This window comes from Pelodiscus sinensis, chromosome 1 (assembly GCF_049634645.1).
Source record: "Pelodiscus sinensis isolate JC-2024 chromosome 1, ASM4963464v1, whole genome shotgun sequence".
NCBI lineage: Eukaryota > Metazoa > Chordata > Testudines > Trionychidae > Pelodiscus > Pelodiscus sinensis.
This window is the reverse complement of record NC_134711.1, coordinates 128,599,653-128,671,741: the sequence shown is the minus strand read 5'-3', so window position 1 is coordinate 128,671,741 and position 72,089 is coordinate 128,599,653. Positions and strand designations below refer to the sequence as shown.

At 46.9% G+C, this 72,089-nt stretch overlaps 1 protein-coding gene across 1 annotated transcript; it reads left to right on the top strand.

Annotated features, from left to right (window-relative positions):
• The first annotated feature begins 35,795 nt into the window (after positions 1 to 35,795).
• On the top strand, positions 35,796 to 64,739 carry GPR19 (G protein-coupled receptor 19). The gene is made up of 2 exons (XM_006115490.4): positions 35,796 to 36,734; positions 63,470 to 64,739. The coding sequence occupies exons 1-2, from the start codon at positions 36,646 to 36,648 to the stop codon at positions 64,737 to 64,739; spliced, it is 1,359 nt and encodes a 452-aa protein (XP_006115552.2). The 5' UTR covers positions 35,796 to 36,645.
• Positions 64,740 to 72,089: the final 7,350 nt, after the last annotated feature.

Below are 72,089 nucleotides of genomic sequence, written 5' to 3'. Positions count from 1 at the left end.
TAATAGCCATCGATGGACCTAACCTCCATAAATCTGTTTAGCTCTTTTTTAAAGCCTGTTTTAGTCCTATTCTTCACAACATCCTCTGGCAAGGAGTTCCACAGGTTAATTGTGCACTGAGTGAAGAAAAACTTCCTTTTGTTTGTTTTAAACCTGCTGTCTATTAATTTCATTTAATGACCCCTTGTTCTTATATAGTAGGAATAAGTAAATAACTTTTCCTTATTCACTTTTCCACACCAGTCATGGTTTTACAGACCTCTATCATATCCCCTCTTAGTATCCTCTTTTCTAAGATGAAAAGTCCAAGTCTTTTTAATCTCTCTTGGCAGCTGCTCCAAACCCCTAATCATTTTTGTTGCCCTTTTCTGAACCTTTTCCAATGCCAATATATCTTTTTTGAGATGAGGTGACCACATCTGTACACAGTATTCAAGATGTGGGCATACCATGGTTTTATATAGAGGCAATAAGATATTCTCTGTCTTATTCTCTATCCCCCTTTTTTATTGATTCCTAACATTGTTTGCTTTTTTGACTGCCACTGCACACTGAGTGGATGTTTTCAGAGAACTATCCACAATGACTCCAAGATCTCTCTTTTGAGTAGTTGTAGCTAAATTAGTCCCCATCATATTGAATTTATAGTTGGGATTATTTTTTCCAATGCGCATTACTTTACATTTATCAACATTAAATTTCATTTGCCATTTTGTTGTCCAATCAGTTTGGTGAGATCTTTTTGAAGCTCTTCACAGTCTGCTTTGGTCTTAACTATGTTGAGCAGTTTGGTATCATCTGTAAATTTTGCCATCTCACTGTTTACCCGTTCTCTAGATCACTTATAAAAAAATTGAATAGGATTGGTCCCAGAACAGACTATAGGTACTCATGCAAGCATTTGTACCAATATCTACATGAATACCTTGATATGAAAGCAAAGATTCTCCTTGGGCCAGCAAATATGGGGCTGCAATAAAATAACTTATGATCTCTGTTACTGAATATTTATAGACAGGACCAGTATCTTGGTAGTGTTTTTCAGTGCTACACAAAAGACCCAGTTTGACTCCACCATACTAGAGAACTCAATCTTTTAAGGCTACATCTACACTGCAGCGCTATTTCAGGATACCGAAGATATCCCGAAACAGCTATTCTGCAGCTTTTGAGCACGCCCATTATTTTGAAATATAATGGGCTCGCTATTCTGATGTCCCTGTAAACCTCATTCCACGAGGAGTAAAGGATGTTTGGGAACAGCGATTTATTTTTAAATAAGTGCTGTGTAGACAGCATCAAATTACAAAATAGGCTATTTCAAAACTGACTGGAAATAAGCGATGCAATTTGCATAGCTCAAATTGCGTAGCTTATTTCAAGCTACGGGTGCAGTGTGGATGCACCTTCAGTCCCCAGGCTGGCAGTATGCCAAAACACACCTGTCCAAAGGGGGAAGATAATACCCAAAAATGGGCTTTCTGGCCAGTTACAAATAGGTACAACTGTGAGGAGCTATGAATATGTAGATAATTTAGATAATATTGACTGGCTAAGTATAGAGTCCTCTTTCAATCCCTCTTTGGTGACTGGAGTCATGAGAGGTGTCAGCCAAGGATGTGATGGGAGAATGAAGATAGGAATAGGGGACCATGTGGGGAGACAATACAGACTCCACAAACCATGCAAGAAGCAGGACATATATCACATACACACAGTAGACAGCAGTAGTGACATATTGTCTAAACATTCAATGTCAGAGGAACGAGCACACAGGTAGCCAGAGATGAAAGACCTCCTTTTTTATGAGGTGCAGTAACAGCTGCTCCCTCGCTGTCCTTTTTGACTGAAACCAAAGTGCCCCCTGCTGTGTCTGCCATGTAACTGTTTTAAATGGGACCCAGCAAATGTCAATCCAATAAATAGTTCTCTCACCAGTATCATTAGTCTACCTTGCACTGTAGTGAAACACATACAAGTGAGGCTATGAAGGAACCCATAACAGTAGTGCCCTACGGTAGGGAGAAAATGGGGTTAAAAGCACAGGCTGTAATAACTGGCATCATTGGTGATCCCTCAATTTGAGGATGATCTCTGCCGGATTTGCATATGGGTCCTGAGATGACTTGGGAAGATTGGCACTGACTTACTCATGTCCTGGGGGGTGCTTCACCAGGCCCTGTCCCCACTCCATCCCTTCCTCCAAGCCCCCACCCCCACTCTGCCCCAGGCACTTCCCCCACTTCTCCCCAAGCCTCACTCCACCCCTTCTTCCAAGCCCCGACCTCCACTCCTTCCCCAGCCCTGCCCCCACTCCTCCCCAGGTTCCACCCCCACTCCACCTCTTCCATCAAGACGACTGATAGGAGCAGGGACTTGATAACATTCTTTAAATATGTTAAGGGTGGTTACAAAGAGGTTTGTGATAAATTGTTCTATTTGCCCACTGAAAAAAAGACAAGAAACAATGGGCTTAATTTGTACCAAGAGAGATTTAGGTTAGATAGTAGGGAAAATTTTTAAGTGCTGGAATAGGCTTCCAAAGGAGTTGGAGAATGCCCATCATTGATGGGTTTTAAGGATGGGTTAAAAACACTTGTTTCTTTGGTTCTGCCTCAGTGCAAATAACTTAACAGATGACCAGTCCAACATTTCATAGGCGTCTACCAGCTTTCTAAGAAGAGTGTATTAATTCTGGATACACTTTGCCTATGCTTGCAAGGTAACATACATTGCTTTTTATGATGCATCATGCTGCTCTGTATCTTTCTCCTCCCATCCTTGCCACCGTGTGAAAATTACATGATTCATCTACAGTGCAATTTGGCACCAAAATGTTTTCAAGATATAAATCAAGGTGAAATGTGTCAGGGAGTAATTACTGACACCATAACAATGACATATGAAAAGAGTATTAAGCAATAGCACCTAAGGCTTTACTCTATTTCTCTAAATTAAACTTAACCAAAGAGAGAGAGAATGGTTTTTGATGGGTGGAAGCCTGCTCAAAATCAGAAAGGAGGCCAAATTCAGCCCTCAGTCATGCGTGAAGGCCTCGTTGAAATCAAGGAGAGCTGCAGTCATGCAACCAAGAGGATGTTTTGTCCCTCTGTCTCTTAGCACAGCACTTGTTTGATTACTATAATATGACAATACAATTTAATAATGTTTTGCTGTTATTGCTATAGCGAGATTCTATTGGCAAGTACCTATGTTGCTGATCAAGTAAAAAGCTGTGCCTCTGTAAAAAGCAGTGAGGAGTGTTTGAGTCTCTCTCAGCCTCAATGGGATTATTTATGTGCATAACGTTACTCAGTGATGTGACTGTAGAATTGAGACTCAGTTTGGTATGTGGCACATCTTCCCTCCTTACCTGAGGTCACATTATTGGAGCTGTTTGCTTGCTTGCTTGTTTTCGTTTGTTTGTTTGTTTGTTTGTTTGTTTGTTTGTTTGTTTTTGAAGTGGGTTGGCCAGGTGCCTGCTGTCCAGTGCCACTCCAAACCAGGGTGGAGAAGAATAATGTCCCTGCAATAGGAGGTGCTTCTGAAGTTTCTTTAGCCAGGGACACAGAATAGCGTAGTAGTAGGATTTTTTTTTCAAAGGCCGTTCAGCTTGGTGTTTCCTGTTATTTTATGAGGGCCTTCTGGGATCACCCATTTCCTGCTCCTTCAAAGGCCCGTGATGAGGTAATAGACTCTCTGGAGGAAGCTGGTTATGGTTCCTGCTGAAATCCATCAGCACTGCTCCATCAGCCAGACAGGTAGAATGCAAGTGCCTTTTTTACCTTCCTCATACCTCCTCCCACAGCTAAGTCTGACTGAGTCCTGGTGTACACTTACAATTTAGGCTGACATTGCTGTGTCACTCCAGGAGCCACCCCGCTCAGTGTAGCTATGGCAACCTACCCAGTGGAGCAGACACTGTGAGGTACTTCTGTCAACCCAGATATTGTTGTTTGGGGAGGCAGGGTTCCTATGCTGACAGAAAATCCCCTTCCATCTGTATAGGCTGCATCTCTGCCACTAGTAGACATTCAGGCCCAGGCTCCAGCCCTAACACTACAATTTTATAACTGTTCAATCTGTAAGCCTGACTGGGGTCAGTCACAGGTGTTTTAGTGCAGTGTAGACAAACCCTCAGTTTCTGTCTCCACATACTCCTTCTCTTCTAAATAGCAAGCCCTGGAAACATCATAATAAATATTAATATTTTCTCTAAATACTTATATGGCCACTATTTGCATAGCATCCAAATATCCGTCTCACAATCTTTGATGTATTAACCTTACAACGCCCTTTTGACAGAGTTTGAGAATGAGAGGCATAGTATCCCAAATCCTCAGTTTTTTTAGGCTCTTAGGGTACATCTACACAGCAGCGTTATTTTGGAATAACTGATGTTATTCTGAAATAATGTAGAATATGTCTACACTACAAGCCTTTAGTTCAAAATAATGTCGAGCTGGAGGACTTCTTACTCCGACTTATGTTAACTCATTTCACGAGGAGTAAGAGAAGTCGAAGGACGAGTGTTCTTCCTTTGACTTCCTCCTGCGTAGACAGTGCCTAAAGCCGAATAAAGCTATTTCGACTTAAGCTACGCCATTGACATAGCTGAAGTTACATATTCAACTTCAGTCCTGCTGTGTAGATGCACCCTTTCTGTCCATTGCAATGGATGGAAGTTAGGTGCCTAAATAATTCTGAGGACCTGGGCCACAGAAAGTGAAGTGACCAAGATCATACAGAAAGTCTGTGGCAGGAACTCAGGCCAGATTTCAGGACTCCCTATCTATCCTTAGTTATTCCCAATATTGTATTCATTCTGGAGTACATTGGTGGGCAGCCCGTGGTGCACCCTCCTCTGCCCATTCCCACACATCTCATGCACTTGGGGGGTCCACACTTACCTCCACTTCCTCCCTCCCACGCTGCTGGGGAGCTGTGAATAGGCTGATTTGCTCTGTATCCCCACTCCTCCTCCTCCTCCCTCCCTCCCTTCTTCCCAAAGCTTGAATGCTGTGGCATTTAAACTTGGGTGTTGGGGGCGGGGCATGAATCAGCAGATTCATAGCTTGGAAATGCTGGGAGAGAGGAAGAGGGAAAGGAGAAGGGAAGGGGTACATATGGAGAAGGAGGCAAGGAAGAGGCCAGTTGAGGATTTGAGGGAAGGGATGGAGTGGGGGCATAGCCTGCATCAGAGGGGGTAGGAAAGCAGCCTCTGGCAAAATGACAACTTAAACATATTTAAAACCAGGGCACATGTGAGATGCATGCTAATTCATAGAATCATAGAGCACTAGAACTAGAAGGGACTTTGAGAGGTCATTAGGTACAGTCCGCTGTCCTCACAGCAGCACCAATGACTGTTTCATCCCAGATGTCAGTCTAACCTGATCTTAAAAATCTCCAGAGATGGAGATTCCACAACCTCCCTAGGCAACTTATTCCAGTGTTTAACCATCCTGACAGTTAGGAAGTTTTTCCTAATGTCAAACCTAAACCTCCTTTAATGCTGTTTAAGCCCATTGCTTCTTGTCCTATCTTCAAAGGCCAAGGAGACCAGGGTTTTCTCCCTCCTCCTTGTAACACCCTTCCAGACACTTGAAAACTGCTATCATGTTCCCTCTCAATCTTCTCTTTTCCAAACTAAACAAGCCCAATTCTTTCAGTCTTCCCTCCTAGCTCATGTTTTCTAGGCCTTTAATCATTTTTGTTGCTCTTCTCTGGACCTTCTCCAATTTTCCCACATCTTTCTTGAAATGTGGTACTCAGAACTGAACACAATACTCCAACTGAGGCCTAATTAGTGCAGAGTAGAGCGGAAGAATGACTTCTCGTGTCTTGCTTACAACACTCCTGTTAATGCATGCCAGAATCACGTTTGATTTTTTTGCAACTGTGTCACACTATTAACTCATATTTAGCTTTTGGTCCACTATGGCCCCTAGATCCCTTTTTACAGTACTTCTTCCTAGGCAGTCACTTCCTATTCTCCATGTGTGAAACTGATTGCTTTTCCTAAGTGGAGTATTTTGCATTTGTCCTTATTAAACTTCATCTTACTTACCTGAGACCATTTCTCTAGTTTGTCCAGATCATTTTGAATTATGACCCTGTCCTCCAAAGTACTTGAAACCCCTCCCAGCTTGGTATCATCTGCAAACTTAATAATCGTACTCTCTATGCCATCATCCAAATCACTGATGAAGATATTGAACAGAACCAGTCCCAAAACAAACTCCTGCAGAACCCCACTTGTTATGCCTTTCCAGCATGACTGAACCATTCATTAATAACTACTCTCTGAGAATGGTTATCCAACCAGTTATGGTCCCACCTTATAATAGCCCTTGTAGGTTGTAGTTCCCTAGTTTATTGATAATTTCATGTGAGACCGTATCAAATGCCTTATAAAGTCTAGGTATACCACGTTCACTGCTTCTCACATATCCACAAGACTTGTTATCCTATCATGCTGTGCACTCCTTCTGCTGCTTTGTGTTACTTTTGCCAGCAATGTAATGTGCCCCAATGATGGATCACTTTGTGTTATAAAAAGCATGATAAAGAAGGAAAATCAAGTGTAATATATTTAATCTTATTCTTGGGATCATGGTTAGTGCACAGGCCCTATTTCAATCTTGAGGCTCACTGAAATGAAGGAGGGCCACTCATGCAGTCAACTCACTAGCTTGATTGCTCATCACTGCCATAATACTTCAAAAACAAGATATTGAGCCTACCTGAATCATGTAATTCAACCTGCCAAATGCAGCAGCTTCTGGGTTGGAACACAGCAGCTGTGTAAGTCAATTTAATTGCACATGCACACTCTGTAAAACATCAGATTTGGTACAATTATTTTGTCTTGATCCAAACAATCATCATGGGAGTTACAGTCCACAGAGTTTATAAGACATGTCATTGTCTCCCCAGCCATTCTTGTCAGCTGCCCCCAGAAGCAGGCATATTTTTCAGATAGTTATCATTTTTGTTGTTCAAATCAAAATGGCTAAGAGCATTGATTCCTGTCTCATGTATCCTGTTTCTGTTGTGCTTCATTTGTTCCAAGCACAGTACAGGAATGAAGTAAGTAACCTACTCTACAAGCATGGGAAGTGGGTGGATAAGTACTATTAACCTCATTTACAGATGGGCAAATTGAGACTGATGAAGTAAAATGCCCAACGTCACATCCCATGGTTTTGCCAGAACCAGGATTAGAACTCATTCCTCCACCCACACTACACTGAGGATCTGTCTACAATGCAAATTGAACCTCCCTAGTCCGGCATTCTCTGGACCAGCAACATGTGTGGTCCAGCATGATTTTAGTTTAGCTGAATGTCCACATATCATGGGTGTGGTCAAGATTTCCACAGTCCCATAAAGTTTGTTTACAGAGACCGGTCTTGACTCTCAGTATTCTGTGCTGCTATTTAGCTCTAAGTTACCCCTAAATGTCTTCTAAGAGCCCAGCAAGCAGTTCAAGTGCTTGTAACACAGCTGGACATCACTAACCTCCCATTGTTTGGCATTGTTCAGTCAGGTCCTGAGGGTGCCAAACAAGAGAGGTTCAACTTGTACTAGGATAATTAGGATCCTTGATCCAATGTCATTACTGCTCCACAGATGGCACCTCTAGCGTAGACGGGGCTCAGGTCTTTTTTCCAGAGTATGAGTCCTCTCTGCTCAAAAAATGCTTTTCCATTATTGACATCTAGAACGGACAGGCATAAAATTTCCTCCAGAACTTTCAACTTTGCACAGTAGAGTCAGCATTAACAGAGTTATTTTTACTCACTTAGGAAAATCTCCAAAACCTTAGCTCGCTACGTCACATTATAGTATTTGGTTTGCATCCTCCACTAATTTTGTTTGCCAGAGATTTCTTTTGGGTTTCACTTGTTTTGTCTCTGTGGAGGAGGACAGCTGAGAGAAAGGCAGAGATTTATGTAGGTGTATGATTGGTTTAAGCACTGCTGACACCTGGTGAGTGAAATGGAGACATGCATGAGACAGCACGGGAAGAAGGAATCAAGGGAGTTTGGGTAAGGGGAAGGGGAGGGGTTAGCAAGTCTGAAAGGCTCAGTGTGTGGCATCTTGGGACATGTAGGCTGGAATCAGAAATTACTGGGCCTGATTCTATGCTGCAAATCTGAAGGTACCAGACAGAGCAAGGTGTGGGGATTTCATGGCATTGGAACTATTTTTAGGGTGGGTTGTCTGAGCTGGGCCCCCTATACCTGTTTGTGCCCTTCACTATCTCAGGCTGAGCTCACACATAGGGTTACCAACTCTCCCAGACTGGACAGACCAGATGCCATTGTACAAATGTGTCTGGTCCATCCAGTCCGGGAGAGATGGCAACCTAGTCACACCTAGTGGCGGCTGCAGAGTCCTGGACCAGCGGTGGGACTCTGAGTGCATTGGAGCCTGTGGACTGGTGGCCTGGAGCCTGAGGATGGCAAGCTGAAGAACCTAGCAAGGAAGGCAGGCAAAGGGACCTTAGGGTGCCAAAGCCAGGGGGGCTGGAGGGACCCCTGAAGGGCTGCCTGGAGGCTGGGACTCAGGGCTGTCAAATTGGCAGTAGGTCTAAGCCCCAGGCATGGGGAAGCCAGGTGCAAAAGCTGATGTTGCTGCAGCACCCTCTGTACCCCTGATTCCAACACCTATGGTTGGGAAGAGGAGAGAAGGTGACTTTAAGTTCCCTTTGTGCCTCTCAGCTCCTGGGCTGCTTCAGGACACAGCCTACAGTACAGTCTCAGGGGCTGCTATGACTTCTAGCTGCTTCACCACAGCTGCCTACGTGAGCTGGGATTCAGTCACTCTTCCTCCTGTCCCAAATCAGCCTCACAGCTAACCTTCTCACCACCCTTCTGCTAGAGGGTTCTTTAGTGACTCTGGCCTTCAGAGCAGCATGAAGGGGACCTTACCGGGGATGGGGGGGGGGGGGCAGGACATACCCAACTGACCACTGTACTGTAAATGGTTAGAATTGGAAAATTGTCACTTGGGATGAATAGTTTATGTCCAGAGCAGCTCAAGCAGCTGAGCCAGACTGGACACTGTCAGAGGCATGCTAACCATGTCGGGTAGGGTTTTCCAAAGTGCTCACTGCTCTAACTCTGCACACAGTGTAGTTACTGGTAGCACTGCCACCAACTTCACTGGCCTCACTCTGCTCTCAATCCCAATCTTCCTGAAATACAGAAGCTGCAAACAAGTAAACCCATTGTACCCTGGTGCTGGCACCTCTCTGTCTAAGGTACTCGTCTGGGCCCCTTCCCCCCACCCCCAGCACAGTGTCTGTGCTTCTCACTTACCCTCCCAACTCACTTGTGAGGTAGGGACAGAGCCCCAGCCGACAGACAGAGCGCTGAGGGCACAGAGAGACAGAGGGTATGTCCACCTCCCCTCTGCCTTTTTTCCCACCTCCCATCTGCCCTTCCCCTCCCCTTGATGGAGTTTGTGCTGTGATTGGCTGTGATTGGAAACTGTTGGCTTCTAATTAAAGTTTGAATTCTAGAAGCCTCTGCTGATTAGCTGAGCCTTGGTGTGGGGGGGGGGCTTTATAAGGCAGTGGGCAAGCAACCAAGGAGCTTGTGAACAGGTGAGTGCTAACAGGGAGTTTTGAGAGGGAGTTTGGAAGGGGAGAGGGAAGGGCGGGAGGTTCTCTTGCCTTTCTTTTTAAATCCTTTTTCCAGGACAGCAGCGATGGTTGGTGATGGGTCTGCTGTTGTTACCTGCACAGCGTGTGCCATGTTTGTCTTCCTCCTGGAAGAAAGAACGGATTTCATCTGCACCAAGTGCAAGCTGGTCGACATTTTGGAAGAAAAAATTAGAGGACTGGAGGCCCAAGTGTCGACCCTTTGCTTGATCAGAGAGGATGAAGACTTCCTCGATAGAAGGCAGCATTTAATCCTTCAAGCACAGCAGGCAGAAAAGCCAGAGAGGGCAGTACGTGACCAAAAAGAGAACTGGCAGCATGTAACTTCTAGAAGGGGGAAAAGGCCAGCACGGGAATCCCCCGATGCTATAGAGGTAAGCAATCGCTTTCAAGCTCTCTCCACAGGCTCTGCAGTGCTGAAAGCTCTGGAAGGGACCTCACAAGGAAGAAACCAGAAGGGAACACCATCTACTGGAAGGCATGGGATGCGTAGTCCTACGGATGGGGGTTCCCCGGCCACCACCCCCAAAAGGAAACGATGGGTGGTGGTGGTCGGGGACTCCCTCCTAAGAGGGACTGAGCCATCCCTCTGCCGTCCGGACCTGGAATCTCGAGAGCTGCTTACCGGGAGCTCGCATTCAGGATGTCACTGAGTGGCTTACCAAGCTGATCAAACCTTCGGATCGCTACCCCTTCCTGCTTCTCCACGTGGGAACTAATGATACAGCCAAGAATGATCTTGAGCATGTTACTGCGGATTATGTAGCGCTAGGAAGAAGGATCCAAGAATTTGGAGCGCAAGTGGTATTCTCCTCCATCCTCCCTGTTGAAGGGAAAGGACTGGGCAGGGATCGTCGAATTAAGGACGTAAATGCGTGGTTGCGCAGATGGTGTTGCAGAGAGGGCTTTGGTTTCTTCGACCATGGGACTCTGTTCCGGGCACAAGGATTGTTAGGAAGAGATGGGATCCACCTAACGAAGAGAGGAAGGAGCATCTTCGCGGGCAGGCTTGCAAACCTAGTGAGGAGGGCTTTAAACTAGGTTCATCGGGGGATGGTGACCAAAACCCTGAGGAGAGTGGGGAAGTTGGATACCGGGAAGAAATGCAGAGAGGAAGGGGCAAGAAAGGAGGACCCATGTTTCGAATGGAGAAGATAGGATGATCAACTGGTTACCTGAAGTGTTTGTACACTAATGTGAGAAGCCTGGGCAACAAACAGGAAGAACTGGAGGCCCTGGCCCAGACCAAGAAATATGATTTAATTGGGATAACAGAGACTTGGTGGGATGACTCGCATGACTGGAGCGCTGTCATGGAAGGGTATAGACTGTTCAGGAACAACAGGCAGGGGAGAAAAGGAGGAGGAGTTGCACTATATGTAAGAGAGCACTACGATTGCTCTGAACTCCAGTATAAAGAGGGAGAAAAACCTGTTGAGAGTCTATGGGTTAAGTTTAAAGGAGCAAAAAACAGCATTGATGTTGTGGTTGGTGTTTGCTACAGGCCACCGAATCAGGTGGATGAGGTAGATGAGGCTTTCTTTGGACAACTGAGCGAAGCTTCCAGATCGCAGGCCCTGGTTCTCGTGGGGGACTTTAATCACCCTGACATCTGCTGGGAAACCTATACGGCAGTACACAGGCAATCCAGGAAGTTTTTGGAGAATGTTGGGGATAACTTCTTGACACAGGTGCTGAAGGATCCAACCAGGGGCCGTGCGCAGCTTGACCTTCTGCTCGCAAACAGGGAGGAACTAATAGGGGAAGTAGAGGTAGGTGACAACCTGGGAAGCAGTGATCATGAGATGGTAGATTTCAGGATCCTGACCAAAGGAAGAAAAGAGAGTAGTAAAATACACACCTTGGACTTCAAAAAAGCAGATTTTGACTCCCTCCGAGATCTGATGGGCAGAATCCCCTGGGATGTTAACATGAAGGGGAAAGGAGTCCAGGACAGCTGGCAGTATTTTAAAGAAGCCTTATTGAAGGCACAGAAAGAAACCATCCCGACCCGTAGCAAGAGAGGCAAACATGGTAGGAAACTGGACTGGCTTACAGGGGAAATCCTTGGTGAACTAAAGCACAAAAAGGAAGCTTACAAAGAGTGGAAACTTGGACAAATGACCAGGGAGGAGTTTAAAGGTATAGCTCGAGAATGCCGGGGGGTTATCAGGAAGGCGAAAGCGTAAATGGAATTGCGACTGGCTAAGGATGTGAAGGATAACAAGAAAGGTTTCTACAGGCATGTTAACAAGAAGAAGGTGATCAGAGAGGGTGTGTGGCCCCTAATGGATGAAGGAGGTAACCTAGTGACAGATGATGTGGGGAAAGTTGAAGTACTCAATGCTTTCTTTGCCTCTGTATTCATGGACAAGGTCGGCTCCTGGACTTCTGCGCCAAGTGACGCAAGATGGGATGAAGATGGACAGCACATGGTGGGTAAAGAACAGGTTAGGAACTATTTAGAAAAGTTAAACGTACATAAATCCATGGGTCCGGACTTAGTGCATCTGAGGGTACTGAGGGAGTTGGCAAATGTCATTGTGGAGCCTTTGGCTATTATCTTTGAAAAGTCGTGGAGATTGGGAGACATCCTGGATGACTGGAAAAAGGCAAATGTAGTGCCCATCTTCAAAAAAGGGAAGAAGGATGATCCAGGGAACTATAGGCCGGTCAGTCTTACCTCGGTTCCTGGAAAAATCATAGAAGGGATCCTTAAGGAATCCATATTGAGGCACTTGGATGAGAGGAAAGTGATTAGGAATAGTCAGCATGGATTCACAAAGGGCAAGTCATGCCTGACCAATCTGATTAGCTTCTATGATGAGGTAACTGGCTCGGTGGACATGGGGAAGTCAGTGGATGTTATATACCTTGACTTTAGCAAGGCTTTTGATACGGTCTCCCACAATATTCTTGCCAGCAAGTTAAGGGATTGTGGACCGGATAAATGGACAGTAAGATGGATAGAAAGATGGCTAGAAGGCCGGGCCCAGCGGGTAGTGATCAGTGGCTCGATGTCAGGATGGCGGTCGGTTTCTAGCGGAGTGTCCCAAGGTTCGGTTCTAGGACCGGTTTTGTTCAATATCTTTATTAATGATCTGGATGAGGGGATGGATTGCACCCTCAGCAAGTTTGCGGATGACACTAAGCTGGGGGGAGAGGTAGATATGCTTAAGGGCAGAGATAGGGTACAGAATGACTTAGACAAATTGGAGGATTGGGCCACAAGAAATTTGATGAGGTTCAACAAGGACAAGTGTAGAATCCTGCACTTGGGACGGAAGAATCCCAAGCATAATTACAAGCTGGGGACCAACCGGTTAAGTAGTAGTTCTGCAGAAAAGGACCTGGGGGTTACAGTGGATGAGAAGCTAGATATGAGTCAACAGTGTGCCCTTGTAGCCAAGAAGGCTAATGGCATATTAGGTTGCATTAAGAGGAGCATTGCCAGCAGATCCAGAGATGTCATCATTACCCTTTATTCAGCTTTGGTGAGGCTGCATCTGGAGTATTGTGTCCAGTTCTGGGCCCCCCACTACATAAAGGATGTGGACGCATTGGAGAGGGTCCAGCGGAGGGCAACCAAAATGATTAGGGGGCTGGAGCATATGACTTATGCGGAGAGGCTGAGGGACTTGGGTCTGTTTAGTCTGCAGAAGCGAAGAGTGAGGGGGGATTTGATAGCAGCCTTCAACTTCCTGAAGGGAGGTTCCAAAGAGGATGGAGAGAGGCTGTTCTCAGTAGTGACAGATGGCAGAACAAGGAGCAATGGTCTCAAGTTGTGGTGGGAGAGGTCCAGGTTGGATATTAGGAAAAACTATTTCACTAGGAGGGTGGTGAAGCACTGGAATGGTTGCCTAGGGAAGTAGTGGAGTCTCCATCCCTAGAGGTGTTTAAGTCTCGGCTTGACAAAGACCCGGCCAGGTTGATTTAGTTGGAATTGGTCCTGCCTAGAGCAGGGGGCTGGACTTGATGACCTTCTGAGGTCTCTTCCAGTTCTATGATTCTATGATTCCACAAGGCACTACAAAATTCCCCATGCTGAGTGTCAGAGCCTGGGTCAATTGACTCAGGCTCTCAGGGCTCAGGCTGTGAGTCTACAAATTGCACTGCAGACTTTCAGGCTCAGAATGGAGCCCAGGCTCCAAGATCCTTGCCTGCTACTGAGTTTCAGAGCATAGATATCAATCCAAGCCCAAACATCTACACTGCAATTTTTATCCCAGAAGCCTGAGCTCCATGAGGCTGGATCAGCCAAATCAGGCCAGCTGTAGTCATACTGCAAGTCTTTTATTGCCATGTAGATGTACCATTGGGGACCTTCCCAGGGTACCAGAGGAAATCAGTGGTGGAGCAGGGAATTGGATCTAGGTCTCTCAAGTCCCTGGCAAGTGTCCCAACATCTTTCCTTAAGTTAATAACACCAGAGACAGAGCTTCTCAGTAGCAACCGTCATTCCTTCTTAGAGAGAAAGGGACACTCACTTTTTATCCAGTCAGAATTCCATTGACTTCACTGGGGTGACTCAAAAGTTACATTAATTGTTTAACTAATTAACATCAGCACAGCTGGCCAGTTTTCCTCTCCGTTCATTTAAACTACAGGAAGTATCATTTTTGCCCAGAACATTCCTGCAGTAGCAATCCTCTCTCATTCTTAAGGCTCACTAATCGCAATTAAAAAACTATAAAGCATACTTAGCTCCAGAACACAGTAGATACCTGTCAGCAGAAATGGCCTGGAAATTTTTAGTACCAGGAATGGCTGCTTTTGTGTGAAATGGTGTTGATAAAAGAGAAGCCAGCTATGCCTCTGAAGGAGCAAGTAGAATGTCCTGTCATGGAAGGATCCAAAGTAAGCACTCCGAATTAAAACAAAACCTGAAAGTTGTGCAGTCTGTTATGTCAATTAACAAAGGCTGTGGGTATACTACAGCCCTTCTTTCCCCCTTGCACAAAAAAGATGAGCTAAATATTTTCAAAACTCAGTGATTACCTTGATTATTACACTAATATAACACTAGGCCATGGGGGGGCACCATTGCTTTTCTTATTAAACTAACAAATGTTGTGCAATAACAATGAGTAGTCCTGTGGCACCTTAGAGACTAACCAAAATATATAGAATGTGATATATGCCATCAAATGCCAGCAATGCCCCTTTGCCATGTATATTGGCCAAACCGCAGAGTCTCTATGACAAAGGATAAATGAACGCAAACCAGACATCAGTAACGGTAACACACATAAACCTGTGGGGGAACATTTTAACCTGCCTGATCACTCAGTCATGGATTTAAAAGTAGCCATTCTTCTACAAAGGAATTTCACAAGCCAATTAGAGAGGGAGGATGCAGAATTGGAATTTATCTACAGATTTGAAATCTTTACCCTGGGCCTAAACAAACAGATTAACTGGTTGGCACATTACAAAGCCTCCCATTAACATCTGCATTTCCACATCAAAAGCTATGTATGGGAGACATACAGCTCACTTAATTAGCTTCATTAACATGGACCCTACAATTGACAGGTACTTCTTCGGCTGTTATATCTCGCTCTTGGTTTCTGTTATTTACACTCCAATTCATCTGATGAAGTGGGTTTTCCCCATGAAAGCTCAAGATTCTACAGGTTGGACTTCCCTGGTCTGGCACTGTCAGGACCTGGCTGGTCCTGGATGAGGAATTTTGTCAGACCAGAGGAGGTCATTTCTGGCCCTCCTGCTCCCAGCTCCATTTCCTGACCTGCCGCCCCACTTGCTCCCCCAGGCAGCCCAGCTGGGTCATGCTCCAGGCTTCCTGTGTCCCTTCTCCCCACCTGCAGCCCAGCTGGGCTGCACACTGGCCTTCCCAGCTCCCTCCCATCCCCACAGCCCAGCTGAGCCACATGCCAGGATCCGCCCCCCTCCCCAACCACACATCAAGCTAGCCTCCTGTGACAATTTAAGTTTGCAGGATGTCTAAAACTGAAGCAGGATTTATTGAACAAACGCCATCATGTGACAATAAAGTTAATATAGCTTCCAAAATGGCAGAGTTAAAAATGAAATTCTCTGACTTGTATTATGTTAATGCTAGACAAAAATGCTCCCATACTTAAAGTATATGAGTGAAATCCAGGCCACTGACTCCAATGAGGCCTAGATTTTTGCCCTATGAATCTCTAAAAAGGGCTGGCTCTTTAAATAGTTGCATTTAAACAATCCATGGGTAGAGACAAATTGATTGCTTCTTTCCCATTCAAATTTCCTTTCAATGGATTTATGGACCTGTGTGGAGATCCAAATTAGCTCTAATTGTCAGTTCTTAGTATCTAAGATTACAAAATATCTATAATGGTCTATTTAATGCTTTAATTTGCATAGTCCAACTGATATGGCACTGGATTAGGAGTCAGTAGATTTTAAATTCTACTCCTAGCTCTGTCACTGATCTGTGTATGACCTGGGACAAATAATTTCATTTATTTGCACCTCAATTTCCCCAACTATAAAATGGGAATAATAATACTTCTTCTTCTTAGTAAAATACTTATGGATCTATAGTGTTGTCATGAGGTATACTGGTCCTTTAAGAGCAGAGGGAGCCAGGAGAATCCATCTCAAAGAGCTGGAATCAACAGAGGTCCAGAAAATGGCCTGGTAGCAGAAGCAGAAGCTGTCTAGGAGAGTTAGGAATTGGATGGGAGAAAACCCCAGGAAACACTTCCTTTAAATGTCAGGGATCAGGAGCTCTATAGCCAAGAATGGGGAAGGATTTCCCTCTCTTGCAGCCAATCTGGAGGAGCTCTCTGGCAGAGAACAATATATAGACTACCTTCTCTTGCAAAATGGAGCAGTCACTGGCAAGTGAAAGAAGTTAGAGCCAGATGACTAAACCTCAGGGAGAGGCAGCTATGAGAAGCAATCCTGTGAAGAGCAGGTGATAGCAGGAGAAGAGCTCTGTGGGAACGCAGAAGAGCCAGAGATAAGTAGGAATCTTTGTATTGCAGTGATGGATTTTATTCATGGGATAGGTTGGAACCAAGGAAATAAGAGTATAGTCAATTAACTGATTAACCGATAAGCAAAAGCGTATAGGTTAATGATACATGCATTTCTCCCTCCCCCCTGATAGCAATTTTTTTTAGCAGGCTGGCCAGCAGCCCAGCTCAGTCCTGGCTCACGCTGGGTCTGGGACCTACCCCTGCTATGGCCCTGCATTTAAAGTTTATTAGGAGTCAGGCAGGCAGGCAGCCTGGCTCAGTTCCAGCTTTAAAAAAGGGAAGAAGGACAATCTAAGGAACTACAGACCAGTCAGCCTTACCTCGGTCCCCAGAAAAATCATGGAGGGGATCCTCAAGGAATCCATTTTGAAGCACTTGGAAGAGGGGAAAGTAATCAGGAATAATCAACATGGATTCACAAAGGGCAAATCATGCCTGATCAATCTGATTAGCTTCTATGATGAGGTAACTGGCTCTGTGGACATGGGAAAATCAGTGGATGTGATATACCTTGACTTTAGCAAAGCTTTTGATACGGTCTCCCACAACATCCTTGCCAGCAAGTTAAGGGAATATGGATTGGATAAATGGACTGTAAGATGGATAGAAAGCTGGCTAGACTGTCGGGCCCAATGGGTAGTAATCAACGGCTCAGTGTCAGGTTGGCGGTCGGTTTCTAGCACAGTGCCCCAAGGATCTCTTCTAGGACAGATTTTGTTCAACATCTTTATTAATGACCTGGATGAGGGGATGGATTGCACCCTCAGCAAGTTTGCAGATGAAACTTAGCTAGGGGGAGAGGAAAATATGCTAGAGGGCAGGGATAGGGTCCAGAGTGACCTAGACAGATTAGAGGATTGGGCCAAAAGAAATCTCATGAGGTTCAGCAAGGACAACTGTAGCATCCTGCACTTGGGACGGAAGAATCCCAAGCATTGTTATAGGCTGGGGACTGACTGGCTAAGTAGCAATTCTGCAGAAAAGGATCTGGGGATTACAGTGGATGAGAAGCTGGAGATGAATCAACAGTGTGTCCTTGTAGCCAAAAAGGCTAATGGCATATTAGGGTGCATTAGGAGGAGCATTGCCAGCAGATCCAAAGAAGTGATTATTCCCCTTTATTCAGCTCTGATGAGGCCATATCTGGAATATTGTTTCCAGTCCTGGGCCTCCCACTATAGGACGGATGTGGACGCATTGGAGAGGGTCCAGCAGAGGGCGATCAAAATGATTAGGGGGTTGGAGAGCATGACCTATGAGGAGAGACTGAGGGATTTGGGTTTGTTTAGTGTACAGAAGAGAAGAGTGAGGGGGGATTTGATAGCAGCCTTCAACTTCCTGAAGGGAGGTTCCAAAGAGGACGGAGAAAGGCTGTTCACAGTAGTGACGGATGGAAGAACAATGAGCAACAGTCTCAAGTTACAGTGGGAGAGGTCTAGGTTGGATATTAGGAAAAACTATTTCCCTAGGAGGGTGGTGAAGCACTGGAATGGGTTACCTAGGGAGGTGGTAGAATCTCCATTCCAAGAGGTTTTTAAGTCTCGGCTTGACAAAGCCCTGGCAGGGTTGATTTAGTTGGGATTGGTCCTGCCTTGGGCAGGAGGCTGGACTTGATGACCTCCTGACGTCTCTTTCAGCTCTAGGAGTCTATGATTCTAGGAGCCAGGCAGGCAGAGAGCCGGGCTCAGTTCCAGCGTGTGCTGGGTCTGGGAGCTCAGCCGCACTCCTGTACAGGCAGTGGTCCATGAGGGGAGCTGGTTTTTAAACTAGATCCCCTCACAGACCAGCTCCCACCTGGCACCCCACGCAGCTGCTTCTGATACAGAGGCAGCAGTGAGCAGTGACCGGGGGCTCCTTGGGAGTGGAGCTGGAGCGCACTGGCTGCCGGCCTCACCCAGGGACTATAGAATAGTTGAGTAACCAATAAGAATTCATGGCATTAATCAACTATACAATTAACCGATATTTAACATCCCTAGTTGGAACTACTTATTGACAGCGCTGGATTTAGGGGCAGGTGACCCAGGCAAAAGGAAAATAGAATGCTCGCAGTAAAATGTTTCAGGTATTCCACATGCGGATTCATTTTGCCCTAACCTCCTAGAACATTTTAGATATTTGGATCTCTCTGACATGGTGCTTCAGATCATGAGGGCAAAGGCAAGAAAAGCAACCTTTTAACTCCAGCACTAGAGTTAACATTCTAAGGCTGTCACCTACTATAACACTGTTTAATACTGATCCACTCAATGACGGTGCACAGTTAAATTTTGTAAGGTCAATACATTTCAGCAGGCCCACCGAGGGGGGAGGGGGCAACCAGGAAAGATGCCTCAAGGCCTTGTGATTTCAAAGGGGCCAAGGGCTCTCGGCTGTGACCACTTCTATTGTAGCAGCGGCAAGCATGTTGTGATGAGGGCTGGGGGGAGAGGTCATAGCATGCGCCAGGCGGTGCGGCGAGCTGGCTGCCCTCAGTCACGCCCCTTCCTTGTGAGGGCTTGCTCCTTCCAGAAGTGTGGAACTTCCCTCTCACACCTTACCCAGGGGCCTGCAAAGGCTGTTGGTAGCGTTGCCAGATGGTTTCAACAAAAATACCAGACACACTTGACTTTACATCACAATCTACATTACATCTTATTTAGAAAATACTGGACATTTATATTTTCTCATTTATATTTTTGCAATTTGTTTCCCGAACAGAAAACTCAAATACTAAACTGTCCGGTTCAAAACTGAACACCTGGCAACCCTAGCTGTTGGTGCCCCCACATTTCAGTTATTCTTAAAATTAAAAAGTTTTTAGAAGCTTAGAGGAAACTATTTGCTTATATATGGCATGAATAAATATAGATTTACCAATCCTGGCATGCAAATTTATTATCTTATATGAGTTGGACAAATCATGCATCAAAGTTGTAAAATCAGCTACCAATCAATAAAAATTGAGGTATTCAAAGTTTTAACAACTGGAAGTGGGCACCAAAGATACTCCTTTCCCGGGGCACTATTTGGTCTAGAGATGGCACTGCTGGCAGGAATTAAAGCACACGTGCGCATGCACACACACCTATGGAGGATGGTTGGAGTGACAGAAAAGGCTGTGGGGAGTCTGTAAGGGGCCCTGGAAAAGAAGCCCAGAGAGAGGCAGCTGAAAAGGGAATTCTGGCCATAAGGGACTGCTGAGGAAGTGGCAACCTTGTTACAACACTATGTAAAATCCAAGTATTATTGTTCATTAGGACACTCTGCATCTGTGGCTGTTACAGGACTAACTACGGAGGCAGCTAAAATGTTATTTTTCTAATTAAGCTTCTGTTTCTTGAGCAAGTATTTGAGATCACAGTTGATTGTGTTGCCCTGGAAATAATTGTTTGGTGGGGAGAGAGGGAGGGAAGAGATTAAACAAAACTGTAATGAAAATATAACCTGAGCAGCGTGAAGCAAGTCTCGCCATTCTGTACCGTCAAATGCCTTGGCAGTATTCAAAGCAGCAACTAAATGATGCCGGGCCTGTGATTGGAGGTCAAGAGGTGCCTCCTTACAGTTTCTGCCAATGTGGTGCAAAGATGACCTCCACTTGGTTCAAGATCATTGATTTGTTCCTTTCAGTGCCACGTCATGTTGCAATGATTTGTATATCAGCATTGCCAGGAAACATTTGTCTGTGATTAGGTAATTTGTCTGAACACTTTGGAAGTACTGGTGCGTTAGCCTCGTTCTAACTCAGCTAATGCAAAGGTGAGTAGTGCCGTCAATTTCTATGGAGCAATGCCAATTTATGCTATCTGAGGATTTGACCCATTCTCTTTTGTAGAAAATTAAACTCCATGGGGTGGATTATGTCTATGTTGCACTGGTTCTATAGGAATGCAACCAATGGAGTTACACTTACATAAAACTTGATCAATACTCTGGGGAACCAGGCCCCAAGCATATAGCTACAAGTTTTAGTTTATGCTGGGGATATGCCTCCCAAGGACACATTATAAATCCCAATGGTAAACCCACTACCATCTTTCAAAGTAGGGCTTTAATTAATGCAACAACTCGAAGACTATCATCATTAAAGTTGGGTGTATTTATATGCATCAAGATTCAGCTTTCTTTCTCCAACCCATTAGCTACCTATAGAATCAGGACTAACTTTAGAAGTGTCACAAGCCAATGAGATTGCTCTGAAGCAGCCAGGTGACACTTCTGCTTTTCTTCTAATAGGAAGAACAAAGTGAAACACCCATCCAGTCTGTAAAAAAATTGTTCATGCTCTGCTCACACTCGGGCATGTATGTCAGATTTTGGCTTATGGTGAATGTATAAGTCTCAGAAGGAGTCCTTCCTCACTTTGTTTGAGTCCAACCCTGCAATTTGTACTCCATCATAGCGTTAATAGAAGCCAATAGAATTCATGCCTTCCTAAGGACTACAGTACTATATCTCAGGGAAATCTGTTTTTTTATAAAGCAGACATTAGACTGACACTTAATTCTTCATTAACCTTTATCCTCAGCTTTCCCACCTTTTGATATGCATCCATTTATTTTAAAAGAGCAAGACTGCCACGAGACAGTGCACTTCTAACACTCTGAACTGCTCTCTCCAAAGACTCAAGTCCCTGGTCCAGGTTTCATACATTACAAATGCATAAGGATTGGGTCCATTGGCTCTGAGGCCTGGTGAACTTTGTATTACAGTCAGTGCCAGAGCTGGGGTATGAGCAGGTGGAAAGAAGGTCCACGGAGTCCACATTAAGGAAACCAAGGACCTTCACTCAGTTTTCTGATTTGCAGGGGCGGGGAGAGTTTCAATCAAAAGAACGCAAATTAATAAAAGTCTTCTTGGGCCATATTCCCACCATTTTATCAGTGTTGTTTGCTTTGGGAGCCTCTGTCTCCAGAGCTCACTATCCTGACCTCTCTCTCCCTTACTGGAGTAGCTGAGCCTCTGTCTAATACAACTATAAGGCGTTTTTCTGCTGGCATAGTAACACTACCTCCCTGCACAACAACACTTGCTATGTTAGTTTTGTTCTAGCAACAGAGCTGACCCTTCCCTGGGACTTTTGCCAGCACAGTTAAATTGCTGGAAGGCGGGGAAGGATTCTTCATATCCTTGACTGACATTGCTATGCCAGCAACACTTTACAGTATAGACAAGGACCACAGGTCTGAGCCCAGCTAGGCTCAGTAGTACCCGCTTGACTTGATTCCCAGCTAGGACTATGAAACCACACCTGGGTTTTCAAGCAAGCAAAAAATCAAGCAAGCAAGAAAGAAACCTTTGTTTCGGTCTATTCCCAAGGTGCTAGGTGAGTGAGGTCTGACAGGCCTGTGGGACCCTCTCCAAGGTGCATCAAATGATCTGTCCACCCCATTACATGTAGGAAGAGTGAAATTCAGTGTCAATGCAGAGTCAGGAGTAATTTGCATGCTAGACCTATATTTTAAGCATCTTGGCCAAATTCATCTCAGGTATAGCTGTGGAATTAACCTAGTAATGGATTTGGCTGGATTTACACTAGTGTAACATCAGAATTTGGCCCAGGAAGGCTAAATGGCTTATCCAAGGTGACACAACAGGTCAGTGATGGAGCTAGGAATAGAATTCATTCAAGATTGCACATTCTCAGTTCCTTGTTGTAACGTGGGCCTAAATGATAATGTCACATGTGCAGTAAGTATCAAGTCTCAGTCCCACTGTATGGCTTTATGGAGACACACAGTGTATACTAAGAGCCAGGCTGAAAAGGGTAATAGAAGCCTGAGGGGCTAAAGGAAGCAGCTGTGGGCCTCATTAGCCAGAAGGCTGGATAAGGCAGCCAGGGAGAATAGAAGGGGAAGGAGCCAGAGTGTGGCTGATTGTGCACCCCAGCCAGAAAGAGAGGCTGGCTGAGTTTGCTGTGAACAAAGCTCTGTAAATAGAAGGTGGTGGGAAATTGGTATGGACAATAAAAGACAAAGCGATTGCACCAGAGAGGGTCTCTGGTTGATCTGTGGATGAAGAAGGGGTCCCTGCACCAGGACCTTGCCACAGTTACCTTTCTCATAATGGTCCCCACACTTAGGAGGCATTATATGCCATGTGAGATGTTTACTGGAAACAACATACAGGCAGTCCCTGGGTTACGTACAAGATAGGGACTGTAGGTTTGTTCTTAAGTTGAATTTGTATGTAAGTTGGAACTGGTACATATTGTAGGGGAAACTCTAGCCAAACATTTCTCCAGAGCTCAGTTTTATTCTCCCACACCTCACTTCCCTCAGTCCTTTATTCTCAAGCTGAGGTGTCTGCTGAGAAAAGCCGCTCTGCGTCTCCCTGGTCTGCTGGGGGGGGGGGGGGGGCTAGCTTCGCGTCTCCCTGGTCTGCAGGGGGGAAGCAGCTTGTGCGGGGTTGCCTCACCCCGTTTGTAAGTAGGGATCCAATGTAAGTCGGATCCATGTAACCCGGGGACTGCCTGTATATTTAATCATATTTCTTTCCTCACCTGGCTCCAGCTAAAATATGCCCTCTAGTATTTTGTGCACATCATGAGGTTTTTGTTGTTGTTGGGGTTTTTTTGTTCAGTTGATTGGTTGGTGGTTGTTGTATTGTTTTGTCTACAGTCAGGTACCACTTGGGAGACCTCATGTCTGGTTTTGTCACTGAACTCATTAGTGAAGGTTCTTACAATCCTGAGATTGTGACAGGTGCCAAAAAATGAATATGAAGTTGACTTCAAGCCCTAGTCAGACAAATGCACAAAGCTGCTGTGCTCTGAAACAATAGCTCACCAAAATGTATCCAATGCCAACCCTTTAGCTATTTTTTCCCTTACTCTCCACTAGGAAAACAAGCTTATCAATGAAAGTGCAGAACTGTATTATCTTTTTATCAATATCATTCTCTGACAATCACCAGAAAATAATGTAATAAAACTGCAGAGGGAAAACAGCAGTAAAATAGGTCCCCAAAATATGTAGAGAAAAATATTTGGGAATGAAGCTGGCATGTGGTGAAACAGTCATTAACAATCCTATTCTGTAAACTGTGCAAGGACACACTGGGGCTGTTTTTGAAAACAGCTTATACCTGTGTTTTAAAAGAACATATACAGACTGGTATATTTTTGCAGGCACAAATAATTGCAGGCATCACTGATGTCACATAAATTTAACTCCCCGAACGCCCTCACAAATGCACCTACCTCCATTTGCACCCACACACTAGCAGATGGAACAGAGGTCTTTTGCAATACAGGCAGTCCCCGACTTACGCGGATCTGACTTACGAACAGGGCTTTCTCGCCCCGGAGCTCGCAGGCAGCGGTCAGCCACCTCGACCTCCGGGGCGAGAAAAGCTGCTCCCGGTGCCCCTGGTCTGCTGGGGACCGTCTCCAGCAGACCAGGGGCATCGGGAGCAAAGCCGCAGCCCCGGCGGGTTTGCTCGCGGTGCCCCTGGTCTGCTGGAGACGGTCCCCAGCAGACCAGGGGCACCGCGAGCAAAGCCGCAGCCTCGGCGGGGTCCCGCGCTTCTGAAGCTTTGCTCTGGCAAAGCCTCAGAAGCGCGGGACGCGGCTGCGGCTTTGCTCGCGGTGTCCCTGGTCTGCTGGGGACCGTCTCCAGCAGACCAGGGGCACCGGGAGCTAAGCTGCAGCGGCGGCGGGTCCCACGCCAGAGCAAAGCCTCAGAGGCGAGGCACCCCACCGCTGCGGCTTTGCTCCCCGTGTCCCTGGTCTGCTGGGGGGGGCGCAGCTAGTGTGCCCCCCACCCCAAGCAGACCAGGCTTTTGTTGTGGACCCTGGGGCAGAGCAGCTGGGGCGCTGCCGGTTGGTCCCGCAGCGCCGCTCTGGGCACTACTGGACCAACCCGGCAGCACCCCAGCTGCTCTGCCCCAGGCGTCCTGATTCAGCCGCTGCTGGTCAGTTTCAGCAGCGGCTGAATCAGGACGCCTGGGGCAGAGCAGCCGGGGTGCTGCTGGGTTGGTCCAGTAGCGCCGAGGAGCGGTGCTACTGGAGCAACCCAGCAGCACCCCAGCTGCTCTGCCCCAGGTGTCCCCAAGTCAGCCGTTGCTGAAACTGACCAGCGCTGACTACAGGAAGCCCGAGGCACAGTTGCTCTGCCCCGGGCTTCCTGGAATCAGCCGCTGATCAGTTTCAGCAGCAGCTGACTTGGGGTTCTTAAGTTGAATCTGTATGTAAGTCAGAACTGGCGGTCAGTTTCAGCAGTGGCTGAATCTGGACGCCAGTTCCGACTTACATACAGATTCAACTTAAGAACAAACCTACAGTCCCTATCTTGTACGTAACCCGGGGACTGCCTGTATCAGGCCCTAATGTCAGCCATAAACATATTCCCCAGTAGCCCGACCAGAAGACCCTTTCATTCACACACAACTTTGCTGCAAATTATTCTCTTGCAGTCAGCTAGAGCAGTAAAAGTCTGATGTGAGCTTGAGCTAGTTGCAGGTCATAGCACACAGGGCAGGAGGCTGTAGCATTCATGTCTGAGTGTTCATTAGCCATTGTCAAACCTACTGGTGTTTCTCTGACTGGAATCATTGGACCACAACCAAATGTAAATGCTGACAAACTTAGAGGTTACATTCTTTCCATTATGTCCACATTTCAGAGGGGAAACAGCTGTGCAGTGACTGACTTTGGTAATCTAAACACTTCATGGAGACAGAGCTGAGCATGACCAAGTAAGCAAGTGGTTGACTCTGTTTTTGTATCTTGTGCCTGCTGCATGGCCATTGATGTGATGTTCCGCATTTGCAGAATGTAGCTCCACAGAAGTCACTGCCCACTTAAGCAGCTGATCCTTCATCTTTGAAATCAATGGAAGTTTTGCCATTGACTTTAGTGGGAACAGAATTGGATCCCTTCATCTCTTTGTCTCATCTGAGTAAATAATTTGGATAATAGCTGCACTATGTAGGAACAGAATGGTATTTCTTTAAATATTTTTAACACTCTAGGATTCTCACTGTGATCTGTGCAGTAGAAGATGTTCTGGACCGCCTCCTGGGGGCTCATGTCGTCCCTGCCCCCCGGGACGTGATAGACCCCGGGGCAGAGGGACCGCTCCCAGGGTACGTCTACACTACAGCGCTAATTCAAACTAACTTAGTTCGAATTAGTTAATTCGAACTAGCGCATCTAGAACTAAAACACTGATTGGACGCAGGGGGGCATTTAAGGGCAGCTGAAACCGGTTCTGGCAGGGCATCAGGTCAGTAGTTGCTTTGTGTGGCTGCTGTCTGAGGCTATCTGAGGCTCGAGCTTAAAGGGACCCCCCTGGACAGCCGGTTCTCAGCTTTTCCTGCTTGCTTGCCAACCTCGCCCCCCAGGCAGGAGGCGAAAGCGCCCCGCACCGGAGGGGTTGGGCTGTCCCGGCCGTACTACACGCCGCCAGGGGGGTTGCTTCCGGGAGTGGGGCGCGGGGCACTGCCAGGGCACGAACGCTCCCAGCCACCCGGGCGCCCCACTGATTGGCGCTTTGCTGTGTCTCTCTCCGCAGGTGGTCAAGGCCATCAACCGGGTGCTACTCCGCAGGGTGGTCCGCCTTGCCGACCCGGACGCCGTCATCCGGGGCTTCAGCGCCCTCGGCTTCCCCAACTGCGGGGGGGCCATCGACAGGACGCACATCCCCATCCATGCCCCGGAACACCAGGCGTCCTGGTACGTCAACAGAAAGGGGTACTTCTCCGTGATCCTGCAGGTCATGTGTGACCACCGGGGACAGTTCACGGACATTAATGTGGGCTGGTCCGGCAAAGCACACGACGCCCGGGTGTACCGCAACTCCTCCGTGTGCCAGCGGCTGCAGGACAGGACCTTCTTCCCTGACCGCCACATCAGGGTCGGGGACGTGGACATGCCCGTGTGCCTGGTGGGGGATGCCGCCTACCCACTGCAGCCCTGGCTCATGAAGCCCTACACGGGGCACCTCAATCCCTTCCACCAGGCCTTCAATGCCAGGCTGACCAGGGCCCGCATCGTGGTGGAGGGGGCCTTCGGGCGACTGAAAGCCTGCTTTCAATGCCTCCTCACCCGTCTGGACCTGGCCGAGCACAACATCCCTCCCGTGGTGGCGGCATGTTGTGTGCTCCACAATTTGTGTGAGCGAAAGGGGGAGGTTTTCCTGCCAGCCTGGATGGGTGAGGCTGACCGCATGGCTGGACACTACAGTCAGCCCCGCACCGCCGCCATCCGGGAAGCCCAGCGGGGGGCCGTCCGGATCCGGGAAAGCCCTGCGGGAAAGCTTCCTGGTGGAGGAGGAGGAGGACTGACCTCTCCCTGCATGCCCCACTGGGGCCTTCTTCCACCTTCCCTCCTTTCTCTTTCCCCTCCCTATCTACTGTAAAATAAAGACACCTGTTTTTGAAACAAAAACGTCTGTTTATTTAACATAACTGGGTGCGGGAAGGGAGGAATGAGGATTGGAGAGGGGAGGAGGAAACCTGGGACGAGGGAGCTGGAAGGGGTGGGAAGGGAGGAAGGGAAAGGAAAGCTCAGGGGTGGGAGTCCGGCTGCCTCTCCCGTCTCGCCACACTGCGGGTCCGGGGGCGTCGGTGGGAAATGGTTGTGGAGGGGGGGGCAGGAGGGACAGAGGGTGTGGAGGAAGCAGGAGCGGAAGCGGGAGCGGGAGCAGGAGCGGGAGCGGGAAATGGGAAGCGGTCAAGCAGGCTCTGGAGGTGGCCTCGCAGGGCACGGCCCTGCTCCTCCAGGGCCTCCAAACTCCTCCGGTGCAGCCTCAGGTCCTTCTGGACCCAGTTGTCCTGGAGACGGAGCTGTTGATCCAGGAACCGGAGGTGCCTCCTCTGGTACTCCTCCTGGTTCCTGGCTGTCCTGCTTGCCCGGGCGCGGGCGGCTGCTGCAGGCGGGGTGGTACACCCTGCAGTCCCAGGTGCTGCGGCTGTGGTGCAACAAGACCAGCGGTCAATTTCCCCAGGGGCCCAGGTGTGTGAAACCCAGCTCCCCTCTGCAAGGCCAGGGCCCCTGCAGGATCCCCAGCTGCTGCTCCTTGGTGGGCAAGGCCCAGGCGCACGGTCCCGGGGCTCCCTCTCGCCCCAGCCCCCCGTACACATAAGGGGAACATGAGGGTACTCACAGGTGGACGCCTCCCCGGCCTCAGACGACACAGGCGAGCGGCTCTGTGGGGTGCCTCGGGGGTCCCAGGTCCTGGGCAGGCTGGCGGCAGGCTCCTGGCTCTCAGAGCCCTCTTCCTCCTCCTCCGTCTCCAGGAGCGGTCCCTCTGCCCCGGGGTCAATCACATCCCGGGGGGCAGAGACGGCATGAGCCCCCAGGAGGCGGTCCAGGGCATGGAAGTGGGGGCAGGCCTCCAGGTCGACCCCTGGCTGGCAGGCCCGGGAGTAGGACTGCCACAAGTCCTTAATTTTGCAGCGGACCTGCTCCCGGCTGCGCTGGTGGCCCCTGGCGGCCAGGCTGGCAGCCATGCGGCCGTAGACGGCTGCGTTCCGGTGGCTAGTGCGGAGATCGTGGACATTGGAGGCTTCCCCCCAAACCTCGATGAGGTCCACGATCTCCGCACTTGACCAGGTGGGCGCCCGCCTTTTGCGCCCCCGGGCAGGCTCCTGGGAGCCGCCAGGCTGGTCCTGGGGAGCAGTGGAGGGCTGGGAGCCCTCGGATGGCTGGCTCATCCTGTGGCAGGTGCAGGCTGTGCTGGCACGGGTGCTGGCAGCCTTGCAACTGGCACAAAGTGTGTAGCCAGCCCGTGGCCCTTTAAGGGCTCCGGGGCCGGGAGGGGGGCAATAGAGTTTCCCTGGTGTTGGCCAGAGTGGCCACCAGGGAAACCTGGGAAGCCTTAGCCTCCCACTAGTTCGAATTAAGGGTCTACACAGCTCTTAATTCGAACTAGCTAGTTCGAACTAGGCTTAATCCTCATAAAATGAGGTTTACCTAGTTCGAACTAAGCGCTCCGTTAGTTCGAATTAAGATCGAACTAACGGAGCGCTAGTGTAGCGCCTAGGAAAGTTAGTTCGAACTAACGTCCGTTAGTTCGAACTAACTTTGTAGTGTAGACATACCCCCAGAGACCAAGGAGGAGGAGGAGGGCTCCGAGAGCCAGGAGCCTGCCGGCAGCCTGCCCAGGACCCGGGACCCCCGAGGCACCCCACAGAGCCGCTCGCCTGTGTCGTCCGAGGCCGGGGAAGCGTCCACATGTGAGTACCATCGTGCTCCCGTTATGTGTACGGGGGGCTGGGGCAAGAGGGAGCCCAGGGACTGTGCGCCTGGGCCTTGCCCACCACGGAGCAGCGGCTGGGGATCCTGCAGGGGCCCTGGCCTTGCAGAGGGGAGCTGGGTTTCACACACCTGGGCCCCTGGGGCAATTGACCGCTGTTCTTGTTTCACCACAGCCGCAGCACCTGGGACTGCAGGGCACACCACCCCTCCTGCAGCAGCCGTCCGCGCCTGGGCCAGCAGGTGAGCCAGGAACCAGGAGGAGTACCAGAGGCGGCACCTCCGGTTCCTGGAGTAACAGCTCCGTATCCAGGACCACTGGGTCCAGGAGGACCTGAGGCTGTGCCGGAGGAGCTTGGAGGCACTGGAGGAGCAGGGCTGTGCCCTGCGAGGCCACCTCCAGAGCCTGCTCGACCGCTTCCCAATTCCTCCTGCTCCCCCTGCTCCTCCCCCTGCTCCTCCCGCTCCTGCTTCCTCCACACCCCCGTCCCTCCTGCCCCACCCTCCACAATCATTCCCCACCGACGCCCCCGGACCCACAGTGTTGTGAGACAGGAGAGGCAGCCAGACCCCCACCCTTTCCCTTCCTCCCTTCCCTCCCCTCCCAGCTCCCTCGTCCCAGGTTTCCCCCTCCCCTCTTCCACCCTCCTTCCTCCCTCCCCCCACCCCAGTTATGTTAAATAAAAAGATGTTTTTGTTTGAAAAACAGGTGTCTTTGACAGTAGGTAGGGAGGGGAAAGCGGAAGGGGGTAGGGTGGAAGAAGGCCCCAGTGGGGCATGCAGGAAGAGGTCAGTCCTCCTCCTCCTCCACCAGGAAGCTCTCCTGCAGGGCTTCCCGGATACGGACGGCCCCCCGCTGGGCTTCCCGGATGGCGGCGGTGCGGGGCTTACCGTAGTGGCCAGCCATGCGGTCAGCCTCAGCCATCCAGGCTGGCAGGAAAGCCTCCCCCTTTCTCTCACATAAATTGTGGAGCACACAACATGCTGCCACCACGGGAGGGATGTTGTGCTCGGCCAGGTCCAGACGGGTGAGGAGGCATCAAAAGTGGGCTTTCAGTTGCCCGAAGGCCCCCTCCACCACGATGCGGGCCCTGGTCAGCCTGGTATTGAAGGCCTGGCGGGAGGGATTGAGGTGCCCCGTGTAGGGCTTCATCAGCCACGGCTGCAGTGGGTAGGTGGCATCCCCTACCAGGCACACGGGCATGTCCACGTCCCCGACCCTGATGTGGCAGTCGGGGAAGAAGGTCCCGTCTTGCAGCCGCTGGCACACGGAGGAGTTGCGATACACCCGGGCGTCGTGTGCTTTGCCAGACCAGCCCACATTAATGTCCGTGAACTGTCCCCGGTGGTCATACACGGCCTGCAGGATCATGGAGAAGTACTCCTTGCGGCTCACGTAACGGGACGCCTGGTGTTCCGGGGCACGGATGGGGATGTGCGTCCCATTGATGGCCTCCCCGCAGTTGGGGAAGCCAAGGGCGCCGAATCCCCAGATGACGGCGTCCAGGTCGGCGAGGCGGACCACCCTGCGGAGCAGCACCCGGTTGATGGCCTTGACCACCTGCGGAGAGAGACACAGCAAAGCGCCAATCAGTGGGGTGCCAGGGTGGCTGGGAGCATTCGTGCCCTGGCAGTGCCCCGCACCCCACTCCCGGAAGCAACCCCCCCTGGCGGCGTGTAGTACGGCCAGGACAGACCGACCCCTCTGGTGCGGGGCGCTTTCGCCTCCTCCCCCCCCCTTTGTCCCTGGGGCGGCCCATCCCTTCCTTGCATCCCTCCCCCCCGGCGCAGTGGCCGACGAGTGCCATACCTGCATGAGCACCACTCCGACAGTGGATCTCCCCACGCCGAACTGGTTCCCGACGGATCGGTAGCTGTCCGGCGTGGAGAGCTTCCAGAGGGCGATGGCCACCCGCTTCTGGAGGGGGATGACGGGCCTCATGCGAGTGTTTGTTCTGCGCAGAGCAGGGGCGAGCCGCTCGCAGAGCTCCAGGAAGGTGTCCCTCCTCATCCTGAAGTTCTGGGTCCACTGTCGGTCTTCCCAGCGCTCCAGGATGATGCGGTCCCACCAGTCGCTGCTGGTGTCCAGATGCCAGATGCGGCGGGGCACGCCAGTGCCGGGGCGCCGCCGCGGCTCCTCCATGGCCCCCAGGGCGGCTAGGTGGAGAGGCAGGGGGCTGACGTGCACCAGGAGGTGCCAGGCAGCCTCGAGCCATTGCTGGCAGGCTTGCAGCAGCAAGTCCAGAAAGTGCACCAGAAGGTGCAGGGTGAGCTCTGGCTCCATGTTGCCACCTGCGGTGGCGTCCCCGAAGGGAAGCACCGACACACACGGGCGCAGAGATCAACGCTTTGCTGTCCCTCGGCGAGGTTGCCAAGCAAGCAGGAAAAGTTGAGAACCGGCTGTCCGGGGGGGTCCCTTTAAGCACGAGCCTCAGATAGCCTCAGACAGCAGCCACACAAAGCAACTACTGACCTGATACCCTGCCAGAACTGGTTTCAGCTGCCCTTAAATGCCCCCCTGCGTCCAATCAGTGTGGACGCGCTAGTTCGAATTAGCAAAACGCTAATTCGAACTAGTTTTTAGTTCTAGATGCGTTAGTTCAAATTAGCGCTGTAGTGTAGACATACCCATAGTTATTTAGAATGTTATTATTCCTGTGTGGTTTCTACCTAATTATTTATTAATTATTATTATTATGTAGTAAAGAGGAAAAGACACTAATAATACAAATACCTCAGTGGGACACCATGAGTGTTCCTAGTGGCAAAGTATTTTGAAATCATCAGACAAAAAGTGCAAAAGATATTAGAAATGTGTCATGATCAACAGAAGTGCTAGCAGTACTTGGCAGAGCCACGTACAGTGTGTATTAGCTTGCATACACAGACAAGCTAATGAGAAGTACTCTTGGCTTGCAAGGAGTTCTAGCTGTGCAATTCTCTTGGGGGGAACAGCTAATTGCAACAAACTGATCTATATTCTGTGGGAATTTTGTATTGTGGGCATACCCCAGGGATGTCATTACACTTAATGATGATATTTCTGTTCAGCTTGAAAAACAATTACAAGTCACATGTAGATAATTGAACAATAGACAATACAGCAGTTTGGAGGGTTAGATTAAAGTCCCACTTATTTGCTAAAACCAAAGAAAACACTTCTGGCTTGATTCTCAAAGCCACTGAATTTTCAGAAGCCACATCATGTAGAATAACATAAGAGATAAAAGAATACTGTATAGTAATAAAAAAAACCTTTCACTCTGTTTCCCTTTAATCTATTTCTCAAAAAGAAAATGTGCTTTTCCAAAATATGTCATGTGATTCTTTAAAGTGTATTTGGATTGTGCCACACACAAAAATAGGAAGAATGAAAATATTCAGGGCTTGATTTACCCTTTCCCAATCCAAATTTGGCACTGCTCTAACTAGTGGTGGGCAGGATCTTGCACAAAAAGTGTTTTTGCACAAAACAGACATGTCCACACTCCATGTTTTTGCGCAAAAACCTCTTGCGCAAAAACGGAGTGGAAGAGATTATGCAAACGAACCATGAGAAAATGCTAATCAATGCTTCATTTGCATTGCCTATTCCAATGCGGCGGCCATTTTTATTTTAATGAAGCAGGGGATATTTAAATCCCCGCTTCATTGACTAGGTCGGTATGTCTAATTTACATGCCTCTGCCAGCAGAGGCATGTAGTCTAGGCATACCCTAGTGTCCTCTCAGCAATTCTGTGTAGGAGAAACCACACTTAGCTCAACAAGGCCTTGACTTCGGTGTTCTCATCTAAACTCATTTGCTATCCATAATTATAAATTATTAAAATGTAATTAACAAAGCTGATTAAAACTGATTGGAGAAAGGTTCAGAAAGAAGTAGCAAAGAAATGTATAAAAAGACTGAAATGAACAAGATCCAGTAAAAGAAACACTGAACTACAGAAACTGAGGCAGTGGGATTGAAGAACCAGACCAGAGGTAGCAATAACCATCATGAAGTACAAGAGAACTTCCTGGTTCCTAGAGTGCAGTAATTTGTGATCCCTAACTATTCAGTCTTATCCGTTTATTGCCTGACATAAATGGGTGGTTTGACACCATAGATGACAATAATTATGTCTGAAATGTTAATAAAGACAAAACTTGTTGAAGTCTAAATTAGATGGACTTGTGACTCAGTTTCCCACCTTACAGTCACAACACCAAATAGAAAATACACCAAAATGATATCAGGGAATGAGTCAAAGGAATAAGGAAAAGGTTTCTGTGTCTTTTTCTTTATATTACTATGGTAGTTTCTTAAAATAGAGAGCAAAAACTTTTCGTTCAACTAGCACAGTATAACTTGCTGTAGAACAATCAATATAACCACATGAGATTTATTGGGAAGCATGTACATCCCTGCTCTATTTGCCTGTAGACATTCAAAAATTTCAACTGTATTAGAATCTGCTGTTTTGTGGCTACTTCTTCTCACATTAGTAATAAAGCATTTATTCTTGACAATATTCCATTAGTCAATTATCTAAAGAGGAAGGTGAAAAGAAGGAAACAGCCAAAGACTTCACTCATGATTTAAACCACATTGTTGAATTCATTAATACAGACAATGCAGAGATTAGATGGATTGGTCATGTCACCATCTCCAGTCTGTGGACTAGTCAAAACAATTAGTCTACTGGGAGTGAAAAATGGTCACAAGCCTAACTGATGCTGTTAGTCCATACACAAAACTATTGAGACTATTCATGAGTGAAATTCTGCATAGAGCCAAAACACCACTTAAATCCTATTTTTTATATTTTAAGTGGGACTAACATGGCACATATAGGCTTATGGTGGGACCATAGGCTGTGTACAGATACAACATAAAAAGTCCAATGAGTAATAATAAATATAGGAGCAAGGCTAAATGAGAGGAGCCAGTAGTTGATTTGTAGCTATTTAAAGGTACTAGCAGATGTACCCAGCGTTACTCGGTCCTTAACTGTAGTAATATTTGGAGTTTGGTTTTGTAAATTAAAAGGAAAATGTACATGCTTTATTTACATGATTGTGTAGGGCATGGGAATCAGAGCAGAGAGCTCAGAGTGGAAGGTGGGGAGGGGGGGTTCAGGCACGGGGTGAGTGTGCAGGAGTGAGGGCAGGGACTGTGAGGTGACAAGATTAAAGGCAGGAGGCTGGGAAGCTTGCAGAGGGAGCTTACCTGGGCTGCCCATGGCAGCCAGGGTGGGGCTGCTGTAGCTGCAACTCCTCTGAGGTGCGGGGTGGCGGGGTGCTGGCACTGTGCTCTCCAACCAGTAGCTGCACCTGCAGGGCTGGGCTACAATCCCTAGTTGGCAGCTCCTCCCAGGAGGCTAGGGCTGCATGGGCTGGTCCCACCCTGCAGCCTGTCTGGGGCAGGAGGTGGCAAGGCCAGTCCAGGGAGAGGGGTCAAAGCTCTGAGACTGACCCCAGCCTCCAGGCTCTCTGTGGGGGGGCAGGCTCTGGGGGTTGCCCCCAGCCTGTATCACCCCTCCTCTGCCTGCAGGCTGTCCATGGGGGGAGCAGGCTTCTGGGGGCCAATCAAGGCCTCCAGCACCCTCTCCTCTGCCCCTCTTCCCCCACAGCCTGCAGGCTATCAGTTGGGTGGGCAAGGCTCAGGGGGCTGGCCCAAGCCTCCAGATTATCCCTCCACCATGTCCTGCAGCCTGTCTGGGGGGAGTGAGGGTCAGAGAGCTGGCTCCAGGCTCCAGCAGTAGGAGAGGGCAAGAGTCCCAGAGCTGACACCAGCCTCAGCAGCCCCCCCCCCCCCCATGTCCTGCAGTTGTCCAGGGGCAAGGCTCTGAGGGTCAGGCTCCAGTCCCTCCTCTCCCCCCCCACCACACACACACACAGCCTGCAGGCTCTCTGTGTGATGCAGAGACTCTGGGAGCTGCCCACAGCCTGCAGTCCCTTCTCCCTCCCTCTCCCCAGGGGGCACAGGCTGTCTGTGGGCAGGGCAGGCTCCAGGGGCCAGGCTAAGCCTCCAGCACCCTTCTCCCCCATGTCCTGCAGCCTGTCCGGGGGGCTGAGGCTTCAGGGGTTGGCCCCAGCCTCCAGTGCCCCTCATGGCCTATAGCTGGTAAGGGATGGGCTCTGCAGCCAAGGCCTGGGAGGAGGGAAAGGGTTTGGGGCAGGGGTGCTACTTACCAAGGTGCTCCCTTGCAAGGTGATGGAAACCCAGCCCTGCTGGTCACTCCCTTGGTGGTACAGTTGCTCTCAGTGGCATTGCAGGATAGCTCTCCCCTGCAGCCACTCTCATATCCTGTCCCTCAGAACCGCAGCCCCTCCCTTTGCATGTTATGGAAAACTGTCCCTTCCCTGGGGCTCCTGGTGGTCCTGGTACAACCAGACCCTGGCCTTGCTTTAAGGCAGGGGAAGAGGAAGCTGCTACTGCATTTAGTGGGTTTATGGTTTAAGAGGAGCTCTTGCACAAACCGACTGCAGACTCTCTCTAAAATTAGATGTCAAGGTATGTGATCATAATTGGCCATGGAGCTGTTGCCTGCGCCCCAGGCCAGTGAGAGCAGGAGCCAATGCTACGAGTAACAAAGATCCCCACCCAGGACTCTCCTTGAACGGCCTGTGTCTTGGGGGGGGGGGGGGGGGGGGGCGCCAAGTGAGGCCAACGGGACGTGCTCCTCGCTGGAAGTCACCGGCAAGGCAGCCCGCACAACTCCCCACCCCAGCTCTTTGGGGCCATCTCGGTGCGGGGACTTAGCACTGGGGCGTCCCGCCTTTCCCGCCCCAGGCACGCAAAGGGCTCGCACCCCGGGGAGGGGGCCGCGCTGTGGGCTGCCGGGTCTCACACCGGGCTGCGCGCCCCAGTGTGGCAATACGAGCATCAGAGGGGGGGGGCAGCGGGGCTGGGAGGAACCTCGCTGAGCCCCCCCCCCCGCACCCATCCCGCCCCCTTTCCATTGCCAGGGCCCCATGGCGACCATCGCTGAGGAAAACCAGCCTCTTCCACAGGCGCGCAGCGCCATAGCAACCGGCACGTCAGCCACGGCGCGAACCCCGAGCGCAGGGGCCTCTGGCCGCGCTGCCCTGCCCCGGGGCGGGAGGTGGTCCGGGGGCATCGCATTGCGGGGGGCGGGGGGGCTGGTTCCCCGGCTTTGCTGGGGACTTCGGGAGGGAAGCGACGCCGCATTGCCTGGCGGCCCAGTTGCACCTCAGGCCCCTTTGCCTGAGGTCAGAGAGAGACGTGGCTCCCCCCCTCCCTCCCCCATGGCTCGTGGGTGCAGGCTGGCAAACATTTCAGCCGCCAGCGCGGAGCCCAAGCGGGGCGCTGCTGTCCAAGGTACTGAAAGGAAGAGCCCGATTCCTGGTGTTTTCCCCAGGAGCGATGGGCAGGGGCTGGGGAAGCGAGAGGCAGGGCAGGGGACTAATGTGCCTGACTCTAGCTCCTGGGAATCTAGGGAAACAGAGGCGGGGAGTAAAGCATGGGCTGCGGCAGGGGCATTCCCATTGCTGCGCAGCGCGGAGGCAGCACCTGTCCTGCTGCCTGGTAGCTTTAAGGGCGAGGAGGAAGGGGCCGGGAGGGAGGGGAATCGAGGCTGTTAGATCCTGGAGGCCCGACAAAAAAAAAGCCACATGATCCATTTCCCACGTGACGTTTTCCGGTGCTTGGAAAGAAGAGGGTGCCAGCAGCCAGCCCTGCAAAACGTCATCCCTTTCTCCAGCCGAGGGAAGAGGCACATGCAAACATCGCCCTCTCCGCCGGACAGATGGCTCTGCCCAGGCAAGAGAGCAACAGTCAACATGCTTCGTGGCTGCCACTATGACGGGTGCCCGCCCAGAGGTGCTGTCTAGTGGGATTCCGAGTAGAAAAAGGAACCGCAGCTCTCCTCGGACTGTGCTTGGGAGCAGGTAAGTGCCTTGGTGGGTAGTGGGCGTTGAACCGGGTCATGATTCGAAGGGGGTAGCGCCCCTCTTCCGGGATAGACCTGCGCTGTGCTTTTCCCATTGCTTTGCTGACTGGGAGTGGCACCAGCCTTTCCTTCACGCCTTCCGGGGTGGTAAGAAGAGGTTTGGTTTCCTGGAGCAGGAGCTAAACACATTCACCTGAAAGCAGCGTCCGGTTCTTTAGAATACAGAAGAGGGGGCTTTTAAGGCACTAGAAGCTTTCTGAAAAGCAGGCCACTTATTTCTGTGCCTAAAGATGGCAGTCCCATTTAAGTAGCAATGAATTCTGTTCACTAGAGATGATCGATTTGTCCTACCTCTGGGGAAAAATACTTGAGCGGCTTTTCTCCTTTTGTTACTGTGTTAAAACGTGCCTTTGTGTTTCTGTTCCTGGTAGTCTCCTCCTCTTCCTGAAAGGGACACACTGTTAGTGGGTGGGACACTGGAGCGACTTGGGAAAGCCTGGCAGAGCAGCAAACCACCTTCGCTTATCTAGAGATAGGAGAGTCAGCAAGTTCTGTTGCCTGCAAGTCAGTAAATCAGACACATGTTCCCTCAAAAATAAGGGCAGTATTTTGAATCTATGCAGCTTAGCTGTCTGCACTGTGAAAGGAGTGAGGGTTCCACAGTACTGTGAAGGGGAGAAATTGGCTTGTCAGACCAGGTAGGAACAGTTCTACTTCTTTCTGGCCAAGGTTTTTTTTTTTTTTTTTTAAATGAGTGCCCAAAATCATTCGCTGAAGGCCTAATTAAGCAACTTGATTTTCAAATGTGCTAAGGACCATGAAGCTCCTACTGAGATGAAGAGAGGGTTCTTCACCTTGTGCAGTAACAAAGGTTCTTTGAGATGGTTGCCCCTGTGAGTGCTCCACCCTGTCCGCTGCTGCACCCACATAGACAACCATCTCAAAGAATGAGATCTGCTGGGTACATAGCATTAAAAAAAAACAAGTCATTTATTTGTGTGTTGAAATATGGATAAGAACCCAGTTCTGGCCCCCATTTTAAACATCTCAGCCTTTAAAGCCTTGAGCAAAACTTATGGACCTCAGTTTTTCCACATGAAAACGACCATCCTACAGCTAGCATTCATCATATAGATAGTAGCAATTCCACAAAGGTGTGGAGATATAATAATTATTTGTAAAGCTTTTGTAAGTCCTCTGATGCAAGGCCCCATAGAACTGCAAAAACGGTTTCAATTTCTCAACTATTAGAAAAGTCATTTTTAGTAAGACTATATCAATTATTTATAAAGTTCATAATTTTAAAAAAGGCCATGGAATACCAATCGGAAAATCACCAGTCAATATTTTGGTGACAGCAATGCAAAGAGGATGATAAACTGAAAGGGCCAAATTCGCTGCCAGTGTAAATTGTCAGAGCTCCATTGCCCTCATTAGAATTTCACCCATTTACATTCTATACAAAATGTCAGTATTTCACTCTTTCCAAGTTTCAGAGTTCAGTCATACAGGGTACATTTTAGAATATCTTCATATTTGATGTAGCAGTCACCACACTGCATCAGATCAGTGGGCTACTCAGTTCAGTTTCATGATACTTCAGAGGAAGATGCAAGAAACCCTGCTGCTGTTTGCATCTATGGAAAATGTTTAAGAAAGATTTTTTTTGATCCCCAAAGACACTTCGGTCTCAAAACATTCCTCTAGACAAAACCTCTCTGTTTTTCACTAACTAATGCTCTCTTGAAAACAGCATGGCTGATTAAAATCTCATTTGCACCAATATAACATCGTTCACTAGCGGATTTACTCCTGATTTACCCCAGCATGCATGAGATCAGCATTATGTTCAGTTTATTGAATATGTTAGACTTGTCTGGTTTTAGATCCAAAGATTGATGGTTCTGCTTGATAGTTTTAGGACTGCTTCATTGCATTGTATTTATTAGCTAGAAAAAATGAAAGATGTTCTTCTAAATTAATTTTTAAAATGCACGTGCAATTCAGCAACCAGAGAAAGGACCAGATGAATAACTGCTTGGCATACCAACCTTCCAAGAAGTATAGCACAAATACTTGACAGATTTAGTCATACAAGAGCCCCGTACTCTCCTCCACTGCACAGCACAGAGGGAACTCAAAAACAGGGCTTGGAAACAGCCAGTTCAACCCCTTATGCCCGATCACTACTTCTCTGAAATTATTTATTCTCCAGAATCACAACTTTTACCTTCAACACCAGAAAACGTACCTGGCATTGCCTGGGTCCTTAATTCAACTAATGTTTGTATTTTAGAAAATAAAAAAGTATATACTTCATTTGAATCATTGCTCTACCGCAGCCCTCTCCCACTGCAGCAGCTTCAGGCCAGGTAAGAAGTGCCTCTCTATGGCTGCTGCAGCTACAGTAGGTACAGCCAGGGGAAAGGTGCATGTCACCCAGCTGGGGAAGGTCCAGGTTCATTTGCCCCCTGTGCTCCCCAGCCAGAGTGAGAAATGCAGCAAACTGTGCACTTTCCCTCACACCCTGATAAAAGAGGACAGCCAGCAATGTCTCTATAGAAACGCGAGGGTAGCTACAGCCCCCCCTTTCCTAAAGGGAGTTTGAAGGTGAGAGGCTCGGAGTTGGGGCAGGCTCAGATGGGGGGGAGGAGTCAAACCCCCAGCCAGCCCTTTTCACCTGCCTGGTGATCCTGTCTCTTTTCTGTATGGTTTTCTGAGAAGCAATCCCATTCCACATACATCCCATTTTCCTGGCACAATCAAGCTCTTACCTTGCTTTAAGTTATGATTATAGCAGGGGTGTCCAAACTTTTTTCAAAGAGGGCCAGATTTGATGAAGTGAACATGCGTGAGGGCCGACCATTTTGCCTGACATTCTTTGAACCATTAAAATTAAATGCAAATTAACTATTTTATGCAAAGTTTATTGCAAACGGCATACTTTTCATTTCGTCACATGGATGACAAATCTAAACAGGTGTTAAATCACTCTGCCTTTCATATCTGAAGGCCAGATGAAAAAAAAAATCCAGGAAGCTGAAATATATGTCAGGAACATTGTAAAGTACATTACATATTATTGGTAATAAAGGTTGTCTGTCAACTTTTAAGTTCAAAAAATATGAACAGGAACATAACACCAAGTATACATGTTGTGTCCAAATATATTTATAACTGATTTAGACCAACTGACATTAACTGAGATTTTACAATGTATTCATCTCAATACATATGGATTCGTTGGGGGCCATAAAAGATAGATATTGCCAAATTACCTGGGGGGCCGTATTAAACCGGAACACGGGCCGCAATTGGCCCTCGGGCCGGACTTTGGACATGCCTGGATTATAGGAAGCAGCACACCAAATTTGGTGGTTCTAGCTCTTACCATTTAGGAGGAATTCTTGAACAGACAGACACACACACAGACAGAAAAACGCTTTTAACTATATAGTAGATAAGTATTTCAGTGTTATGGCTGCAAAGAAAACTTCCAGATGTGAACCTTTTTTAACCAATGCATACATGAATTGGTGTGAACTGCCCTATTCATTTCACAGAGGGGTCAATTCAGAGGTAAAGCGAGAGAAAGGAAAATCACAAGTCTACACTATTTACTCGAGTGACATCTCTCTGGGGTGTGTCAAGGGCTACGCCCCTGTCCAGGGTGTCAGCCCCCTCTTACTGGGTCTACGCAGTACCCCCCACAGTCCCCACGTAAAAGTCAGGGCCCTTCTATTAGGGCATATATGGTACCAAAGTCCCAATGCAAAAGTCTAGGCCCTTCTATCAGGGCATATACGGTACTAGAGGCCTAGCCGCTCTGAGAAGCCTCCCCTGGTCCAGGGTTTGCTTGTCCAGGGAAGGAAAAATGGGTGGTAGGGGGACCCGGGTCCTCCCTCTCCACCGGGTCCCAGCCCAGGGCCCTTTAGACAGGGTCTATGACTCCTGCCGGCTCGGCGGGGGATCCAGCCGATACAGGCCGAGCCAAACTTTGTATCCCTTGCCCTGGGCTGCTTCCTACCCCGCCCTGGTTCCCCCCGGGCCCCTTCGCCTCCGAGGCAGGACCTGTCGGGGTTGCGGGCGCGCTCCTGCCGCCCAGGGTCAGCGGCTGCTTCCTCCGTGTCAGGATCCGGCGCGGGCGGCAACTCTGGTCCCAGCAGCTGCAAGAACACTGGCCCAGCCTGGTCTCCTCCTTCACCCTGGGGCCTCCCCAACTGCTGGGCTTCTTCTGCCTTTATACCCGGCCACTGTTGGGAGCATGCCCAGCAGGGTCGGAGGGGCGGGGCTTTCTCTGCCAGCTGGGCCTGGGCTATCCCCTGCTCATCAGTGCGGGGCCTGTCCGCCCCGTCACAGGGTGCCATAAACATCTGAGAGATAGCATCTCTTACTCCCCTTGGTTCCCCCCCCCCCCCCAATCAAGGAGGCATCCTGCCCAAAAGGCCTAAATGAACCAATGGACACAATGAAGCTCCACCAAGGCGGAACCAAGTGATATGCCAAATTCTATTTTGAACTAGAGTGGATCAGGAGGGCGGGGAGCAGGAAATAGTCAAAACAGTTTGTCTGAAACAACTGTTTCAACTATTTTTTTTGTGAAATTATAACTTCAGTGAACATTCCCACAGAGAAAATTATTCAAACCAAAAAAAAATAATTTTGGAAAGTTAGTGTTGAGGAAAGCTTTAAAATCTAATTTTTGGATATTATATAGGTTTTTTTCCCCATTACTATAACATTTACATGACTTCATGACATATCAGTAGACATATTACATAGTGTCAATCTCATAATATGACATAAAATAGCTGAATGGTCTGATTTTATTTTTAAGATCATTAAGGACAGCTGCTACTGCTTACTGAAATCTTATTTTTTTGGATAAACTTGTCTCCTGTATGTTTTGTAATGAAAGAGTATGACGGTTTAACATATTGTTCATTACTAATTACTGACATGTCATGAAATAAAGTAAAATAAATGAAGAAAACCTAAAATAAATTTCTAAATGAAATTGAAATTTCAAAAATTTCTAACATTTTTTTTCAAAATTGAAATTCTTTAGACAATCCATATTGCAGGACATTTTTAAAGATTTTTTTTTCATTCCAGTCTGGAACAAAGGAAAATTTTGCTGAAATGTCTTATGAAACAAAAATTCCAAGTTTCTACCAGCTGTATTTTGAACATTTGCACAGTCTACTGTGAGGGGCATCCTATTTTGGCAACCCTGATTGGTGATGTATATTTTGTGAGGCCCCAATCAAAGGGTGGATTATTTGATATAAATCGGAAGCAACTCCACTGAAGTCAGTGAGTTACTCTAATGTGAGATTAGAAATGGCCCCATGAGTTTTAGAAGCAATTTCCCTCTTTCATGGGGTTTCCCCTCCAGAGGGGAGAATAACATCCATTGCTATATTAGTTTATACGTGTATGCAAATATGTCAGCATTTTCACCCACTAATATTGTCTTGGGCAAAAATCCAGCACTCTACCATATGAGTAGCTTTACCCATGTGCTGGGCAGATGCACAAGATGCAGGGCAGAGAAAGTTTCCAGCAAGGCAGCCATTCCACATAACCTACTCCTATGCAATTCACTGCTTATGTAGCTCTCCACCCCATGGTGACAGGAGGATAAAGATCCTTACAGTGCCAATTCTTACCCATGTTACTGTGAGGGGACCCCTTCTCAAACAAACTGAGCTCTATGCCGAAGGGCATGCAATCCACACACAGCCCCTCTCCTCTCCCCTCTCCCCCCTCCCCCATCCAACCCAGTCATTATTAGAGAGACCAGCATCCATTCCATTGCATGTTATACCTGCAGAGGTGGGGGAGGGGAGTATTTTGATGCTGGGAGGTGTCACCGCTTTTTTTTGTGATCTTTCTAGAGATCTCAGCTTCTCCTAACTGACCCTCCTTAGTTTGTTGTCAGTCAGATCAGTTATTGGACCCATGCCTCCCACTAAGTCTATCAGCCGTTCAATTTTAGGGCTTGCGGTCTCTTGGCTATTTTCTTAGCGACAACCTGAAGCAGCACTATTGCACCTTTGCTATCTCCAGCCTTTCTACCTCCCCTTTCCTTCCCTGTGCCTCCATGCCTGGCAGCTTTGGCAGCTACACGGGAGTATGCTTGCTTGTAAACAAGAGAGACTATCCCCACCACCACCACCACCACCCCTGTGTTCAGCATGGGGCTATTACGAAGGCCTGATTCTTCTTTATACTGAAGCCATTTTATACCCCTGTGGAAGGGAGTCTGAAAGTGGTTTCTGTGGACAGGACAAGGAGTAATGGGCTTAAAGTGCAGCAGGGGAGGTTTAGATTGGACATTAGGAAAAAATTCCTAACTGTCAGGGTGGTCAAATATTGGAATAAATTGCCAAGGGAGGTGGTGGAATCTCCCTCTCTGGAGATATTTAAGAACAGGTTAGATAGACATCTGTCAGGGATGGTGTAGGTGGAGCTTGGTCCTGCCTTGAGGGCGGGGGGCTGGACTCGATGACCTCTTGAGGTCCCTTCCAGTCCTATTATTCTATGATTCTATGATTCTATGATATAAACATGACTTAATGGACTCTAAGGCTCTTTTTCACTGCCAGGACACTAAAGCAGCCTTCATGTAAATCTGAATCAGGTGTCATGCATTCTACAGCAATCTGTAGCCATCATATGATTAACGACAAAAATTGCCAGCACTCAGCAGGCTCTCTGACCATCCCCTTCTTTCTTTGCATGTCATTCAGTTAACACCGGAGGCCCCTTCTAATGGGGGCTGGATGAATTAAGGATTGGGGGACAGGTTGAAAAATCTGAAAAATAAATCTGGTTCCATTAAAAAATAAATTAAAAAATGTTGAATAAAAAAAACTCAAATTGCTTTGAACGAATCAAAACATTTTAAGAGACTCAGACCTTTTATTTTTTAATTTAAATTCAGATGTTTTCCATCCTCTTTCGTGTATGTATTTAAAAAAAATTGGCCACATTTGAAAAGTAAATGTCATTTTGAAATAATAAGTCAAAACAAAACATGTCAATCTTTTCATCTGAAGAGGTGTGCGGTGAAAGTAGGAATAAGGGATCTTCCGGAAAAGGGCTTATTTTCCGCAAGATCCCGACTAGACTGGCACTTTTCTCCGGCAAAACCCCGAGCTGGAAAAAAGCGGCAGCCGTGTTCATGCAAATGCCACGGGGGATATTTAAATCCCCCACGGCATTTGCAATTCCGACTGGTCTCATTGGCACCCCTTTCCGGAAAAGGGATGCTAATGTAGACACAGCCAAATAGTTTATGTCGAAATAGCATGTCTACGCTGCAGGGAAGCCTCAAAATTAGTCCAAGGCAGGCTTCCCTAATGTGGACGTGCTATCTTGATTTAGAGCCCCAGGAGGCACGGGGGGGGGGGGGGGGAGGAATAACTTAGAATGGCCCTGGTGAGGGGCTATTTTGAAATAGCAGCAGTGGAGCATCTACACATGCCTTATTTCAAAATAGCTATTTCAGAATAGCTGTTATTCCTCCAAGTGAGGTTTACAGATTTCTGAATAAGCCAGCCATTATTTCAAAATTATTTTGAAGTAACAGAATAGCTGTGTAGACTTTCACATTGTTATTTCAAAATAACGCTAGTTATCTTGAAATAACAGTGCAGTGTAGCTGCACACTAAGGTGCTGCAGGACTATTTGTTGTTTAAGTTTTTTTCAAAACAATTTTTTCCAAGCTGTTTCTCTCTTATTGGCCAAAACTATACACTGAATTTTACTCCAATTTGCAAATAGTTTAAGATCCTTTAAAAATGCATTTTGGGGGGAAATTTCTACTCAACCTCCCCCCCCCCCAAAAAAATGCCAACTCCACTTGCTATCAACACCTCTGATTTGGTTAAAGAAAATGTCCAGTAAACGTATTGACATTGGGCACATTGAAAAGGAAGCTATCAGCTTTTTTTCACAATTTGTAAATATTGGCATGAAAAATCTAGGTACTCAGAACATTTGATTAGTGTAAACTTAATTTTGCAAAGCTTTTTGAAATAAATAAGTCCCATGGTGAGCTCAAAGTCTGATGAGATGCAACATTTTGTGTTGTGGGTGCTCCAGGGCCAGGCTTTAGGGCCAATGCTGTCCTTATGAAGTCAAAGGTGTTATTCCATGTTAAAATGCAATTTGAGATGACTTTTTGGCCTCTGGTGTTTTTTATTGAGGCATCTGGGAGCATTAAAAGCAATTGCATGTCTAACCAATTACAGATATGCAAGTAAATTGAAGGATTGGAGTTAGAATGACTGGAAACAGCCTGCAACATATTTGCTAACTCCGGCTATGTCTAGACTGCAGGCTTCTTTCTGAAGAAGCTTTTTTGGAAGAGATCTTCCGGAAAAATTTCTTCTGAAAGACAGCATCCACACTGCAAAAGCACATTGAAAAAGCGATCTGCTTTTTCGAAAAATAGTGTCCACACTGAATGGATGCTATCTCACATGTAAACTGTGATTACTATGGACGGAGTGGTCACCAGGGCACCTGTGCTTTTTTCTCTTTCCTCTTCTTGCAAAAGAACTCCCTCTTCCCCATCCACACACGCCCTTTTCCAAAAGAGCTCTTTTGGAAAAAGGCTTCTTCCTCGTAGAATGAGGATTACTAATGTCAGAAAAACCCCTGTTCTTTTGATTTTCTTTTGAAAGAACGCAATTGCAGTGTGGACGTAATTGACATTTTTTTTGGAAAAACGTCTGGTTTTTTTTGAAAAAAAACTTTGTAGTGTAGACATAACCTCCATCCTCTGGTGTGGCCATTATTGTCTTCTATTGTGCATGTAAAAAATCCGACTGAGATCTTCTGTGCAGCAGACATTCCTTCCCATTAATCAAGCAACAGAAAGAATGTTTCCACCAATGCCAAGAAGCCTGGAACAGCGTGGCTGCAGTAGAGTATATTTTAGGAGACTATACTATTTCTAGTAGCTGATAAAAAGGATGTTGCCATTTCTGGTGTTTGAAAAAGCCAATATTTCAAAATCTTCCACTTTGGGTATTTGAATACCATTGCATGGCCAGGCAAACATGCTTCACATGTGCAAATGACAAGGTATGAAAGGAAAAGGGGGGAAAAGCTAACAATTCCACTCTTGAAAACTGCAGAATTTTATCAAAATATAATGTTTCACGTACCAGGGACCTTCAGCTTTGACAGGCCATCAGACTGGCCTGAATGAACATTCATTTGCACATTTTTTGCATTACAACTGAACTTCATAAGGAGACAGATTTAACCTGAATCTCCCCTATCTGACATGGGTAGGGACACTGAATATATCTTCAAATTCTTTGCCTTTGGAGAAAAGAGCTCAAAGAACAGTAACATGGTGGTGCTGGCTAAGTTTGACGAGCATTCTAGGCCACAGCATCATGCAAGAGAAATTGCAAGTGAAAAGAGATTTAATCATAGGAGCACCCACAGGAAACAATGGTGATCAGATCAGCTGTTTGGTGGTAGGGGAGGGTGATTGGAGGAAGGCAGAGATCAACAATTGACTAGCAGGTGGAGGTCTTGAGTGAGAGCTTGGAGTGGTGGCAAGAAGAGACAAAGCAAGGGCAGAGCCTCCTGGAGGTGGTAAAGCAGGGGTGGGAAGAGGCAGATTGAGGGCAGGGCTATAGGGTAATTTTGGAGTGGGGACAGGGTTCTAGGGCAGAACAGGGGTGAAGCACTCCTGGGGGGAAATAAAAGCACCTATGGATTTAATTCTTCACCCTGCAGTAGAAATAGCAAGACAATCAGGATGTTTGCAAACCAAAATAGAGATTAGTGGACACCAGAAAGAAACCTAGAGGAAGTGACATAAAAAGTGACATGAAGTGACATGTTAGCTGAAAGCAACTGTAGTGAATCCTCCCAGGCATTGTGGAGTTAGCTGCAGGCAAAATATAATACTTTTCAGACTAGATGCCCAAGATGTGGGAAAGATCACAGTCCAAAAGGCAATTGCCCAGCCAAAGGACCCAAATTTCATAGACGCATGAAAATTGGCTATTTTGCCCAGCCTGTCACAAAACTGCAAACTAGAAAGTGGCCACTGAGAATCAAGTCATTTTTTTCCTGGAATCAAAGAGCCAGCTTGAATGTGAATGTGTGTACAAAGACACACATTCGAACTGAATGTGTGTGCAAAGACTGTTAACCTTAAAACACATTAGAGTGCAGACGTACGTTGCAACAGTGGTATCAGGAGTTACAATCACCTTCAGCCATTCCTACAGCTGAAACAACAGACACTGTCCTAAATAGCCCTGAAGGCATTTTGAACTGCATTGAACAGTTTTCACAGAAACAGCATATGAAGTCAAAACTTTTAATTTCAGTGTGCATGTGATCAAAGAACTGGAAGCTGATAGTCTCCTCAATGGCAGTGTGGTTGCCATGATGGGAGAGAAAGATGGAATAAGTTGATGGACTATCTGGCAATATTAGATATTTAAAAAGAGATGCTGTAGAAATAATCTTAAGGGACAATGCTGAACCTATTGGCTACGTCTACACTGGCATGATTTTCCAGAAATGCTTAAAACGGAACAGTTTTCCGTTATAAGTATTTCCGGGAAAAGCGCGTCTACATTGGCAGGATGATTTTCCAGAAAAGCACTTTTTCCGGAAAAGTGTCCGTGCCAATGTAGACGCGCTTTTCTGCAAAAAAGCCCCGATTGTCATTTTCACGATCGGGGGTTTTTTGCGGAAAAGAAATCTGTGCTGTCTCCACTGGCCCTTTTCCGGAACAGTTTTCTGGAAAAGGACTTTTGCCCGAACGGGAGAAGCATAGTTTTTCTGGAAAAGCACTGATGATTTTACAGTACATCATCAGTGCTTTTCCAGAAATTCAAGGGGCCAGTGTAGACAGCTGGCAAGTTATTCCGGAAAAGCGGCTGATTTTCTGGAATAAGTGGCCAGTGTACACACAGCCATAGTGTACATATGGCACATGGAATTCCTATCTTGTTACTTCATCAAGTAGAAACTGATGTAAAGAGAATGGAAAAGAATGGATAATAGAGAAAATCACTGAGCCAACTGCATGGTGGGTATGAATGGTACCTGCAAAAAAGAAAAATGGAAAAATAAGAATCTGTGTGAACCTTAAAAGATTTACTGAATCAGTAGTCAGAGGAAAAGACGTCTTTTTCTGGAGTGGCATGAGATACCATCTTCTCTATGCTAGATGTCTCTAGTTGTTTCTAACAAATTCTGTTAACCAAAGAGAGTGCTAGATTGACTACATTCATTATGCCATTTGTCAGACTTCGTTTTCAAAGATTACCAGAAAATTTCCAAAGACAGTTAAAAAATTCTCTCAGCTGCTCCAGTTTTAAAATTCTGTGATGTAAACAAGGGGTGAGGAACTTCAGGCGCGGGGGCTGAATGCAGCCCCCAGCTTGCCTGGATCCAACCCCTAAGACTCAAGGTTCCCCCCAGCATTAGAGAGCTCATGCTGGTGCTTCAGCCCCTCTGCTTCCCCACCATGGAGCTGGAGCACACAATCTTCTAGCCTCCCTCTCCCTCCCCCCTCCCTGCCTAGGCTCTGGTGTGAGAGGAGAATGTGGGGAGCGTCTTTGTCCTTCTCAGTCAGGGGCCACGCCAGTGAGGGTGTGTTTTTTGTTTTTGTTTCTTTACTTCTCACTTGTGTGCAGTCCCCGACCGAGTTTTCTGTGAGTCAGCGGCCCCTGACCCAAAAAAGGTTCCTCACTGCTGTATTGTAAACAAACGCAGCATGGTCAGTGCTGAAGCTATGGCCTTGGCAGTAGATTTTTGCAGCTGCACAGAACGGAGCAGAAGCTAATTGCTCTCCGCTCTTGTACACTTACAGAAAACAATCTGTGGCGATTGACAAAGCATAAGGGCACATGAGACCTTCTACAGATGTCTCGTGTATTGGGTTCCTTTACACTGAGAGATGACCATAAACTTCTTGTAACCCTTATCAACAGAAAAGGCCTCTAAAATGCCAACGTCTTTTAATAAAACTAATGTGATTTAAGCCAGTCACTGACTATATTCCTGGTACAAATCAAATAGCAGACAGAGTCACAGCCCAGTATCACACTCAGATGCCTATAGGCTAGAGGAAGATGCAATAGTTTACACGGAGGCTGTGGAAGCACACAGACCAATGTGAAGTACCAGACTATACATGATACAAAAAGCAATACCATATTGGCTTCAGGCCCACGGATGGGGGGAGTTAAAGGGAAGGCAACTACCCTGGGGTCTGGCAATTCTAAAGGGCCCAGGGCTCCTACTGCAACAGCAGCAGTGCCCAGAGCCCCAAGCCCTTTAATTGCTGCTGGAGCACCATGCAGCACACTTTGGGTGGCACTGCAGGCTGGCTGCCCCACTCCCACCCAAGTGCTGAGTCTGCCCCCATCCTACTGTCTAGGGCCCAGTGTGGTTGTCATCTTCCCTGCTTGGCTTATAAACAAAAACGTTGTAGTGATGTTCAGGCAGGATGTCCCGAACACTGTTGTATGCACTGCTATAGCCATGTACCCAGGATACTAGACAGACAAGGTGTGTGTAATAATATCTTTTATTGGCCCGACTTCTGTAGGAGAGAGACATGCTTCCGAGCTTACTCAGAGCTCTTCTGCAGGTCTCGGAAAGGTACCAGGGGCCGGTGCTCCTCACTGCCATGCTGGAGTCTCTGATTTAATTATTGACAAATCAAACTTGCAGAATTTCCAAATATTTTGTGCAGAATGTTTAATTTTTGATGCAGAATTTCCTCAGGGGTATACTGTGCTGTTGAGGACACCAGTTCCTTTCACCACCTCTATACCTGCAGTAAGAGAAAGCAGCTGTGCCAGGTGAGATCGTACTAGGAACTTTTACCACTGCTAGCACAGTACATTGTGCACAATAACCAGAGTAGGCCTGCTGCTGGCACAGACAATCTTCCCTGCACACTTTCCTAAATACAGTACAAAACTCAGCCCGCCTGAATGTGTCAGGCTGGGAACAAAAAAAAACCAACAACAAAACAACAACAAAAACCAATGGTGCAGATTCTTGCTTGATCCCTAGTTTATTATTATTTTATTTTATTTGTTCCTTTTATTTGTAAGTAGGGAGGATCATTTTCCCCTTCCACTCTAAGACATGGGGGAGACACAACACCTCACCTCCAAACTGGAGCTCTCCAGAGCATTCTTACATATCTGAGGAGATGTGAGATGCAGACCAGCCTTACTAACAGTAGCAGGGCTGCATGTTACGCATATTCATTAGTACCATGTGAACAACAGGAACAGAAACCAACATGGTATTAAGTGTGATTACAAATGCGAGTACATTTGGAATTCCTGCACCACACCTGACAATCTGGCTTCCCCAGGAAACATTTTGCCATCCAAAAGAAGCTAAAAAAATACTAAGTGGCATCAACAAGAGTCAAGTGATGTTTGTATGTCCAGTAATTTGCACTAACTAGCTGGCTTTGCAGTATTATGTAAAATTATTGCTACTCTGATAAATGAATGTCCAGTGCATTCTTTTTAATGGCAATGCTTCGCAGGATATACTTGCTATTAAGTCTCAGAGGGGCAGCAGGTTTAATCTAACTTCAACAAGTAGCTCTGTGGCACCTGGGAGACTAACAAAAATATATATAATATCATGAACTTATATAATATCATGAGCTTCCGTGGGCAAAACCCACGTCTTCAGATGAGCTTGCTATTGTACACTCCTGACACAGGGAAGGTAAGATAATGCATTGGATAATAACAAAAAAAATCAATGTATCCTCACTCAGTACTCAGATTTTATACCACTAGCATATACTGCTTGGTCTCTTAATTGATTTGATTAACCTTTTAATGCTATGAAAGGAAAGAAAAATGTATCATGCCTTTGCATGAGTCACAAAAGGATAATTTCTAGCACAAGCTAAAATAGCTTTCCTTAGTGAATCAAACAAAACTCAGAAAGTCATGCATCTAACCATGACAGTAAATGTATCATTGCACTATAACCATGCTAGAAATCCTGCTGGTGGAGTGCGAATAGATTTTTTGGTGTATTTAATTAGTAACTGGCTTGTAATCATCCCAAACACAGCAAGCAATCTACAGTAAGCCATTAAGAGACCACAGAATATGTTCCAAGAATAAAGTCCAGAGCATAAACCTTCAGCTTAAGACTACTTTCATCAAACATGGACACCCGAACAGAGAAGCAAATTACACCTTGGACAGGGCACCCCAAATATCCTGTAAGAATCTACTCAATACAGAAGGGGGGGGGAAACCCTGTGACCACACACCTCTCATTGTCACTGATTGCCCCACATTGTAACTTCTCTGAGGTATCAGTAAACAATTACGACCCATCCCTGATGGGGACCACATACTGAAAGGAATCTTTCCTGAATCCCCACTTTGGGCCCTCCAACAACACACCAACCTCTCCAAACTCCTCATCAGAAGTAAGCTCCCCACAGATCAAGACCCACCAACTCAAAGAGGCCATAACAACAGATGACAAACCTGCAGACACATCTCCCCTGCTACAATTATCAGTACCCCCCCCCCACAACATGCTTTTCAAGATCCATAGGCCCTACACATGCCTATCATAATAATGTAGTGTACCTTATCCAGTGCACTAAAGGTAGCAATAAGAACTATGAGGTTGAAACTTGACAATCACCACACTCTCGAATGAATTCACAAAGGAAAATTATAAAAGACTGTATCACCTGTGGGCAAACACTTTTCACACAACAGTCACTCCACATCTCACCACTGAAGTCTTTGTCCTTAAAGGAAACCTGCAAAATACCTTAAAATGCATCCTAGAATGCTCAGGGAGTTGATGGAGGAGGTATCTGAGCTATTAGCTATCATCTTTGAAAAGTCATGGAAGTCAAAGGTGATTCTAGAAGACTCCTCCAAACCCCCACCCCCACGCCTCACTAATGGGGCCCCAACTGTGCTGGTGGGAGCAGGGGACACGGTACTGGGGAAGGGTGCTAGTGGGTGCTGGGGTGGAGACAGGGTGCTAGTGGGGACAGGGGACAGGGTGCTGGGGTGGGAACAGAGTGCTAATGGGGGCAGGAGACAGGATGCCAGTGGGTGCTGCAGCAGGGGACAGGGTGCTGGGGCAGGGTGCTGGGGCAGGGGACAGGGTGTTGGTGGGGGTAGGGGACAGGGTGATGAGGCAGGTAGCAGGCTGCTGGTGGGTGATGGGGCAGGGAACAGGGAGTCCCCAGCACGTGCCTCCTCCAGGGATTCCTATTTCCTCCCCCCCGCCCCACAGAGGAGGGAAGTCCATGCATGCCTCCTCTGGGGACTTCTACACCTTCTCCCTCCCCCCCCCCCCCCCCCCCGCCACCAACAGGGTAAGATCATCCCTGGCATGCCACAGACCTGACCTTTCAGGTACTGCGCCGGCTCTTTGGGAGGAAACCCAGGAAGTGGTGCAGCTGCTGTACTTTTGTCCACCCCGCAGGAAGCTGGCGCTACCTCCATTGTTGCTGGAGGTAGGTAGTGAGGTTTCTTGGGGGTGTAGGGAAATGGGGGGGCCTGAACACCTTGTGATCGACTGGTCGGACCCTCCCAATTGACCAGTCAATCATGATCAACGGGTTGGTGACCACAGCTCTAGTTGTTCAGATCATTTTGAATTATGATCCTGTCTTCCAAAGCACTTGCAACCCCTCCCAGCCTGGCATCATCTGCAAACTTGATAAGTGAACTCTCTATGCCATCATCCAAATTGTTGATGAAGATATTGAACAGAACCGGCCCCAAAACAGACCCCTGAGGAATCCCACTTGTTATGCCCTTCCAGCATCACTGTAAACTGTTACTAACTATTCTGAGAACAGTTATCCAGCCTGTTATGCACCCACCTTATAGTAGCCCCATCTAGGTTGTATTTGCCTAGTTTATTGATAAGAAGGTCATACGAAACTGTGTCAGATGCCTTACTCAAGTCTAGGTATATCACGTCCACCACTTCTTCCTTATCTACAAGACTTGATATCCTATCAAAGAAAGCTATCAGATTGGTATGAGATGATTTGTTCTTTACAAATCCATGGTGGCTGTTACCTAACACCTTATTTTCTTCCAGATGTTTGCAGACAAATTCCTTAATTACTTGCTTCATTATCTTCCCTGGCACTTCTGGAATCTTCCTTGTCTTCTGGAATCTTTGACCGCTCCTGTAAACCTCACTCCACGAGGCATAGGGGAACGGTCAACAAAGGTTTCCCTTGTCGACCAATCCGCATCTTGACTCGCACGCTGTGCCAGTGATCAGCTGAACCAGCACAGCGCAGTGGCCATTTTTATTTTAATGAAGCGGGGGATATTTAAATCCCCGCTTCATTGACTATGTCGAGTAGCCTATTTTACATGCCTCTGTCAGCAGAGGTACGTAGTCTAGACGTACCCCTGTTTACCAGCTTTGTTAAGTGGAAGTTCTGTTGGAGGGGTGTCAGCCAGTGGCCGGGGTAGCGAGTGGTCTGTGAGCCCAAATACACCCGAGTCTTTGACTGCTAGGACGAAGGTCCCTTTGCAGCAGGCAGCCTGGGAGGCTGACGAGTGCCCGAAGAGTCTGCCCCGTGGAGGCGACATGACTCGATACTTAGCTCTTACTGCGTTTATCCCTGACTGGCTACGACTCTTTTAATTGTGTCTGGTTCTGTTACAGCAACAGAAGGAGTCAGGTTAAAGCTTAAACAGTTACAGGTTTATTAGAGAAACTTATCATATGGTTACAATGGCTATTGCTCAACTTCTTAACTGCTAGCAAATACAGGTCTTAAATGGTTACAAGGGAAGGAGGGAAAACAAAGCACACCAAAATAATGATACCAAAATGACAACTTAGCCTTATAGAGCTCTAATGCTATACGTGCACAATGACAAAAGAAAAGGACTCATACAGGTACAATTTTTACCCGCTTCTGCGTCTCTCGAGTCCAGCGTGTCAGGCCAGGATCGGTCACTCAATTCCTCGGAAAGACGAATATGAGGCTGAGCATCCCCATGTGGATCTCGGGAGTCACCTAGCCAGCTGATGGCTTCATACTCAAAGTGAGTGAGCTGCTGGACCCATCTTTATACCCGTGGGGTCACATATTCTCTTTCTTATCTAAGGTGCCAAATTGTGCTGGTTCGTCTTTGTGATGCCAGTTCTTACCAGGGAGTTGTGAACATAATTTACACTTGTAAGAGAGAGATAACTAAATTGGGAGTACTGAACATTCTTTACTCAGCGGGAGATTCCTCTCCCGGGACAGTTGTGTGATCATATCAATATCTGTGCTAGCCAAGGGCAGTTTCTGCAGCCTCTTGGTCGACGACTGGCTTGATGGCCCTCTTATCTATGTTTACAGTTGTCCAGGGACACGATGAGCCAGCATATCCGGGCCTTCTGTCAAGGCATCAAAGACTATGCTGATTTTATTGCTCTCTGTGCCCTATGTGCTTCTGAGGCATCTTAGAGGGGCAAGCAAGATGGATGTGGCAAGGGGTTCCTGTCTGGCTACAAGGGGCAGGGAGGAGGGAAGCCCCTGCTGTTTAGAGGGAAGGGGATTGGCTTTTAGACAAACTTCTATGAGGGATGATCTAGATGGGGCCTGATCCTGCTATGAGGGCAGGGGACTCGACTCAATGACCTCTCAAGGTTCCTCCCAGTTCTGGTGTTCTATGGTTAGGAGGCAGTGAGTATATTTTTGTGGGTGTTGTGTGTTTTTCTGGGTGGGGGTGTTGTTTTGACTGGTTCACTATTACATTGAGACTCATCTTCTAGGCAGCTTCTAATCCATTTGATGAATACCAGACTTCTAGAACTGTAATCCTCTGTAGGATATCACAGCTACAGAGTCCTGTACCGGGACTTCATAGTCTACTTTACTTACAACTGCAGTGTACTTGAAGTGAGGTCAGCATAGTTAAAGGGGCAACACACATCTGTCTGCCTCTCTCTCCCAAACATGCACACATACAGCGTGTATGTCTCTGTCTGTCTCTCTCACACACTCTTGGTGCTGTGCAGCCTGGTATGAACCATCTGGAGGCAAGAGTGGCGCACTCCGGGGGGTAGTATGGGTTCATCATCACGGTCAGTTTCAGCGGGGAAGTATTTGCAGCCACTGGCCTGTCTCTATTGGATTTCTTCCCGCCTGCCTCAGCCCATGGTGCTTCTAGAGTATAAAGCTACATTAACATGTTAACCCTCGAGGACTCGGCCAAGTGCTAGTTCATCATTTATAGCAAGACATTCTGGAAGAAATATTCCACCTTCTGAATCCACCACCTCAACCAAGCTTCACAATCATGAGAGCTGTGTACAGTACTAAATTGTTTAAAACTTATACTATATATGTATATACTGCCTTTTGTCTGCTGAAAAGAATTCATCTGGAACCCATCCCCTGCCTCCATATACATTTAAGTTTATGGGGAAATTAGCTTCGCTTAACATCGTTTCGCTAAAGCAGCATTTTTTAGGACCATAACTATAACAGTAAGTGAGGAGTTACTACATAGTTCCTATTTTCAAGAAGAAGAGGAAAAATGATCCAGGAATTTACAGGCCTGTTAGTTTGAGCTCAATTGAATGCAAAGTCTTGGAACCAATTTTGAAAGAGAACATAGTTAAGGACACAGACATGAAAGGTAACTCAAATAAAATACAATATGCTTTAACCAAAGGTAGCTAATGCCAGACCAACTTGATCTCCTTCTTTGAGAAGATAACTGATTTTTTAGACAAAAGGACATGCAGTAGATCTAATCTACCTGGATTTCAGAAAGGCATTTGAGATACAGTTCCACATGGGAAACTGTTAGTTAAATTGGAAAAGATAGGAATTAATAGGAGAACTGAAAAGCGGATAAGAGAAGTTAAAGGGAAGACTCCCATCAATCCACTGAAAAGTGGATTGCCAGGCTGGAGAAAGGTTACTAGTGGAATTCCTCCAGGACGAGTCTTGAGGCTAATCATATTTAACATTTTTGTTACTGACCTTGGCACAAAGAGTGGGAGTGTGCGAATGAAATTTGTGGCTAACACAACATTGGGAGATATTGTCATTATGGAGGAGGAATGGACTATCATACAAGATGCTCTGCATTACCTTGTAAACCTTGTAATAGAAATGGGATGAAATGTAATAGTGCAAAGTCATCCATTTAGGGCATGGGTGGGCAATAATTTTTGGCTGGGAGACACTTCAAAAAGTTTTGAAGTGTCCCTGGGCCACCCAGAAGGGGCGGGACCTAAGCCAGAAGGAGCAGAGCCAGTATGCTTCTGGGCTACCCCACCCACAGACCATGTTTGGTCTGGGGGTGGGGGAGCCCCTTTGCCCCCCTGTTCCCACTAGGCACCCACACCACGTCCTGCTGCATGCTCCTCGCAGGGTGGGGGTAGGACAGAAGGAGGCTTTGAGTACTCCCCTGCTCCCAGATCAATCATGGTCTGTGGGTGGGGTAGCCCAGAAGTGTACTGCCCCTCCCTTCTGGTTTAGGCCCTGACCCTTGGGGGCAGAGGAAGTGCCCGAAGCCTCCTCCCGCCCTGTGAGGAGCATGTAGCACTTTGATGTGCCGTGCGCTCCTCACAGGGCCGGGGCAGGGCAAAGGTAGTTTTGCGTAGCTCCCCCATCCCCAGGCCCTGATTGGCCTGGGGCCAAGGGCAGCACCTGAAGCCTCCTCCCGCCCTACCCCACCCTGCGAGGAGCATGAGGCACTTCAAAGTGCTACATGCTCCTCACAGGGTAGAAGGAGGCTTCACGCGCTTCCCTCACCCTCAGGCCAATCAGGGTCTGGAGGCAGGGGAGCTGCACGAAGCTTCCTTTGCCCTGCCCCAACCCCCACCCTGTGTAAGCATACGGCACTTTGAAGGGCAGCATGCTCCTTGAAGGGTGAGAGGAAGTTTCATATGCTCCCCCACCCCCCGACTCCAATTGGCTTGGAGGCGGGGGAGCAGCAGGGACTCCGCGGGCCAGATCAACCTTCTTGGTGGGCCAGATCTGGCCCGTGGAGGCCCTTTTGCCCACCCTGATTTAGGGACTAATAAGAATTTTTGCTGTGAGTGGGGGGCATATCAGTTGTAAATGACAAAGGAGAAGAAAGACCTGCATGTATTGATTGATCATAGGATGACTATGAGCCACCAATGGGATGTGGTTGTGAAAAAGACGAATGCAGTCCAAGGATGCATAAGGCGAGGTATTTCTATTAGAGGCAGGGAAATGTTAGTACCCTTTCATAAGGCACTGGTGAGATCTCACCTGGAATGTCATGTGCAATTTTGCTCTCCCATGGTTAAGAAACATGAAGACAAACTGGAACAAGTGCAGAAAAGGCTATTAGGATGATCCAAGGATTAGAGATTCAAAGTGGTTGGCATTTTTAGCCCAACCAAAAGAAGACTGAGGGGACATACAATTGTTCTCTGTAAATACATCAGATAGGAGAAATAACAGGGTGAGAAAAAAGTTATTTAAGTTAAGTGCAAGTGTGGACCAAAAAACAAATGGATTTAAACTATCAACAAGTTAGTGCCATGTCTACACTGCACACTTTACAACAGCATGGCTGTGCAGCTACAGCTGCACCATTGTGAGGTATGCAATGTAGCTGCTCTTCATCACCAGAACGACCTCTCTCAACAAAATAAAACCACCTCCAACGAGGGCAGTAGCTTTTCTGCCAGCAGAGCATCTCCCATTGACAAAACATGGTCTACTCCAGAGTTTTTGGTCATTAAAACTTTTGTTGTTCTGAGGAGCTGTTTTTTCAGACCTCTGACAAAAGTTTTAATGACTAAAGTGTGGTGTTGACATAGCCATAGGCTTGAAATTAGACAAAGCTTTCTAACCATCAGAGTAAAGTTCTGGAACAGCCTTTCAAAAGGTGCAATGGGGACAAAAACAGCAAACATCTCCAATGGCGGGGGATGGAATACTAGCTGGGAGGGCTCTGAGGCGGTCTACACTACAGGCTTCTTGCGCAAGAAGCTTTTTGCGGAAGAGATCTTCCATAAAAACTTCTTGAGAAGACAGTGCCCACACTGCAAAAGTGCATTGAAAAAGCAATGCACTTTTGCGAAAGAGAGCATCAAGACAGCATGGACACTCTCTTGAAAGGAAACTGATTGCTATTTACAGAATGGCCACCAGCGCACCTGTGCTTTTTTCGATTGCCTCTTTTTGCGCAAAAAAACCCCTATTGCCCGTCCACACGCACCTTTATGTGCAAGAGCTCATGCACAAAAAGGAGTTATTCCTCGTAGAAAGAGGAACACCTACACCGAAAAACCCCCTCTGCTCTTTCATTTTACTTGTGCAAAAATGCACTTGAGTGTGGACACTCCGCAAGTTCTTGTGCAAAAACAGCTATGTTTGTGCAAAAATTCTGTAGTGTAGACCTAGCCTGAGTTACTACAGAGAGTTCTTTCCCAGGTACTAGGCTGCTGGGCCTTGCCCACATGCTCAGGGGCTAACTGATCACTATGTATAAAGTCAAGAAGGAATTTTCCCCCAGGTCAGATTGGCAGAGACTCTGAGGTGGGTGGGGGACTTGCCTTTCTCTGCAGCATGGGGCCTGGGTCACTTGCAAGTTTAACCTAGTGTACATGGTGGGTTCTCTGTAACTTGAAGTCTTTAAATCACGGTTTGAGGACTTCAGTAACTCAGCCAAAGGTTAAGAGTCTGTTACAGGAGTGGGCAGGTGAGGTGCAATGTGCAGGAGGTCAGACTAGATGATCATGGTGGTCTTTCTGGCCTTAAAGTCTGTGAGGATCAGGGGAGTACAAAGTTAGCTCAAGGCCAACTTTGCATCTCTTCCCCATCCTGAATTATTCTGTGTGTTGTGACCATTGTCTCAGGGACTCGGAATAGTTTCTTAACATCTAACAGTTGTAGATTAGCAGTCAGATTGAAGATTTTTTAACAGTGCACAACTACATCGATTTGTCAGGAGACTCCTGAGTATAGTTGCCACCACTTAAAAATTACAAGAGTAATCAGAAGCAATCATTATTACCTCTGAATTGCTTCCTTTAAAGCCACTCAGCCTTCAGCTTGAGCTGTGACATTGGAAGTTCCTGGATTCATCAACATGACATCTGCAAGGGAAAACCAGGTGTTTCAACGAGTGGTGTTGGTGAACGAGTCATTCACACTTTTTCCTCCAAGTCCATTGGTGTCATCACTTGGGACACTGCAGTGCGGGAGATGTTGTGTTTCAGATGCAATGTGGAACTCCGGCTCAATCATTAGAGATTTCACTGAAATTTTCTCCAAGATTAGATGTGTTGGTGCCAGTTCCCCAGCCAAATCTCAAACTCGACAATTACATCCTACCTCACCAAATTTCCTCTGTACTTTCAAAGGGAGAAGTCGTGCTTTGTTTGCTTCCTAAAAATTCATTTGGGAAAAAAGGACAGCTGCATTCGACCCCAGAGGTGGCTGCATTTCCGTGACATGAAACAATTCCTGTATAGATACAAACACTGAGAAATAATTTGGGCAGCCTCGTGAATGAAAAGCACTGTATAAAAATAAGGGACTGTTATTATTACTCATGATTTTTATGCTTAGCCTTTGGGATTGGAGCTAGGAATGTTAAATTTAGATTAATCAACTAAATTAATTCAATTAATTCAATCAAATTAATTCAATTAGTCAATATGGGCATTTCCACCTTTGAAATGTAGCAAGAACTCTTCTGGCTTTTGCTACATTTCAACGGCAGAAGCGACATGGGGAGCACGGGGCAAGTGGGGGATTCAAGCAGTCCCCCGCTGGCCCCGTGCTCCTCGCACGCTTTGCTTTTGAAATACAAAAGAGTCCCAGGGGCTCTTGTACATTGCAAAAGCAGGGAGCATAGGGCCAGTGGGGGACTGTTTGAATCTCCCACTCGTCCCATACTCCCTGCAGTGCTTCTGCTTTTGAAATGTAGCAAAAGCTACATTTCAAAAGGTGGAAGTGCCGCCAGTTCCCCACTGCTTCGCTTCCCCCCACACACACACGGTGCTGGGGGCAACTGGTTTTTAAGCTGGCTGCCCCCAGCACTGGCTCCTGCTCCCCTGCTTTACGGCCTGTCTCTGATAGAGGCAGCAAGGTGGGCGGGGAGCAACTAATCAAGTCAGTAATCGACTATCCGATAAGCATATGCATATGAAATCATCAACTAGTCTCTTACATCCCTAATTGGAGCACTGACAAGGTAAGAGTGTTCTTCAGTGCTCAGTAGGAGACCAAGAGTCCCACCTGGCAAGATGCTGAGTGCTCTCAAATCCCACTAACATCAGTGCAATTCTAGGGCACTCATCCCCCTTACGTGATCAAGGGCCTATGCACTTTCCAATCTTACACTTTCTTTTCTGACTAATGGGTTGGTAGGTAATTCCTCTTTAGAGGCATGAAGGCTTTTAACACAGCTGCATGGATTGTACTACTAGGAAGTTAGAGAAAATAAGGGTCTCTGCAGAGCTCCAGTAGGGAAGCAGATGGAGCCATGTGAGCATAGAAAAAGATAAGTTTGTGTTCATGTGACTGATTGTTCCAAAACAATCGGTTCTGGCCCAGTGGAAAGCAATGTGTCAATTCATAGTGTGGCCCCCAAAACACAGAGAAAATAATTTCACCCATCTCAAAACCAGCCAAACATCACTTATTCCCAGAGCTGGGCACGAGTTTTTCTGTGAAATAGCTAGGAGCTGTCCCAAAAGTCTCAGCTTTTAAGTGGTGAATTGATCTCTACATGCAACAGCTTACTGCAGCAGTTTATAACCCAGTCACAAAGCTACAGGATTTATTTTTACAGTGCATCTAAAGTAGACACAAGTATATTCTCTCACTCATTCTCTCTGGCAGAGTCACAGGACACAACTAAGCATAAATTAGCTGTGCACCAGAATTTTCAGGTGCTTGTTTAATATTCAGAGTTCCTACTCCAAGAATGTCAGTGCAAATCCTCAAAATGACAGCCGAGTGCTGCTGCATATGTATCCCTCCGTGACAGCCCCCAGCTGGACAGCCTGACCCTTTAGTTCAAGCTATAGAGACTTGTGCTTTCTGCGCTGGAGATCCCTAGTCCTAGCCAAGATTGCAGTCCTCACACAGAGATCCCTCCAGAGCGCACACAATCCTCAGAGGCTGGCTGTATTTCCTGTCTAACGAAAAAAAAAAAAAGCAATAGGCAGAGTAAAGGCAAGATAATCAGTGCACGGGACAAAACCTAACTGGATTCCCCCTCACCTCCCAACCTTCTACCAACTCTTTCACAAACAGACTTTTTTCTGCCATCTTCTTCCCCAGCCCTACTGAGAAAGTTCTGCAGCTGATAAAAAGATTTTGAATTCATGAGCAGTTAATCCTCAGAGGAAGTGACTGGAGAGAGAGAAGCAGATAACTAAGGAGGGGTGAAGCGAGTGAGGCAGCGTTCTCCGGGGTAGTTTATTCAAGTGTATGGTTCTCCAGTTGCTGAAGGAAATGGCGTACAATGGCACGAAGCCTCACATTGGATGGTGGACAGATCAGGAGACAACCACCCCACCAATACTCTCGGGTACCTTCCCTGTGGCCATTTACTCACCCCAATAAGCCAGCCCCCAATAACACATCTCCCTTACCTGGTTACCATGACAACCAGTCACCCACCATACACACATCTCTGCTTCCACCACTTGCTCCTCTCCCTTACCCAAGGAGCTCACACACGGCAATGCTCAGCATCACAATGCCTAACTTTTAGGAGCCAAGAAAGCCACAGGATCAACACTGTGATCAACAAATCCTGAGACAGGCTCCCCCTTATACAATGACTAAGGAAGAGACCGCCACCTCTGAATACCATCCATAAAAGCCAACATGCTAGGAACTGTCTCAGCCAGCTAACAAGGCGATGCTGATGAGAAGTCCTGAGCCCCACCTCTCTCTCAATGTTGGGCACACGGTTTCGGGCACTTATCTCTACTAGTGATCCACAGCCAGAAACGCCTCTCCCAGAGTCGGACAGCCAAGGCGCCTGCCAGTTGTGAGAATGAGTTAGGCCCTCTCCCCTCTAACAGCCAGAAGAGATACTGCAAGTGCCAACCTTATAGCTGTTAGCCTAGTGATCCAAGCACCGACCTGGCAGCGAACCCAGTTCAATCCCTCCCTCTATTAGAGGGGAAGATAAGAACCTGCCACTGCTCAAACACTGTGCTGTTAGACAGTCTGACGAGGGATTGGCGGAGGGAGGGAGGGAACTCGGTCTCTCCTGCTGAAGCTGTTCCACTATGGACAAACGATCAGAGGGTGCCTGGGCCAGAGAAAGAAAGCAACAGGACAACGGTGAGACTGCAGCCTGAAGCAAGTTGTTAACCTTTTCCTCTGGCAACCAGATTTTTGAATGAGACCAGGTTGGGTAGGCAGCCTCTACGTATGCCTACAGATGGGGTCTTGCACATGAGAAAGGCAGGTGAACATCAATTTTCCGCCATTTTGTGGATCACACTGTGACATAGGTGGGAGAGAAGCATTCGAACACCTAGAGTGTGCAGGGTAGTCCAGGAAGCAGAAACGTTGGCACTTTGGGAGTTTCTCTCTCAAAAACTTTGGAGCAGAGTTAATTTAGGCACCTGTGGGGTTCAGTGGGAGTTTTATGAACCTGGAATTTAGATGTCCAGTCCCCCATGTCACATACATACCTAATTCTCTCACTCACCTTTGTCAGTTATCTAGTTACCACCAGTGGGCACACATCCCTCCACACTCTCTCCTCTCTCCCCCATTCCCTCCTCTCAGTTACCTACCATCACTTTTCACTCACGTTACTTTGCCGATTGCTCTCCCAGATAGCAGGGAAAGGATCTTCTTGTCTTCTCTCATAGGTGGCAGGGAAGCAGGAGCTATGGGAATCATTTCCCTTGATTCCTTCCAAGATGCAAGGGCTTCTTCTCCTCATATTTGGCCCTATCTTCCCTCCCTGTCCACCACGAGGGGTCTGGGCATTGAATTTCACATCTGGCTGTATGCCGCTCTTCCCCAGAACCGCCAAGTCCTTGGCTGCTTGAGAAATGCCAGGGGAGAGAAAGGATTCAGCAACCTGCTGCTGCTGCTGCTTGAAGGGATGGGCAGCACACAGGCTGCTGCAACAAGGGGAAGTGAGTTCATGAGCAGCTTTGCAGAAGGTTACTAATTTAGAATTTTTTAGCATTTCTATGCTTCCCAGTCATGGTTTCGTCTGTGACTCTCTCATCACTGCAGCTCTCTGTGAACATAGGTCCAAACATCTGTTCTGCTGCTGTCAGTAGCAAAGCTCTGACTCACAATGAGGAGAGCAAGATTTGGCCTTTGGTCCATGAAGTTGTGGGCTACTGATATGAAAAATAAACAAATCTCCACTCCACATGTGAATTTTAAAAAAGAGCTCCTGTTTATAATCTCTTCCGCAGGTCCCTCAGGGCTAGATAGATAAATACAGATATATACCACATGGCAGCGCGCGCGCGTGCATGCATGTACACATAAAAATATATATACACACCAACACCCACATATCCAGGGTGTCAGGGAAGTATGGAATGGATTATAAAAAGGTGCGATTTATACTCAAATGTGGGTTTGTTTACTTTTCATAGTAATATCCCAAAGCCAAATGTATTAGTTGTTAACCATATTTTTCCCTCCCCCTTTTAACAATAATGTTCCTGCTTCTGTCTCCATGCAGAGCTCAAGAGGAAAACATAACTATGATGTTTGCCCATGGTATGGATAGTAGCAAAAGTGCTTTTGTTATCCCAACAGTACTGCTACCACTACAGAACGACAGCCACTCTAACACCTCTATGTCTCTGGCAAGCCATGAGATGGCAGATTTCTCCCAGGAACACAGGTCAGAGAGGAACAGTACTGTCCTGCAGTATGAACTGAGACCAGGGGAAATAGTAGCAGCCAGCATGGTTTTTGGAGCATTATGGTTGTTCTCTGTCTTTGGAAATTCCCTCGTTTGCTTAGTGATCCACAGGAGCAGGAGAACTCAGTCTACAACCAACTACTTTGTGGTCTCCATGGCTTGTGCTGATCTCCTCATTAGCATGGCAAGTGCTCCATTTGTGCTGCTCCAGTTTATGTCTGGCAGGTGGACCCTTGGAAGCATCATGTGCAAACTGGTGAGATATTTTCAGTATCTCACCCCTGGAGTCCAGATCTACGTGCTGCTCTCCATCTGCGTAGACAGGTTCTACACAATTGTCTACCCTTTGAGTTTCAAAGTATCCAGAGAAAAAGCCAAGAAAATGATTGCAGCATCTTGGATCTTTGATGCCGCTTTTGTGTCCCCAGCTTTCTTCTTCTATGGCTCTAGTTGGGACAACCATTGCAACTTTTTTCTCCCTTATTCTTGGGAGGGAGCTGTCTATAGCATCATCCACCTATTAGTGAGTTTTTTGATTCCATCCATTTTCATCATCCTGTTTTACCAAAAGGTCATCAAATACATTTGGAGGATAGGTACTGATGGCAGAACAGTTAGGCGGACCATGAATATAGTTCCAAGGACAAAAGTGAAAACCATCAAGATGTTCCTGATGTTAAATTTAGTATTTCTACTATCATGGCTCCCTTTTTATGTGGTGCAGCTGTGGCACCCACAGGAAACAGACTACAGAAAGAGTTCCTTGGTTTTTATGGCTATCACTTGGATATCCTTTAGTTCTTCAGCCTCTAAGCCCATCCTGTACTCAGTGTATAATGCAAACTTCAGGAAAGGGATGAAAGAAACATTTTGCATGTCCTCTATGAAGTGCTATCGAAGCAATGCATACACCATCACCACCAGTTCCAGGATAGCCAAAAAAAATTATGTCGGAATCTCAGAAATCCCTGCACCAACCAAAACTGTAACCAAAGACTCAATCTATGATTCATTTGACAGAGAAGCAAAGGAAAAAAAGCTTGCATGGCCTATTAATTCAAACCCACCAAATACATTTGTCTAATAGATTTGAGTAATTATTATGCACCACTAAATGAAAGAGATTTATCTTTTTTGAACAGACATATTTACATATTTTTGCATACAGTTTAAAGGGAGACAAAGATTTGCTTTATTTTATTAAATGCATTGATTTTCTTGTATACTTGGTGGGGTGTTTTTTGTTTTTTTTAATTTTCATTACAGTCTGCTTTTTGGAACAATTATCTTAGAACCATGAACAGTCTTTTTAAAAAGATCACATACTATCTGCATGTAAATAAAAGAAAAATGCTTTTTAATATTGCATGTTGGCCACTGTGTACATAAGTGTGTAAAGCTAAGTCCACACAGATTTCCTCAGAGATAATGTTGGACTGGGTATTGTCTCCTTGTGGAAAGCTTGTGGTGAGATCTTCAGAAGTAGTCAACTTAGCTTAACTTTGCTCCAATGGAAGTTAATGGCAAAACTCACACTGACTTCTGTGAAGTAGAGCTAGCCCAGTACTAAATGCTTTTGAATATCCCTCCACCTCTGAAGGGCTCCTGTTACATTTTATGCCTAAGAAAATCTCTCTTTTGTCTTGCATTGCATTGACTTATTAATATTTCTATGAGCTATTCCACCTTCCCTCCCTGAACACATACAAACATGTGGGTCTATGAAAGAAAGGCAAGTCAAGATCTGCAACCTTCAGGCACTTAGAAAAGTGAGTGCACATGTGACTAGTCTCACCAAGTTCAATGGAACTGCTCACCTGTGTAAAAAGTTACTTGTGGATCTGGGCTAAAGCACCATGTGTCCCAGGGGACTAGCATTTGGCTTATGGTTTTGAATAAGTAAAACCAAAACTAGAAAAAGAAATTCACTGCATATTAGTGCAATGAATTTGTGGAAGGAGATGGGGCCAGAGCATGGATTTTAATACCTCTTTGTGCAGCACCTTACACAATGGGGTCCAATTCCCAACTGGAGTCTCTAAGTGCTACTGTAATACACGTTTTTAGAGATTAAATTGCCAGAACCAAGGATCCCTGGTGTTTACTTGGGGCTTTTTAGACCAAATTGTATCACTCACATATGTTTTATAAATGGGCATTGTCCTGAAAGCTTTGCACACCTTTTAAGGGGGAAAGGAATTGTTCTGATGCCTTAGAAACCCTTTCATTTGCTCTTTCACATCCTGAACCCCTGTTACCAAAGGAAGAAGAGGGATGACCGACAGGTTAGGACCAATAACACTTCTTGGATCAGAGGAAGTCACTAGAGAATTACGCAACATTCTCCCTCCCCACCATTCTCAGAAGTACTAGTGGGTTTTCTGTATAGTTTTTCCAGGATCATCAAGCCAAGGCCTGAATGTGACTCTCCTGACATTTTAGCACACATGTTAAGTGGCCCGTGCATATATATGAGTCACAGAGATGAAAAATAGGATAGTGTGTTCTGTATCCTTCACCATAGGTAGGAGTATCAGCTTCCGTGTTATGATAATACACACTTCTGCAGCACCTTTTTATGCAACGATCCAAATGTGCTTTGCACAGGTGGGTCACAAATATTATCCTCATTTGACAAGTGGGGAAGCTACGGCACAATATACATTTTAATAGTGATAGAAATGTAGCCGTGTTAGTCTGGTGTAGCTGAAACAAAATACAGTGGCCCACGAAAGCTCATCATCTAATAAACCATCTTGTTAGTCTTTAAAGTGCTACATATACATTTGAAGTTACTGACCCAATTGGCAGAGCTGGGGAATAGAACCCACATTTCTTTGCTCCCTAGTCCATGCCCTAACCACTGAACTTCCTGGCCCCCTGACAAATATGACATTGTCAGCATCCCTGAGTTATATACGTTACACCATAGGCCTTCTCTCCATTTCAGGAGTGCTATAATGTTTGCAATACGGTGTTCAGTATAGCTTGTAGGTAGTACTCCAAATACAACAACTGTACATTGCCTTTGCCTTCTGGTGGACCTGGAGCCTGTTGTTCTTGAAACCTTTTCTCTGACATGATTTTAAGGATGTGAACATGGACTACTACATTTGTCATCAATCCTTAACACACTACAAAGGTACAACAGATTTAGACTGCATGCCCTGCTGCTCCAGACTAAAGCCACTTGCTGATGAAGTGGGAGGAAGGATCATGACCAGGCCTCCCATCCACTATCAAGGACGTAGTGCTTTTAGTGGCATAAGCTCTCCACCACCTTGAACACAGGGAGTAATGGTTGCTAGATGATGGCTGCTAGATGATGGACTCCCACACCCATCTCCAGTCGAGCGCACCCACACAGGCACAGGCACACAATGGAGAACATGTACCTACCCATACCAAGGAGAGGAACGGCAAGAAAGCTGAAGTTTCTCCATTTCTCCCTTCCTCTAAACCAAGCTTCCAACTAATGGTCCATTTGTTTTTGTATCATCGAGAAACTGGACACTTCAGAGGAAGTTGTAAATAGCCCTTATCCCTACACAGTAATGCATATATGTATCAGAAAGGCATCCAAGTTAGCCTGTATCTGCAAAAACTACGAGGAGTCCTGTGGCGTCTTAAAAGAGTAGCAGATTTTGCACATAAGCTTTCATGGGCAAAAACCCACTTTGGCAGGTGCATCTGATGAATAGGTTTTACCCACAAAAGCTTATGCCCAAATAAATCTGTGGTATGTCTACACTGCACAGCTATGTCAAAATAAGCTCTTCTGGAATAGTTATTCTGAAACAGCTTATTTCAAAACAGCATGTCTACACTGCAGGGAAGCCTGAAAATTAGTCTAAGGTAGGCTTCCCTAATGTGCTATCTCGATTTAGAGTCCCAGGAGGCACTGGGGAGGAATAACTTAGAATGGCCCTGGTGAGGGGCTACTTCGAAATACCAGCAGTGGAGTGTCTACACATGCCTTGTTTTAGAATAGCTATTTTGGAAGAGGCATTATTCCTCATAGCATTAAGTTTACAGATTTCGGAATAAGCCTTCTGTTATTTTGAAATTATTTCGAAATAACAGAATGGTGGTGTAGACGCTCGCATTGTTATTTTGAAATAATGCTAGTTATCTTGAAATAACGGTGCAGTGAAGATGCATCTTTAGTCTTTAAGGTGACACAGGATTCCTTGTTGTTTTTGCAAATATGTCAGCAATTCCTGGAGCTGGCTACCCACAGAAACCACATAAATTATGTCGACACCTTTAGGAATCAAGTCAAGTCAGTGCAACAAAAATATACATGCAGCCTGATCAAATCTCCATTCCCAGATCCCAGTCTATAGTCCTTATTCAACCAAAATGCCCACTGAAAAGTAGGCCTGTGTTGGATTAATACAACTGATGCTATACACACACATGCACAAACATATATGTACATATACATGCACACACAAACACACTTCTTCTGCAGGGGTTCAATGTTTGATTCCTAAAGTATAAAGATTGCTTATTCATAATTTTTAGGCATTTCTCTTTTCTGGTTAGACATAATTAACCACTTGGTGGCACTGTGGACACTGGGCAGGTAAGTACAGCTGATAACATCTGTCTCATCTATAATGTAGGTTAAATGCCAGTTTCATAGCAACAAGAGGAATAAGAGCTGCTTAAAAATCATGAGCACCAAAACAGAACTGCAGCAGTAAAGGAGACCTTAATTAATCTCTCACTGTGGTCAAATACAGAATTATGTCTAAGTTCTGGGTGAAATTCAAATACAATGCCCAAAGCCTCCTGAAGAGTATTTTAATTTCTAACCATTTAAGACCCAAATTGTAAATCCAGTATTGCTTAGTTGCTAGTTCAGACCAAACTTTAAATTGACCTTAACAACATTATTGGGCAAACGCATCTCAGATCCACTGACTTTGGATTGGTTACTCCAGAGATAAATTTGTCCCATGATGTCTGAACTACAAATACATATCTGGCATATACTACAGAGTTTGGGAAATGACAACTTATGACAACACCTGGTTACACAAACATGGAGAATGAAGATTCTTACTCTAAATAGAAAGTTCACTAGAGTACAAGATGTATTTGATTTTTCCTTATGTAGGGATCAGCATCATTATTAAGAACTTACCAGTATATGGGTATGTCTACACTAGCCCCCTAGTTCGATCTAGGGAGGCTAATGAGGGCGACCAAAATTGCAAATAAAGCATGGGATTTAAATATCCCACGCTTCATTAGCATGTTCCCGGCCGGTCGCCATTTTTAGAAATTGACTAGCCCGAAGTAATCATTCACAACTTCAGCTGGGAGTCAAAGGCAGGAGTTTAGTGCTTCTGAAAATCAACCCCTCAATTAAGGCCACCCTCAGAAAATTTACACATTCAGCAGAAATTTGCAAAATGAAAAATGTTGACTGAATCCAATATACTTCTATTTGGAAATGCTGTTGAGGTGCCCATTGGTATTGTAGTTTGGTTAACTGTGGCTCTCACTCCCTATTGTCCAGGCCAAGTGACAATATTGTTTAACTGAAAACCCAACTTTCTGTCAAACAGTGGTAATGGAGGGGAAGTTGAAAATATTCCAAATAACCAAAAATTGTTGCAATATGTTGACTGCCTCATGACATATATTAAACTAATTGGTAATGGAGGCGTTCCTAGTGAGAAGGTGTCCACAACATAAAGAAAAATACCTTTGTGTTTGGAACTACCTAATTTACCCTTTCATTTAAGACCAAATAATGAATGGACTCTAGAGAGTGAACTGTTCTTTCACCCCACATAGATTTCTTCTGTAACAGAGCTGAGAGACGTTTGTGAAGTAATGTTATCTGATGCCCGCCAAGGACTATTGGTGCCCAATATATGCTCTAAAATAAATCATGCCTCTCATAGTTACCTTTTTTGAGGGGCATATCTCATTTCCACCCCAAGTGAATATGATGCCTGTGTGTTCTGCACCCCGTTTGCTGGAAGAGTGCAACTTTTCCTTCCTACTGGAGTGGGCAGGTGGAAGGGTAAGGGGGGGGGGTCACACAGCACCCATGTGTTTGGCACCCTCTGTTTGCCATGAGAGTACAACTTTTCCTTCCTGCAGGAGGGAGAGTGGGGTCTAGGTGTGGCAGCAGGGCAGAGGCTTAACTCAGTGCCTGTGTGTTTGGCACCCTCCCCACCCCCTCTCACCCCCGTTTTCTGTGAGTGCACAACTTTCTCTTCCTGCTGGAGAATACAGGTGGGAAGGGGCATGGTGGCAGGGCAGAGGGTTAAGCTTTATTGGGAATAAGCAAATGGAGGTTTACTGCAGAGGTATCAACTAATAGCTTCCCCTTCTCCTTAATCTAGGTTGCCATGCGTGATATCAATCTTCTTCAAACCATTCAGAGTAATATGGAGCTGATGCTGACTAGGGATGTTAAAAATATTGTATTTGTGTAAATGTGTAACCTGAAATTTTTAGCAGTTACACATTTATGTGCAGCGAGTCAGGTGAGAGTTGTTGTTTGTGGGAAGGTGGCTTTTAAGCTGGTTCCCTGCGAGCACTGGCTCCCGCCTGATTTCCCCTATTCCCCTGCTGCTGCCTCTGATAGAGAGGCAGCAGCATGGGGGACAAGGGGCTCTGCGGGAGCCAGTATGCACAGGGAGCCAGTTTGAAAACTGCCTTCCCACAGGTACCGGTTCCCTGCTGGCCCCTACCTTCCCTGCTGCTGCCTATCAGAGGCGGCAGTGTGGGGGAGCACTGGCTCCTGCCTGCCTCTCCCATGCTGCTGCCTCTGTGGGAGGTAGCAGGGGGAGAGACATGTGGCTTTGGAAGCTGGCATGTCGCAGAGGCATCAAGGGGAGGGGTTGCGCTTAATTGTTAAGATTAACTGATAATCCTGGTCTTATCAGTTAATTGTGTAGTAAACTAGTACACGCTGTTGGGATTTTGTGGTTCCCAGAGAGTCAGGTGCTAGGCAGAATCAAGGGTCTTAGATACTTCAATTCAATTTAATTCAATTCAACAAGACTTTATTCAATGTGCACAAAGGGAGAGGCCCTGGTACTAAAATCAGCCAGAGCCCCTCGAGCAAGGAGCCCCTCCCCTTGCTGTTTTATAGCACATGGCAGTTACATAACACAAACTTCTAAACCAATCATATCCAACCTTTCCATATATGGCTTTGTTTGTCACATGCTTGTACTTCTCCATTCCACATGTTGAGTTCACCCCGTCCCCTTGGCCTTTTCTAGACTGTTCCTAGGGTGGTGAGCCACAGCATGCTTCTTTATGCATATCTACTTTCCAAACCACATTTTGTTTAAAATGAACACATGCATACCCTTCAACGCTAACAACCTTAATGCAGACTGAATGTGGCCAGAATCCTGGAGTTTATGTTGCAATGCTTTGTGCTGCAATAATGCCAGGCCACTTACTGCTGGCTTGGCATGGATGGTGTCTTACCATGGAGGACGAAATAAGGCAGAAACCTTGTGGGAATGATTAAAGAGTTCCTCTGAGAGAGCTTTCTGGAGCGGTGCAGGGAGGATTCTCCCTCTGTCTCCAGACAAGTCAACAACCCACTTGCTGCATGATAAAAAATGTGTACTCACCAGAACTGCCCTCCACAGGATCAGTGCCTGGTTGTGAGATGTCCTGGGAGGAAGGGATTGTCTCCAAAGTTATAAAGAGTTCTTGGCTGCCTCATTTGCCTGCTGACTATTCTCTTTCTCCTCTAATTCCTCATCTACTCTGTCCTCCATGCTGCTGCCTGAAGAGTGTCTTGAGAGGAACCCATGGACCGCCTAAGAAAGGTGTTGGGCCCACCTTCCCCAAGGATCACATGCAGCTGCTCACAGATGTGACATGTTTGCAGTAATGATCCAAGACTGTGTTTTCTTCCTTTATCTCTGGAATGACTGCCTCTGTGCCTTTATTTTCACTCAGCACTGCTGGATGTTCCTGGCATATCTTTTTTCCTCCAGGTCCTTTGCGATCTTTGCATAGATAACTGTTTCTCTGATTGGTTTGTAGTTCCGTGAGAACCGATTCCTCTCCCCGCACAGCAATAAGGTCCAGGATCTCCTGCATGCTCCATGCTTGTGCTCATCCACGACCCTGGGAACTCATGGTCAGGTGTGCTGTCTGCTCTGAGATAATGCTCACCATGCTGACAACACAGGAAATGAAGTTCAAATTTTCCCAGGGCTTTTCTTATTCACTTGGAGAGCAGTGGAGTTGAAAGTCCTGGCCAGAGTGGTCATAACGGGGCCCTGTAGCACACCTCCCAGAGGCTAAGAATGTCGATTTTTACAACACTGTGTTTGTACTACCATAAAGTCGACCATGCAAGTTCAAATTTTGTGTTACTCCTTGTGAAAGCAGGAGTACCGAAATTAACTTTAACAGCCCTTAAAATCAATGGAAC

What these genes read in the sequence shown, in the direction of transcription:
- GPR19 (XM_006115490.4), top strand. Translation starts at nt 36,646, where the DNA reads ATGACGGGTGCCCGCCCAGAGGTGCTGTCTAGTGGGATTCCGAGTAGA. An exon ending in CGGACTGTGCTTGGGAGCAG is followed by an intron (nt 36,735 to 63,469) that starts GTAAGTGCCTTG and finishes GTCTCCATGCAG; the next exon opens with AGCTCAAGAGGAAAACATAA.